This window comes from Hibiscus syriacus, unplaced genomic scaffold, assembly GCF_006381635.1.
Source record: "Hibiscus syriacus cultivar Baekdansim isolate YM2019G1 unplaced genomic scaffold, ASM638163v2 tig00110339_pilon, whole genome shotgun sequence".
Lineage (NCBI taxonomy): Eukaryota > Viridiplantae > Streptophyta > Magnoliopsida > Malvales > Malvaceae > Hibiscus > Hibiscus syriacus.
Genome location: NW_024062692.1, coordinates 757,758 through 829,846, shown reverse-complemented (window position 1 = coordinate 829,846; position 72,089 = coordinate 757,758). Strand labels below are relative to the sequence as shown.

The following is a 72,089-nucleotide window of genomic DNA, read 5'->3' as shown; positions in this document are numbered from 1 at the left end:
CAAACAAGCCATATTATAAGTAATCAATTTGTGAGCGACTAACCATAGTTAACTGATTCCTTATATCCAGCTCAAAACTAACCTAATTCATACCTCACGGCTTCTCTATATAACCATGGTTTAGCAGCCTCGTTGTTTCTCTCATTCTCGTCCTTGCCCTTTAGACTACTTTCTTCAGAAATGGCTTCAGCAGATGTTGAGTACCGGTGCTTCGTCGGAGGTCTTGCTTGGGCCACCGATGACCGGGCTCTCGAAGAAGCCTTCAGTGTATGGCGAGATCGTCGAATCGAAGGTCCGTTTGTTGCAGAGATCGGACTCCAGATCTGACTTGATCCGACCCGATCTGGGCCTCCCTGTCTATGATCTGTGATCCTTGATCTGTTGTTTTCTGTTACTGCTAGTTACTTGATACTCTTGTTACTGTTCTCTCTTTTATATCTCTCACCGGTACGTTCATCTTCATCCCATCTGGGCCTGAAGATCGATCGATTCTGACAAATCTATTGTTTTGCTCTCTTGATTTCTTTTGGTTCTTTTCTTTTGTTTATTATTTTAATCTTTTCTCGTTATGTGTTTTAGATTATTAATGACCGTGAGACTGGAAGATCTAGAGGCTTTGGATTTGTTACTTTCCGTGATGAGAAATCTATGAGGGACGCTATCGAAGGAATGAACGGTCAGAATATTGACGGAAGGAACATCACCGTCAATGAAGCCCAATCACGCGGTGGTGGTGGTGGTGGAGGTGGTCGAGGCGGAGGTTACAACCGGAGTGGAGGCGGTGGTGGATATGGCCGTCGTGAAGGAGGCGGAGGATATGGCGGTGGCCGTCGTGAAGGTGGATATGGAAACGGTGGGGGATATGGCGGTGGATACGGAGGTGGACGCCGGGAAGGTGGATACGGCGATGGAGGCTCACGTTACTCAAGGGGAGGCGGCGAATCTGACGGCAACTGGAGATCTTAGGCTTTAAAATTAGCATTTTATGTTTGGTTTGGGCTTGCTTTTCGGTGTTTAGGTGCTTTGCTTTAGATTACTAGTGCTTTTGTATTTTCTGTTGCTGTTTTTTTCTTTTTGACCGATGTTTCGTAAACCTAAAATGGAATCAGATGTATTTGTCTCCTCTACAAAATTTGCTAAATCTTCAAAACCAATTTCTTGCAAACTTCCTAAAATCATCATCATGCTTAAACTAGAAGCCGGACAATTCTTAAAAGTTGTCGTCTACCACAATCTTGAAATCATCGTGTCGCCTTGATTCTCTCGTTTCCAAACTACATCGTTGTTTACATGCTTCACCTTTGCTGTCATTGTGCTTTTGTATCAATTATTCTCTTTGATCAAATCATCTATGGAAAGTCGTCAAGATTTTTTGTCAAATTCAACATTCCTTCGGTTTGTGATGTTATACCCTCTCGCCTCTGCTCATGAGATATCTCAACAGCCCTAGCAACGCCGCTCGCACATCGACTACATCAGATTTCTCCCCCATTTTCCAACTGTTGTCGCAGCCTTTTCTATTTTTTACTTCCACTGAATGTCGTCATCATTTTTTTCTGTCATAAAGATTGCATGTTTTCCCACCTCCGTCGTCCTCGTTGGTCGGAGAGGCTTGCTATTTATGTTACATCATAATTATAACAAATTTATTCAAATATATTTTAATAAAAATATTTTTAAATATATACTTGATATAAAAAATAATTAAATTATATAATTTTTTTTATATTTAGGTACTTATGATTAATTTTGATTAATTTAGATGTATAATGTTATAATTTTAAGTGTCTCATCTTTTAAGGAAGTTAAAAAAATTCTATCCCATATTTTCAGTCAGTATGAATTTTCAGTACATGGCATTTTTTTTATGTCTAATACAACGAATTACAATCCCATGTTTTCATTAGAAATGGGAGAGCAAAATGGTGACTATTGTTTTACAACACGGCCTCATATGTCTACAGTGATTGAGAAGGTGAACGGTGTGTCACAGTTGAGGGAGATTGTCGTGAAAACGAAGAGGAAATTGGGAAAAGAAGTCGAGAGTTAGGGATTTCAAATGAGGAATTAGGGATTAAGGCACGAGGGGCAGATGTACTTACCATCTAAAGTGGAGCAGCCCGTGTACCCGATTCAGGAAGAATTGGAGCAGCTCGTGTACCTGGTCCAGAAAGAATTGGAGCAACCCAAGTCCCAAGGCCCAATAACCTGCAAAAAGAAAAAATATAAACTTAGATTGTTATAAGCTGTTAAAAAGGACAACCAGCTGACACCCTTTATAATTTCCGTTTTAGTCTTGTAACTAAATAATATTGGCTGTAGAGGCATTTGATTCCTCAAGTTATGAATGAAAGCATTTTTCTTCTACGAATTCTATCTTTTCTCTATTACCTTATTCTCGAATTCTTTTCTAATTCTCTCAATCCATAACAATTGGTATCAGAACCAAATTTTTTCTGGCAATCGACGTTGGAATGCCAAAGAAAAATCAGACAATATCTGAAACTCCTGATTTTGTTGCACTACAAAAACAACTTGAGGATTTGACGACTTTGGTTAAACAAACCTAGGACGAAACTAAGACCCTTAAATGGTGGGAGAATCAGGAGGAGCGTATCACTTCTTTGGAGTCTAGAATAACTACAAATCAGGGGTATGTGGAGGAACTTTTAAGGATCTTGACTGGCCGAAAGGAAGATCAGAACCAGCCTGTTAATGAATAGGTACAGACCACTAATTCATCTAGCATGAGTGGGAACAACCTGTAAAGGTTACAATGATTAATGACAAGACTAGGTTTACTTATAAACCTGATGAACCTGGGATTCTAAAGTCTAAATCAGATGAACTGCCTGCTCATTAACTAGCTTTAAAAATGATAATCAAGTGGGTGAGAACAGTGTTGTTAAAAACAAAACAGTGGGCTTAGAGATGGATAAAAGAGGCACAGAGGGATCTTTTAATACTTGAGGAACTATGTGGAATATACCTAAAATTGAGCTACCTTTTTTGAAGGAATTAATCCATGAGGTTGAATACATAAATGCCTTAAGTATTTTTCTCTTTGTGGTATTACCGATGAGCAAAGAGTGGAGGTGGCTACAATATATTTAACGGGTAAAGTGGAAATTTGGTTTGATGGTTATATTATGCAAAAACATCATGTGAACTGGCATGAGTTTGAGGCATACCTTTGTCATAGGTTTTGTGACAAAGCCTTTGCTGATATAGTGAAGGAGTTTACAAAATTAGTATAAAAAGGGTTTATGGATGAGTATCAAGACAGATTTGAAGAATTACAACCCCGTATGCTCTTACAGAATCCCACTTTAGGTGAAGAATTCTTTGTCTCTTTGTTTATTAGTGGGTTAAGAGATGATATTAAACACATAGTCAAGGCTCTAGACCCTAAGACACTGTCTGAGGCATATAGACAAGCTAAATTATATGAGTTGTCAGTTGAATTTGAGAGTAAAAGTCTGAGACCATCTTTTAGAAACCCACCCTACCCAAACCCTCTACCTATTTCTAAGCCAAATCAGCTACCATTACAACAAAAGAATTCATATATTTTGCCACCAAAGAAGAACTTAATAGAGTACAGAAGGCAGAATAGCCTATGCTTTAAGTGTGGTGATAAATTTATTCCAGGTCACCAGTACAAAATAAAACAATTAAACATGATGATTGAGGAGGAGACTATTATTCCTTCAGAAGCTTTACATATTGATTCAGAGCAGCAAACTCTACAAGAGGAGGAGAGCCTAGAAATATATATGAATGTTATCATTGGGTGTATTGGCCATAATACATTAAGATTTCATGGCACTATTCAAGGCAGACCATTGAATATTTTAATTGACAGTGGTAGTACCCACAGTTTTTTAACACATAGTGGGTTGATGCTGGTATTCAAGTGAATACACCTTATTCTTTAGCTATTACAGTGACTAATGGACAACAACTCTACAGTTCAACAAGATGCAATAAAGTGGAATGACAGATGCAAGGACATTCTTTTGTTCACGACTTTATACTTCTAAAATTGGGTGGAAGTGATATGGTGTTAGGTGTTGATTGGAAATAATTATTCAGTCCAATCTTGATGGACTTCAACAAAATGACACTCAATTTTGTACACCAAGATGAACAAATTTTTATACATGGACAACAGCCTTTAAATTTTTTGCAATAAATTTCAGGGGCTACACTATTAAAGATGACAGTCTTAGATTCAGCTATTTTGGGACATGTGGTGTTGTTGACTATGTCTGAGGATTCAAAGCCTACTCTTGAGCTCTCAAACCTCTCTTAGAAAGAAATCATTCTATTTTTTCTGAGCGTACAGGTCTACCACCTACAAGGAACCATGACCATGCTATTCCTCTAAAACCTGAATCTGCTCCTATTAATTTAAGACCTTACAGGTTTCCCCATAATCAGAAAGAGGAAGTGGAAAAGCATATTGCTAATATGCTTTCTGTTGAACTATGTTTTGATATAACAATTTAAGGCAAAATGGTTTTTAGGCTTGAATTGAATTTACAAAATGTTTTTGGACTTAATTGAATTTATTCAAAGTTTTAAAAGGTTTCAAAAATAATTCAAAGTCCATTAAATTCGGATTTTAGCCAAAATGCTAAAAGGTGCAAAGTGCATCCATGCACCCCTGTAGTGCATCCATGCATCCCTACAGTACATCCATGCACCTACACTAGTGCATCGATGCACCATGCATTGCATCCATGCACTCAAACACCGAATGCAATTAGTGCATCGATGCATCCTTCTGTGCATCGATGCATCAAGACTGTGCATCGATGCATCCTGATGTGCATCCATGTACGAAGGCTGCAACGGCTAGTTTATTTGAATTTAATGAAGGGGTATCGATGCACCATGATTGTGCACCGATGCACCATGTTATGGGCAGCCTTTTTTAGTAGAAAAATCATCCCCAAATGGCTTCAAAACATCCCCAACGTCTATATACAACATCAAACACATTCCAAGCTATAAATACAAGCTAAGGACACTTGAAGAAAAAAAGAGAACAACTATTCAAGTAATCAAACACAAGAGAAGAGTTTTTCATTCTTATTTCATCTTTCTCTTATAAATATTTTGTTCTTGTGAGCTCAATCTTGTAAACACCTACCTTAGAGAGGTTTTCTTGTTTACTTCTTTTATCATTTTGTAAAAGGGAAAGGTTCTAGCTAATCCCGTGTAAAAGCTAAGGAAAGGTTCTAGTTTAGCCCGGAAAAACTAGGGAGTTTGTAAGGTTACTCTTTGTCCTCAAAAGAAAGAACAAATTAGTGAATTTGTTGGAAAATCCTTGGTGAGGAGCTAAGGTAGTGGATATAGACTTGGTTGAGAAGTCGAACCACTCTAAATCGTTGTGCAATTCTCTATCTTTTAATCTCCTTACTCCCTAAACACAAAAATAGATCTCGACCCCCTTTGCAAGCAATTCCAATTATCGATTCAAGCTTTCGAAAATCCTATCAATTGGCATCAGAGCCTAACTCGTTAGAAGGTTTAACCACCTTGAGACGATCCTAGAAGAAGCTCTACCAATTCTCGACACAACCGAGAAGATGGATTCCACCTCCGGCTCGTTCCACATAGAAGACTCCCTACCAAACGACAAGCCTCCATACTTCAATGGAGCTAACTATCATCATTGGAAGAAATTAATGAAGGTATTCATCAAATCCAATAATCTTGATGCATGGGAGATAATCGAGAATGGTTACTCTTCTCCAAAGAAGAAGGAGAAGTGGAGTGACAAAGAACGAAAGAAAGCTCAACTTAATGCCAAGGCAATGCACATGATATTGTGTGCATTTGGTCCTGAAATCTATGAAGAAGTTTCTTTGTGTTCAAGTGCCAAGAAGCTTTGGAATAATCTTGAGGAAATCCATGGAAACAAGAAAGAAGAACCAACAAAGGTGGTGTCTCTAATGGCTCTTGAAGAGCCCGAGGTATCTTCTAACTCAAATGAATTTAATTCATATACGTTTGATGAGTTACAAGATGCTTTTAATAGGTTATATTCGGAGTTTGAGACCATGAACTCCAAATATAAAAAAATGATTTCAAAATTTAAAATCGAAAATGATTTTCTTTTGAAAACAAAAATAGATTTTGAAATCCAAAATGAAATTTTGAAAAAGGATTTAGAGCTTTCAAAAATAAAAATAGAAAGTTTTGAAAAAGAAAATTTTGATTTAAAAGTTAAGCTTGAATGCTTAACAAAAGAAAAAGAAATCATTTTAAATAATTCATTTAGTTCAATAATGACAATATGCTCACATTGTCATTATCATGGTCGTAAGGAACATACTTTTCATTTTAATAAATGAAATCATTTTAAAATTAAACAAGTATGGATTCCAAAAGGAACAAGGGGCATTGAACCTAACGTCCAAGGATCCAAAGCAATTTGGATACCAAAATCAAAATAAATATATCTTGTAGGTGTGTGGGAGCAATGGTGATGAAAGTGATGATATTCAAGATGCTCTAGCCACACATGAAAAAGGAATGGGTAACCTCTAAGCTTAATGTTTTTAATTTTGGTTATTTGGTTGCTCATTTGATTTTAAGCATGCATGAGTTTTGGTTTTAAATGATTATGCATCATCGTTATAATCTCATGTATGTTGAAAAGATGATTATGATGAACATTTTAAAGTTATATTAATTTTTAAGAATTTTTAGTTCATCATAATAAAATTTTGGTCAAAATTGGTTTTAATGCAAATGATATCTCTCTAACAATTGATATCAAATTTTCAAATACTTTGATTTTACAAATTTTAAATTTTTGACCTAAATTTGAATGTTTATGCATGTGGTTTAAATGAAAATGATATCTCTCTAACAATTGATATCAAAATTTTCAAAATGCATAACATTTTTGGAAAACTTTATGCATATGCACTTAATTTTAACAAATGGTATTGATATCAAATTTCAACAATTGTTATTGCATAAAGTATTTTAGTCTTTGAAATATTGAATTTCATGTGTTACTAACACATTTGTTATTCTTTGTAGAAATTCAATTTCTTTTTAAGTGTCAAGTTCTTAAAGCTAAATTTTGATTGGAATGCATTTATTGAGGGGTGACTTTGATTTTTCAAATGATTTTTAAATGTCAAATTTACCACTTACTCTCTAAAGTTATTTTGAACTTCAAAGTTCGAATTATTTTTGATATAACAAAAAGGGGGAGGAGTTTGGTTTGAAAAAAATTCATTTTCTAAATGAAAAAGGGGAGCTTAACATTTTCATATATTTTCCAACAATTGTTAACAATTGATATCTTTTTCATTAAACAATTTATTAAGGGGAAGTTTTTCCAAAAACAAATTTTCAAATGTTTTGTTATATCAAAAAGGGAGAGATTGTTGAACTATGTTTTGATATAACAATTTAAGGCAAAATGATTTTTGGACTTGAATTGAATTTACAAAATGTTTTTGAACTTAATTGAATTTATTCAAAGTTTTAAAAGGTTTCAAAAATAATTCAAAGTCCATTAAATTCGGATTTGAGCCAAAATTCTAAAGGGTGTCAAAGTGCATCCATGCACCCCTGCAGTGCATCCATGTATCCCTGCAGTGCATCCATGCACCTGCACTAGTGCATCCATGCACCTGCACTAGTGCATCGATACACCATGCAGTGCATCCATGCACTCAAACACCGAATGCAATTAGTGCATCGACGCATCAAGGCTGTGCATCGATGCATCCTGCTGTGCATTCATGCACGAAGGCTGCAACGGCTAGTTTATTTGAATTTAATGAAAGGGTATCGATGCACCATGATAGTGCACCGATGCACCATGTTATGGGCAGCCTTTTTGAGTAGAAAAATCATCCCCAAACAGCTCCAAAACATCCCCAACGGCTATATACAACATCAAACACATTCCAAGCTATAAATACAAGCTAAGGACACTTGAAGAAAAAAAGAGAACAACTATCCAAGTAATCAAACACAAGAGAAGAGTTTTTCATTCTTATTTCATCTTTCTCTTGTAAATATTTTGTTCTTATGAGCTCAATCTTGTAAACACCTACCTTAGAGATGTTTTCTTGTTTACTTCTTTTATCATTTTGTAAAAGGGAAAGGTTCTAGCTAATCCCGTGTAAAAGCTAAGGAAAGGTTCTAGTTTAGCCCAGAAAAACTAGGGAGTTTGTAAGGTTACTCTTTGTCCTCAAAAGAAAGAACAAATTAGTAATCCCAACACTTTCCTCCTCAATTATTTAACCCAGTAAAAGTCCCTTTGCTTCTCTATGTTTCTTATAAAAAAGAAGGATGGTACTTGGAGATTATGTGTGGATTACATGAAGCTAAACAATATGACTGTGAAAGATAAATTCCTTATTCCTGTTGTGGATGACCTACTAGATGAACTACATGGAGTAGTTTATTTTTCAAAGATTGATTTAAGATCTGGTTATTGGAAAATTAGGATTAAGACTAAGGACATATACAAGACATCATTTATGAATTCAAGGTAGTGCCTTTTGGGCTTACTAATGCCCCTGCTACATTTCAAGCCCTAATAAATGACTTTTTTTAGTTCATTTCTAAGAAAATTTGTCTTGGTATTTTTTGATGATATCCTAGTCTATAGTACCTCTATGAAAGATCATATTACTCATTTACAGCTGGTTTTGGAAGTCTTGCAAAATAATTAGTTATTTTCTAAACTGTCCAAATGCTTCTTTGGACAGACTCAAGTAGAATATTTGGGCCATATTATTTCAGCTGCTAGAGTATCTACTGATCCTAATAAGGTTGAAGCTATGAGGAACTAGCTTGTACCTAAATCTTTAAAGTCTTTGTGTGGGTTTTTGGGATTAACAGGATATTATAGAAGATTTATAAAGGATTATGGAACAATCAGTAAACATTTGACATATATGCTTAAGAATGATAATTTCAAGTAGAACATTGAAGCTTTAAAGGCTTTTGAAGACTTGAAACAAGCTATGTGTGTTGCCCCTGTTTTAGCTTTACCAGATTTTGGTAAGAGTTTTTACTTGGAAACAGATGCCAGTTCAGGAGGCATTGGTGCAATCTTATCTCAAGATGGCATACCTATTGCCTACCTTAGTAAGGCTCTTAGTCCCAGACATGCTACACTCTCTATTTATAAAAGAGAGTATCTTGTTATTCTTTTAGTAGTTTTTAAGTGGAGGCATTACTTAGAGAGTAAACCTTTTGTTATAAAAACATACCATGAACCTTTAAAGTACCTATTGGAACATAAATTAACTACTGCAATTCAAAAGAAGGGATTGACTAAACTATTGGGGCTAGATTACACTATTCAATACATGAAAGGCAAGTCAAATGTTGTTGCTGATGCCTTATCTATATAGTGAGAAGATCAAGGTCAGTGTCTTGCTATGGGAACTACCTTAATCATTCCTAGTTGGGTTCAGGAAGTTGAAGGAAGTTATAAGGATGATTTATTGGCTATGGAATGGATCTCTATATTAAATGTTAATCCTAATGATGATCCTAAGTAGAAATATTCAAAGGGTATCCTTAGATTTAATGATAGAGTCTATATTGTGACTGTTGGGTCTCTTAGACTTTAAATTCTTCAGACACTACATGATTCACCTCATGGAGGTCATTATGGAAGCCAAGCTACCTATAAAAGAATTAGGTCTTATTTTTATTGGCCTATGCTTAAAGCTATTGTGGCAACTTATGTAAGAGCTTGTGCAGTATGTCAACAAACTAAAGTGGAGCATGTTACTAAACCAGGACTTTTACAGCCCCTACCTATTCCTCAGCAAGCTTGGGAGGTAATTATTATATAGAGGGTTTTCCTACATCATTGAGGAAAAATTATATTTTAGTGGTGGTTGACAAGTTTATTAAAGATAGCCATATTTTTGCATTGTCACACCGTTACTTTGTAGCTGATGTAGCTAAATTATACCTAGATCATGTCTATAAGCTTCATGGCCAGCCTAAAATGGTCATTTCAGACAGAGAAAAGACTTTCACTAGCCTCCTTTAGAGAGAACTAATGAAACAATTGGGGACTAAGACCCTATTTAGCACTGCTTACCATCCTAAAACTGATGGACAGTCAGAAAGAGTAAATCAATGTTTAGAATAATATCTAAGGGGTCTCTGTTTTTTTCAATCAAAGAAGTGGGCTAAATGGTTGTCTCATGCTGAGTAGTGGTATAATACCACCTACAATATTGCCATAAAGTTAACACATTTTCAAGCTCTATATGGCTACAAGCCTCCTACAATGGTATGTCATACATAGACTCAAGTACATGCTATAGGAGAATTAATGCGAAGCAGAGAAGAAATCAGACAATTGGTTAAGTTACAATTACAACATGCCAGCAATCGTATGAAGCAAAAAGCAGATAAGAAAAGGTCATAAAGAGTTTTTCAAGTGGGGGATGCAGTTTACCTGAAATTGCAGCCATACATGCAAACTTCTCTTGCCTTGAGAAAAAATTTAAAATTAGCAGTGAGGTTTTATGGTTCGTACAAGAATACACAACAAATTGGAGAAGTGACATACAAATTGGACTTACCAGAAAACTCGCGTCTGCACCCAGTTTTTCATGTCAGTCTATTGAAGAAACATGTTGGGGAAGCATCATCATCTTCAACGGATCCTCCTGTGGTTGATGACGAGGGTCAGTTCAAGGTCGAACCAAGTAAGATATTGGGCAGAAGAATAGTTAATCGACAAAATAAACCGATAACTCAGTTGCTGGTTCGATGGACTAACCTGGATGAGACGAACGATACATGGGAAGACTATTATGTGATTTGAGGACAGTTTCCAAACTTTGATCCTTGGGGACAAGGATCATCTCCAGCGGCGGGTATTGTCATAGTCGGGGGAGATGGTCGTGAAAACGAAGAGGAAATTGGGGAAAGAAAGAGTCAAGGGTTAGGGATTTTAAATGAGGAATTAGGGATTGAGGCACGAGAGGGGCAAATGATGTACTTACCATCTGAAGTGGAGCAACCCGTGTACCCGGTTCAGGAACAATTGGAGCAGCCCGTGCACCTGGTCCAGAAAGAATTGGAGCAGTCCAAGTCCCAAGGCCCAATAACCTGCAAGGAGAATGAAGATAAGCTTAGTTTGTTATAAGCTGTTAGAAAAGACAACCAGCTGGCATCCTTCACAATTTCCGTTTTAGCCTTGTAACTAAATAATACTGGTTGTAGAGGCATTTGATTCCTCAAGTTATGAATGAAAGCATTTTTCTTCTCTAAATTCTCTCTTTTCTCCATTACCTTATTCTCGAATTCTTTTCTAATTCTCTCAATCCATAACATGGTGATGAATAAGATTCTTTCGACTACAAAAGGCATAACGAGATCGACATTCACCAATGTATTATTATTTTGCAGCCCGTGTACCCGGTTCAGGAAGAATTAGAGCAGCCCGTGCACCTGGTCAAGAAAGAATTGGAGCAACCCAAGGCCCAATAACCTGCAAAGAGAAAGAAGATAAGCTTAGTTTGTTATAAGCTGTTAGAAAGGACAGCCAGCTGGCATCCTTTACAATTTCCGTTTTAGCCTTGTAACTAAATAATACTGGCTGTAGAGGCATTTGATTCCTCAAGTTATGAATGAAAACACTTTTCTTCTCTGAATTCTCTCTTTTCTCCATTATCTTATTCTCGAATTCTTTTCTAATTTTCTCAATCCATAACATGGTGATGAATAAGATTCTTTCGACTACAAAAGGCATAACGAGATCGACATTCATCAATGTATTATTATTTTACGACACCTTAATACATGCATAAACTGGAATAATGATTTTATGTGATTTTAGTTTTTGTTGAATATGTTAAACATTTTACGTTATTTTTTTATTATTTTGGATTTATTTAAATATTAATCATTATCGAGTCAAATATTAAAATATAAAATAGACAATACAAAGCGTTCAAATACAAACAACTTAAATACCAAAATACTAAAATATTCATTGAAATATAAATAAAAATCACTTTTAGTACAAAGAGTTCAATGAAATCCTTGAGACATGTATCTTGGTTGATTTGTATTTTTTTTATGTCCATCCCTCCAGTACTACAACTCTTGGTTGTACTATCTCTCTATAATTAAGATTCATACCGGTATGGATGTGAATGGTTTGAGGTCAACCATTTAGCTCTTTACGGATTTCTTGATTCAATAGTCATTCTTCATGCTCCACTAGCAGCTAATATTGTTAATTTTTTATCATGCGAACTTATAATTATAAATATTTACTGCAGCTTAAAGTGTTCATCCGCAAACGCCCAAGCCATCCCATGAACCAAGGCCATCATATTTGTCGACAAGCTCACCGTCTGCAACCATGCTTTCCTGAAATTAGAGACATCCAGTACTTCAAGCTCCTCTAGTTGGTATTCATCCTCAGCCTCACCAGTATTGGATCAACCTAGAAGAATATCAGTACAAGCTACTTCAGCAAATTCCAATAATTGCTCCGGAATAGTTGTACTGAAGCAGAATATGTCCAGCCCTGCCATCAAACTTGACTCCCCAAAGCTTGGGATTAAGAATGCAACATGACAAATGCAACACCGATTTTCATTCTGATTATATGCGTTCGAATTTCAAACCTTTAAACTGATGATGTAAAAAAAAAAGAACTAAATTAAGTGATACGTGACATAAGCAAAGTAAATTCTTGGTGAAAGGTGTCACACGACATCCTAAATTTTTTTGAGAAACTTATTTTCTATAAATCTAATATGGAAACTTAAAAATAAAATTAACACTTTTTTAAAAGTAAATTAACACATGTTATTTGTTCATATCTACTTACAAAAATTTCTTTGTACATTTAAAAAAAAAAAATTTGATATCTCAAATGGAATTCTCTAACTCACTCTTGACATGCTGGTAAACTAGAAAAAAATCATTATTTCATTATCAAATAAGTGAAATAAATTGTATTTTATTTAATAAAATATATATATTAAAATAATAGATTCAAAAATATTTGTCAATATGAACATATATGTATTAATAATAAGATTTTTTTTTATAAAAAAACCCAAATAAAATTTTAAGATACACACTAATAATAAAATAAATAACTAACGTAAATAAATTCAGTTTGAAGTGTATAGCACATGTACACCTCCTAAAATAGACGTACTTCCGCCACTTACTATAAAGAGTCAAACTGGGCAATTCAAGTTAGGATGACATATCACATAACCTACCTAAGCGCACTGCTCTTCCGATGCTTCGCTGTGGATTCTCTTCATCGGCAACAATACTCCCAAGCCGCTCCAATCTCAAGCTTTTCGCTCTACAATTCAATTCCATATCGACCCTTACCTACCAGAATGCACAACTCCAAATCCCTTTCCCTGCACTTCAATCCTTCAAACTCTCTTAGCACCTATTTCAGATTCATATCAAAATCTACCTCGTTATTTATCCTATGCACCGCTTTTCCAGTTCTTAACTGGCCAGAACTTCTTAAAATTAGGGCAACAAATCCATGCCCACATGATCCTTCATGGGCTTCAACCCAATGCTTTTCTTGGCGCCAAAATGATTGCCATGTATGCAAGTTCAGGTGGTCTTCAAGCAGCCGTAACGGTTTTCGGTAAAATAAAAGACCCGACTACTTTGTTGTATAATTCGATTATTAGAGCTAATACAAACAATGGGTATCATTTAAAAACTATAGATATTTATTGTGTGATGCATTCTTTGGGACTCAAGGGTGACCATTTTACGTTTCCTTTTGTGCTTAAATCATGCGCGAATGCATTGGATGTTTGGATGGGAGCATGTGTTCATGGACAAACTTTGAGATTTGGGTTGGAGTTGGATGCTTACGTCGGCACGTCTTTGCTTGATTTTTACGTAAAAATAGGTGGATTAAGGGATGCGAATAAAGTGTTCGATCTAATGACTGTTAGAGCTGTGTCCTCTTGGAATGCTTTGATTGCAGGGTATATGAAAGAAGGGGATATACGGGTAGCTGAGGACTTATTTAGGAGAATGCCGTGTAGGAATATAGTTTCTTGGACATCTATGATTTCAGGTAACACTCAAAACGGGTTGGCTGAGGAGGCATTGAATTTGTTTAATGAGATGTTGAAAGAAGGCTCTGAGGTTAAGCCCAATTGGGTAACAATAATGAGTGTTTTACCTGCTTGTGCACACTCCGCTTCTCTATACCGCGGGAGACAGATTAATGAATACGTTAGTAGGATTGGCTTGGATTCGAATCCTTCGGTGCAGACAGCGCTCGTGGCAATGTATGCTAAATGTGGTAGCCTTGCTGATGCTCGTAGTTGTTTCGATAGAATACGGGACGATGAAAAGAATTTGTGTGCTTGGAATACAATGATCACTGCTTATGCTTCTCATGGTCAGGGTTTAGAATCGGTGTCAATTTTTGAGAACATGGTTAGAGCCGGGGTATACCCTGATGCAATCACATTCACAGGGCTGTTGTCCGGTTGCAGTCATTCTGGTCTTGTCAAGTTTGGATTAAGATTCTTCAATTCTATGCAGACAGTGTACTCCATCGAACCAAGACACGAGCATTATGCTTGTGTTGTAGATCTTTTGGCTCGTGCTGGACTATTGGTGGAAGCCAAGGCGTTTATCGAGAAAATTCCAATGCAACCGGGACCAAGCATTTGGGGTGCATTGTTAGCTGCTTGTAGGAAAAGTAAAAATTTAGAGATTGCTGAGATGGCAGCAGAAAAGCTGTTTGTTTTAGAACCGGAAAACAGTTGTAACTATATTCTGCTTTCCAATTTGTATGCTGAAGCTGGCATGTGGAAGGAGGTGGATAAATTGAGAGCTCGTTTAAAATGTCAAGGGGTCAAGAAGAACCCTGGATGCAGTTGGATTGAGATCAACGGAAAAGCGCACTTGTTCCTTGGCGGAGATATATCTCATCCTCAGTCGAAGGAAATATATAACCTCTTGGAAGCATTGCCGGAAAAAATCAAGGCGGCCGGTTATATACCAAACACCAGTTTTGTGCTGCATGACATAAGTGAGGAAGAGAAAGAACACAACCTCATTACGCACAGCGAAAAGCTTGCCATTGCATTCGGGCTACTTAACACAACGCCTGAAGTAGTTCTTCGTGTAACTAAAAACCTCCGAATCTGTGGGGATTGTCACACAGTTATGAAGTTCATATCGAAAATCTATGATCGAGAAATAGTTGTGAGAGATGTAAATCGTTTCCATCACTTTAGAGATGGTGCTTGTTCTTGTGGGGACTATTGGTAATTCGGAACAGCTTCATTTGCAAGACATAAGAGAGACTCACTAGGCTCATTCTGTGGCTGCGTGGCCTGCACTTTGAAAGCAAGTTCAAGGTAAAATTTCAAAGCAACCCGAAATTAATTTATCAAATTTGATCCGATCCGAACCGAATATCGATTCAATTTTAATTCAATAATCAAGTTAAAGTAAACGAATAATTAATTTTGTACGCACTAAAAGTCGTGAAATTTCAAAGGAATGACTGCATTCCTATGGATGCTTTTATGTCAAAGTGTTTTTGCTCTGGACGAATCTCTGGAGGAAGTTTTCACGTACATTGGATTTTTTTACTGTGTTTTATTTGTAAGAAATTGTGGAAAAAAATATCTCTAACATTTGACGAAATAATGATTTTGATTTGTATTTTTGAGGCATTTTGATGACAATATGTTGCATTTTAAGTAAAAAGACCATATCGATGAAAACTGTTAGTTAACAAATTCTCAATACTCCAAAATAAGAGTTTTGTTGCCCTAAAAAAGTTGGTGGTAAAAAAAGAGAGAATTAAAATGAAGATTTAATCAAATATTAAAGACCTAATGAAATATTGCACCAATTATATTAAATGATTTTATATATTTGAACTTTTTATTAATAATAATATATACAAACGTGGTTTTACAATGTTGTTTTAACTTTTAAAAGATATAAACTGGGGTTTATTCTCTTTTTCTCTATTTTTTACGATGTTGTCGATAGTTGATATTCATTATTTTCCCTTTACTTTATTATAGTGTATTTTTGGTTTTTTTTTTATTCTTAATAATTTTGTCTTTTTGACACGTTTTTCTCTGCCTCTATGACATGTTTATCTGCCTCTATGGTGCGTTTTTGTTTGTTTGATTATTGTTTTCGTTTATTTCTTTTAGGGTTAGATTTGGCGTCGCCACAACTGATCAAGTTGACGCTTATTTGTTATCATGATAATCTTCCATGCTTTGGACCTTTAGATTGAATTTGTATATGCGATTTGTGTTCGTGGATAGTATTTTCATATCACTCGATTCTGATTTGTGCTATGTCGGTGATATTTCAATAGTTTTTTCCCTTTTTGATTCGTTTGCCAATGCAATCAAATCTATTTTTATTTATCTCTTGTTCGAATTTATTTGGTTAGATTTTTTAACCCTTTAATTGTATGATTCTTATGTGATCTTGTGTTTAGGAAAATATTCTTTTAATATGTTTAGTTTACAATTGTGGTTGTAAACATTTATTGTAAATTGAATATTTTTTATTTTTAATAAAATTAGTTGATTCTATAAAAAAAAATTAAAATATATGGTTCAATTTAATTAATTTTCATTTTGCATAATATAACGTTAAGTAATTTCAAATTATTACGTTAATTGGTAACTGATTAAAATTATAATTTTATTATCATATTTATACTATTAGTAATTTTTTAATTAAAATAATATCATAAATCAATTCCACGTCAACTAAATTAATAAATAATCAAGATGTTCTTTCTTTTTAAGTTATATTTAGTATTATTATAATGTTTGTTTTTAAATTAATAAACATCTCTCTGTGGGCTATTTGCCCACTTCTGTTTCGTGTCTACAGGATTATCATTCTTAAGCTCAACTCTCTCTCTTCCTAGAAATATTGTTTCTCTTTGTGTTGAGCCTGAACAGTTCGTGGCTACACCTGACTTTTGTGCTGGCATACAAACAATCGAAGGTTGGATCGAAAAGCTCGGAGAATCCACTGCACTTGACCAGGGTTGCAGATTCGATCTCAGTGCTTTCGATACTTGTCTTCGTGCTGGTATCGAAGTCCAATCTACGTTGGTCTCCATTGATGGTAATAAAACTCACACTACTGATTGTTTTCATTATACTGTTCTTTATGCGGCTGGAATTGCTAATGAACTTGGACCTGAAAGTCATGGAGCTTTGGCATGTGCTTTTTCATTACCTTTGAATGAACAATCTAATTACTCCAGCAAAAGACATTCGGTCCTTGTTTTTGGCTTCACTGGTGCTGGTGAAGCCTGCAATATACCATTGAGATATTAAAGCTACAAAGATATTACTCGACGCTCATATGCGAGCAAGAGTGGCTGATTTTGGGTTGGCGAAACAGAGCCGGGAAGGCCAGTCTCACCTTACAACTAGAGTGGCTGGAACACACGGATACTTGGCCCCGGGATAGAGGGGTGCTAGGTGCGGTCGCATCCCTTAAAAATTTTAAATTCTCTTATATATTAGGTATTTGTTTTGTATTTTATATAAATTATTTGACTTCGCACCTCTAAGATTTTATAATATCGCACCCCTAAATTTTTAATATAATTTTTTATATTTGCACTCCCGACACAAATTCCTCCGCCTGAATATGCCCTTTATGGTCAGCTTGCTGAAAAGAGTGATGTTTACAGTTTTGGAAATAAGGTTTGTATGTATAAGCAATGTAGCCTAGGCATGGTGAATTCAGATTATTGAAGTCCCAATATTCCTTTGAATTCAGTTTATGGAAGTTCGAGTCATTGAATCATGTGAATTATGTAAAAATTGCTTTTTTATTATCAAATCTTTACGTATTATAAAAAATTATTAATCTTATCGAACTATTATAAAACGATCATGTGAAATAATCCTATAAAATTTTAAATAATAATAATTTTTGATAATTTAAATGATTATTTTGTTCTAACTTAATAATTTTAATAATTATTTTATAACTATTTGAAAATTTAATAAATTATTTTATAATATTTTGACACTTCATGTTACAGTATATGTGTGTTTGCAACACACATATATATATGTGTTGTTTTTCCCGAAATATCACCTTTTACCATTAATTTTTCCCGTCAGACACCCTTCAGACTATTTTTTCGGATCTAACACCCTTTGCAGTAAAATGTGTCCCATACAACGCGTTTTACGCTGATTTGGCACCACGGGATAAGGCGCACCCCCTATAGTGCGCTTTACGCTGTTCTGACGTCACGTAGGGTATAACGCAGGGCAGGGGCCGCGCTTTACCTTTAAATATGACACGCGTTAGAAATGCGTGCCCCATGCGGCGTGCCTTAGGTTTAATTACCCACTTATCCCGACCATTCACACCCCACCCCCTCCCTATAAATACTCACATTCTCAATCACTTTCATCACACCAAATCCTCTCAACTTCTCTCAAATACTCTTATATTCTATTTTAATTGTTTAAGATATATTTTATTATATTTAATATTTTGTTTTTAATTTATTTAAGTATTTAAGTATTTAAATATTTTATTTAATTTTTTTTTTGCAGATATAAAAAGGAATGAGGTCTACTTCGTTTGGATGGAAATCATATATCACGACATTTTGCTAATACGGTAACATTTTAACGTTTTAATATAATTTAAATTATTAGTAATAATTTATTTATTTATTTAATGCATGATTATTAGTTTAAAAATTAATTTTTGTAATTATTTAATTTTAGGAGAGGGATCGTGTATTAGATCCTTTTATTAGGAATCTTAAGTTAGTGATACCTAGCTGTGTCTTGTCGTATTTAGTATAGGCTGGATTCGGTCACATAGGTAGACATGAGAGCATGGATACTTCAGAGCTTGAAAAAACCCGCAGTCGTACGTTCTGTCCCGTAGATTTACTCTTAACGACATAGCTTCAATCCCTTGAAGAGGTCGCGACAACATTGTGACACGAAACATTTCATGTCTTCTAGAGAAGCTTGTTACAGACATTCTATTTGATGCATTAATTTTTTTGTAGATCTGCAACTAATCTAGGGTGATAGACATGACCGCCTTGCATCCAGGTTTGAGCTTGTCCCCCGAGCTTTGCAAAAGAGCCTCCAAACGAAAATATGTAGTTTTTAGCAAAGCCGCTACAGGTAAGTGACATGCACCCTTTAAGGTTGACTTGATTGCCTCAGCCAAATTGGTCGTCATGTGTCCATATTAATATCCACCATCATATGCGTTCGTCCACATTTCTTTATCGATGAGGCTGATGTAATCGTATCCTTCCTCATTTTTCGCCCGCAAATCTTGAAGTATTGCTTCAAACGTTTGAGGAAGTAGTTCGTAACCTGATCAAAAAATGTATAACTTACTAACTTGCTATCTTTGCAAAATTAAAATGATCGAAAGAAAACAAACTACATCAGTTTCAGTTACCCATGCGCACAATTAATTGACGCTCATCATTCTTCTTGTACCTTCCATGGTAGTTCGCAACAATGTGTCTGAGACAATACCTATATTGGACAAAGGGTGGTTGCCACATTTGACCCAAAGACTTCATTGCTGCTTTGATCCCAACTCCGCGATCTGAAATGACACAGATTTTTTCCCTTTGTGATAACATGTGCACGTAAGTTTCGGAGGAAAAAAGCCCAAGAAATCTGTATCTTCTCCTTCAACAAAAGCAAAAGCAACTGGAAGAATGTTGCGATTGCCATCTTGGACAACTGCCAATAATAAAACTTGCTTGTATTTTCCATACAAGAAAGTCTCGTCGATCTGGACCATAGGCTTACAATATTTGAAATAATTAACGCATTGTGGGTAAGTCCATAAAACCCGGTAGAATTGGCATCGATCGCGAAGAACTCGATCATTATGGTATGCATATGAGGTTTCGAAGTCCACAATTATCCCATGATTCAACCTCCGCACCAGGCTAAACCATTCTGGAAGTTCGTTGTAAAATGCATCTTATTCGCCATGAAGTTTGACAATGGCATTTTGTTTTGCCAACCAAGCTTTTTTATATGAGACAGTGTACCCATATTGTGATTGTATAGCAGAAATCAACACTGCAATAGCTATATGGGAGCTTTGTTTTTACCATGGGCATGATGGCTTGCAGATAACTTCAGAGTCCAAGTTGGGATGATCTTGGTTGATCTCTCCAGCACAACATGTGTGAGGACCGTTGTATACCGTTAGTTCTCATATATTGTTTTCCTCTTCCTCTTTGATATGTGAACCATCCAATTGCATTCGTTTTCATGTTGGACACAGTGGCATACATATTTTCTGTCGTAGAGCGATCGACTCTGGATTGAACAAAATTATGGATATTGTAATTTTTTATAGTCATCATCCTTCTTCTTTGCTTGAAAACTCCATGCCTAAAGATAACTCGTCATTATTTACTGATGAGTAAAATCCATAGTCACCGAGATGAGGCATATCCGAAAATTCTGACACGTACATTGCATCATAGTCAGATTCATACATGTGTGCTGGAAGTTCAGTTTGTGCCACATTTGAGGGAACTTCATCTACATCATCATCACCATCGGAGTTGAATTGCGGTGATTCTAGGTGAATGAATAGTCCAGTTTCAGCACCATCCCCACCTGGCTCACGAAGCCGTTCTTCTGGTGGAGAAGATAATTCCTCCATGCTCTCCACATTTAGGTTGAAGAACCTACTACTTGCACGCCTTCCCCTTGAACTAGAAGGCATATCGACATTGAGATCGAAAAAGCTTGCAGTCGAATGCCTCTCCCTGGAGCTTGAAGCCATCGTGTCAAATGGAAACTGCACAGATTGTTGCGTCAAGGGCATCTCCATATTAAGTTCAATCAAATTGGCAGATGAATGTCTTCCCATTGAACTGGTCTTGATGTTGCCATGCAGATTGTTCGTGGACCCACCTCGATACATATCGTAAGGAGTTGCTGATGAATGTCTCCCCATTGAAGTTGATGGGATGGCACCATGATGCGAATTTCCCATTATGAAATTAAAATTATTACACATTACTGTAGTCGGGCTGTCAACTTGATCAACTTTTTCAACCAGTCCATAGTGGGAGCTTAATGACAGACCCCGAATAGCACACACTTGAACAAACTTCGCATGCATCTCAATATCGACGTCTGAATAATTACTTTGAGAATCAACCATCATTCAACATCATCATTGTTTATAGTTCGAATACTGTAAGTTAATGACAACAATGATGTTCTTGAATGATATTTTAACACGCTCATTTAATACGAAAACAAAACCGGTTTCATCTTCTTGAATTTCTCCATATAAACAATAGCTGAAAGTCGTGTCTTCTTAGAGTTTAAAAGTGCGACAATATTATATCTGTAAAAAAACAACTGAAACAAATCTGATTAAATAAATAACATATGAACGAAAATAAACACAATAAAATTTTTACACATAAACATAAAAATTAAATAATATAATTTTGTAGTATTACCTGCACCACAAAAAATTTCGACGTATGCTCCCGTTCTCCCTTTGAACTGACAGAAATTAATTGAAAACAATTATAATATTTTTTCAAATAATCATAATAAAAATAAGTATAATAAAAATATTATAACAAAATTACCTTATAATGAAAGATCGAACGAACTTCTAAATCAAATATAAGAGGATTGTCGGTGTTATTTACTGGTTGAAAGGATTGTTGCATTAATTTCTCGGTTGAGAGGGAATTGTGAGAGAGTTTACGGGGGAGAGGGCTATTTAAAGCCGAGAGAGGATGCTTTAAAGCCGAGAGGTCCGAGTAAATTATGCAAGGCGCGGTCCCTGCACCGCGCCTTGCATTATGTTGTTGATAATTGAGCATGTGATAATTGAAAAGTGCGGCCACTGCCCCGCGCTATAGCCCTATGTGGCGTAAGGCGCGCCCCAAGGGCCGCGCTTTAGACACGTGTGTCAATGTCAGCATAAAGCGCGCTGCAGGGTGCATGCCTTAACCCACGTGGCGCCAGATCAGTGTAAAGCGCGTTGCAGGGGGCGCCTTATTGCAAAGGGTGTTAGATCGGGGAAAAATAATCTGAAGGGTGTCTGACAGGAAAAATTCATGGTAAAAAGTAATATTTCGGGAAAAACGCCCATGTATGTAGTGCAATAATCATAACTAGCAATTCTTCCTATATACGTCATATATATATATATATATATATATATATATATATATATATATATATATATATATATATATATATATATATATATATATTGCAATAATCAAAAGTATTAATTCTATAATAATTAAATCAATGGATTATTTTGAGTTTAGTTAAAGATATATATTTGATTTTAAAATTTTAGTGCTCTAAATTAATTAATGAAAAACAATATTTTTTTACTATGAAAATTTATATTGTATATGTTATACTTAAAAGACGATTTCAAAAAATTATTGTCAAACCATACAAAAACTGATTTTTACGAAGGCGAATTTCCCGAAAAATCACCCTTAAAATCTTTATTCTATCTCAGACACTGTTTAAACTTTATTTTCTATAACACTCTTTACAGGAAGGAGTGCCGCTGAAGCGCGTCTTACGCTGATCTGGCGCCATGTGGGGTAAGGCGTCCCCCTGAAGTGCGCCTTACGCTGAGATGGATACACGCTGGCAAAGGTACGGCCCTGGGGCACGCCTTATGCCATGTAAGGCTATAACACGGTGCAAGGGCCGCGCCTTTGCTTTAATTCTGACACGCGTCAGAAAGGTGCGATGCAGGGGTCGTGCCTTTGTTTTAATTTCAGACCGTTCACACCCCTTTCCCACCCCTATAAATACCTTCATTCTCAATCATTTTCATCACACCAAATCCTCTTAAATCCTCTTAACTTCTCTCAAATCCTCTCAAATTAAGGTATATTTTATTTAATATTTTATTAGATTTTATTTAATTATTTAATTATTTTAATATTTATTTAATTATTTTTTTTTGCAGTTATAAAATGGAAGGTGGTCTGCTTCGTTTGGATGTAAATCATATATCGAGTCATTATGTTGATACGGTAACATTTTTACATTTTAATTTGATTTAAATTAGTAATAATTATTTATTTAATGCATGATTATTAGTTATAAATTAAATTTTGTAATTATTAATATTTTAGGAGAACGATCGTATATTAGATCCTTTTATTAGGAATCTTAAGTTAGCGATACCTACCCGTGTCTGGCCATATATTAGTCGAGGCTGGATTCGGTCACATAGGCAGATATGAAGGCCATTGTAAGATAGAACCAGACCTTATTTCTGCATTAGTGGAGCAGTGGAGGCTGGAGACCCACACATTTATCTTCCGTGTAGAGAGTGCACGATTACGCTTGAGGATGTTTCTATTCACTTGGGGCTTCTGGGGATGGAGATGTGATTTCAGGGATGGCACACGATAACTTGACTACTTTGTGCAGGGATTATCTAGGAGGTGTCCCTCGAAATTTTAACGGAGGTCGGATACCGTTAATTGGTTAGATGCAAATTTTCGGGAGTTGAGCGAGGACGCCTCTGATGATGAAGTTAAAATGTATGCACGAGCATGCATACTGCAGCTGATAGGAGGGTTGCTGATGCCGGAAAAATCGCGCAACCAAGTTCACTGTATGTGGTTACGACATCTTGGCGACTTTTATCTGGCCGAATCACTGAGTTGGGGCTCGACAGTTTTGGCTTTCTTGTATAAAGAGATGTGTCGAGTGACTAAGTACAGGAAAAATGCTATCGGTGGATGTCTCCTTCTGCTGCAGTCTTGGCCATGGTATCGATTACCCTTTTTATGTCCTGTTGTGAAGAATCCGTTCGTATTTCTACTACTGTTGAGGTAATTATAAAACTAATTTCGTATATTAATCATTTTATACAGTGTATAATAAAAAAAATTCCTTGAATAGGTGGTCTATTGACAGGAAAAATCATCAGGAGCTACTTGATGATTTAGAAAAAATAAGGGTGCTAATCGATCATAAGGCTGACATAGAGGTATGCATTTTAATGTTTAAAATCAATTTTGTATTATAGTTATATAATTATATTATTATTTTGATAAAAATTATATATTTTTGTTTTATTTTGAATGAGTTCTATATTGTAATGATGATGTGAGGATGTGCATCCCACCTGAGTTGAGGGGTCCATCAGATGTTTGGATGGAGGTGGTCCCTTTAATCTGTTATACGATCATCGAGTGGCACTCCACTGATCGCGTGCTCCGGCAATTTGGTTTTGTACAACCAATTCCAGAAGCACCTCGCAATATGGACGAGTTGCATAGCACAAATCAACGTGGCAAGTCAGATACAGATTGGCTGGTGAAGCATCATGAGTGGGTCGTGATTTGGGAGGATCGACATCGGCGCCTTCCCCATAAAGAGACAATTTATGATGACCTCTTGACGGTTGCAGATGGTTATTATGAGTGATTCAACAGTAACAGGAAGTCATTTCTTTCTGAGGATACACAAGGGCGGAGCTTTTATCGACATCGACAGAGACGTCCACCGTCAAAACCCCATCGTCTCCCGACTCGTGGACGGAGAGAAGATGCTTCTGGTTCATCCTCAGCTGCACCAGCAGGACCTTTATAGCAATCACCGTATGCAGTGACCTACACCCTACAGCCATATCTAATGTCGTCACGCTTTTTCGTTACCAGATGCCGTTGCTGCCACCATCACCTGGTTTTATAACCCGCCACCGTCGCAGAGTTATATGACCCTCACAGAGGATATTATGGTCTATGTTTGTAGATCCGACTTGGGGTTCATATACTAGTTATTTGGCAGGTGCAGCCTCATCACCGATGGCCTTCACACAGACACCTCCTATATAGTTTTCTCATTCATCGATGTCTGGGTTTTATGAGTTTTCCCAGTTATCTATAAGCGGTGGGTTAGTTAGTAATACACCTCCAGGGTCCTTATTCTATGGAGGTGCTACATCGTCATCAGTTCCTCATCAACAAAATATATCTGCTCCTGACAACGACAACGACGATGATGATGGCGATGACAGTCAGGAGTCACAACCAGTTATACGAAAAATCCTCCTCGAGATCGATAGCCACCGCCCTGCGGAACACATTCGCACCGCAGACATCAATAGTTTTTATATTTTATTATATTTGTATTTACTTGTTTATTGGACTTTCTTCATTGTAATTATTATTATTTATCATTTAAGACTTAATATATTTGTTAATTTTGTTGGACTTTTTGTTAATTAATTTTGTTGGACTTTTTGTTAATTAATTTTGTTAATTTGATTATTACCATTTAATAGCAGTTATTGTTTTTATTTAGCATTGAATACTTATTGTAAGTTTGTTGTATTTAAAATTATATTTAAATATCAAATTGCTATTAGTTGAATAATATTTAATAATTGTGTTCGATAACTTTATTAAGTTTGTCCGTATTATCTTTTATTATAATCACATATAACGCCAACGTCGAATCTCGTTTTCATTGAATTGTTTTTTAATCATAATTAATGGTTATCAAATAACATTAACTTTAAGTAAATATTATTTGATAAACAACAACTACATCAGTTCCTCATCAATGAATACTTGATTACAAAAGAAGTGGACATTCTTCTAGTGTATCCTGAGTTTCTACAATGCCCACATTTTTTGTTGTGTCTATATGTTTCTCGAATATCCATATCACAATGAATTCGAGTGGATTTTGGACAATCACACTCCCTCAATAAACTCGGATCTGGTACAACTGGAACCTAATTCTGAACCTCATCAAGGTCTTTGTCATTACCTATGGGGGAACTCAAATTTGTATACCTTAAAAACTTCTGATAGTGGTTATAGTCTTGACGGGTATGCGAGCAAGATGCTATCACATGAGAGCATGGATATTTCAGAGCTTGAAAAAACCCGCAATCGCACCATCTGTCCCGTAGATTTACTCTTAATGACACAGCTTGAATCCCTTAAAGAGGTTGCGACAACTTTGTGACATGAACAATTCATGCATTCTAGAGAAGCTTGTTACAGACATTCCATTTGATGCAACAATTTTTTTGTAGATCTGTAACTAATCTAGGGTGATAGACATGGCATCCATGTTTGATCTTGTCCCCCTAGCTTCGCAAAAAGCACCCCCAAACAAAAATATGTAGTTTTTACCAAAGTCACTACAGGTAAGTGACGCACACCCTTTAAGGTCGAATTGATTGTCTTAGCCAAGTTGGTCGTCATGTTTCCATATCAATATCCACCATCATATGCGTTTGTCCACATTTCTTTATCGATGAGGCTGATGTAATCGTATCCTTCCTCGTTCTTCGCCCATAAATCTTGAAGCATGAATTCAAATGTTTGGGGTAGTAGTTCGTAACCTGAGCATAAAATGTATAAATTACTAACTTTGTTTCTTTAAAAAATGAAAATGATCAAAAGAAAACAAACTACATCAGTTTCACTTACCCATGCGCACAAGTAATTGACGCTATCATTCTTGTACTTTTCATGGTAGTTCGTAGCAATGTGTCGGATATAATGCCTATGTTGGACAAATGGTGGTTGCCACAGTGGACCCAAAAACTCTATTGTTGCTTTGATCCCAGCTCCACGATCTGAAATGACACAGATTTTTTCTCTCGTGATAACATGTGAACATAAGTTTCAGAGGAAAAAACCCAAGAATCTGTATATTCTCCTTCAGCAAGAGCAAAAACAAATGGAAGAATGTTGCGATTACCATCTTGGATAACTGCCAATAGTAAAACTTGCTTGTATTTTCCATATAAGAAAGTCTCGTCGACCTGGACCACAGGCTTGCAGTATTTGACAATATTAACGCACTGTGGGTAAGTCCAAAAAACCCGGTAGAATTGGCATCAATTGCGAAGAACTCGATCATTATGGTATTCATGGGAGGTTTCGAAGTCAACAATTATCCCATGATTCAACATCCGTACCACCCTAAACCAACTTGGAAGTTCATTGTAAGATGCATCTCATTCACTATGAAGTTTGACAATGACATTTTGTTTTGCCAACCAAGTTTTTTTATATGAGACAGTGTACCCATATTGTGATTGTATAGCAGAAATCAACACTGTAATAGCTATATGGGAGCTTGCTTTTACCATGGGCATGATGGCTTGCAGATAACTTCAGAGTCCAAGTTGGGATGATCTTGGTTGATCCCTCCAGCACAACATGTGTGAGGATCGTTGTATACCGTTAGTTCCCATATATTGTTTTTCCTCTTCATTTTCGATACGTTAACAATCCAATTGCATCCATTTTCACGTTGGGCACAGTGTAATTTTTTATAGTCATCATCGCTTCTTCTTTGCTTGAAAACTCCATGCCTAAATATAACTCACCATTATTTACTGATGAGTAAAATCCATAGTCACCAAGATGAGGCATATCCGAAAATTCTGACACGTACATTGCATCACAGTCAGCTTCATACATGTGTGTTGGAAGTTCAGTTTGTGCCACATTTGAGGGAACTTCATCTACATCATCATCATCATCGGAGTTGAATTGCGGTGATTATGGGTGAATGAATAGTCCAGTCTCAACACCATCCGCACCTGGCTCACGAAGCCGTTCTTCTGGTGGAGAAGATGGTTCCTCCATGCTCTCCACATTTAGGTCGAAGAACCTACTACTTGCACGCCTTCCCCTTGAACTAGAAGGAATATCGACATTGAGATCGAAAAAGCTTGCAGTCGAATGCCTCCCCCTGGAGCTTGAAGCCATCGTGTCAAATGAAAACTGCACATATTGTTGTGTCAAGGGTATCTCCATATTAAGGTCAAACAAATTGACAGATGAATGTCTTCCCATTGAATTGGTCTCGATGTTGCCATACAGATTGTTTGTGGACCCACCTTGGTACATATCGTAAGGAGTTGCTGATGAATGTCTCCCCATTGAAGTTGATGGGACGACACCATGATGCGAATTTCCCATTATGACATTAAAATCATTACACATTACTGTAGTCGGGCTGTCAACTTGATCAACTTGTTCAACCAGTCCATAGTGGGAGCTTAATGACAGATCCCGAATAGCACGCACTTGAACAAACTTTGCATACATCTCAATATCGATGTCTGAATAATTACTTTGAGAATCAACCATCATTTCAACATCATCATTGTTCGATAGTTCGAACGCTGTATAAGTTAATGACAACAATGATGTTGGAAATATGTACTGCAACGACGACATTCTTCTAGTACTTCCAACATGAATCTTCCTTGAAATCTTCGTTATCAGCTCCTCAAGAGTTATGTTTCTCTTGAATGATATTTTAACATAATGATTTGATACGAAAATAACGCCGGTTTCATCTTCTCGAATTTCTCCATCATAATAAACAATAGCTGAAATTCGCGTCATTCTTAGAGTTTGAAAGTGCGACAATATTATATCTGCAAAAAAAAAAACAACTAAAACAAACCTAATTAAATAAATAATATATGAACGAAAATATAACACAATAAAAATTTACACATAAACGTAAATAATTTACATATAAACGTAAATAATTTAAAAAAATAACTTTATATTATTACCGTATCAACAAAAATATTTCGACGTATGCTCCCGCTTTCCAATTTTACAACCACAAAAATTAATTGAAAACAATTAATACAATATTTTTTTTCAAATAATCATATATAATTATAAAAAAATTATAAAAAAATACCTTATAACGAAGATCAAACGAACTTCTGAATAAAATATAAAAGATTTGTCGGATATTTTTTTATGGTTGAGAGGATTATTGTAGTAGTTTCTCGATTGAGAGGGAGTTGTGAGAGAGTTTACGAGGGAGAGGGGTATTTATAGCGAAAGAGAGACGATGCTTTAAAGCCGAAAAGTTCGGATAAAATTATGCAAGCGCGGCCCTTGTACCGCACCTTGCATTATGCATGTGATAATTGGAAGGCGCGGCCCCTACACTGCGATATAGCCCTACGTGGCATAAGGTGTACCCCAGGGGTCGCGTCTTTGCCAGCGTGTATCCATCTCAGCGTAAGGGCGTGCGCCTTACCCCACGTGGCGCCAGATCAGCGTAAGGTGCGCTTCATGGGGCGCGCCTTCCTGCAAAGGGTGTTAGATCGGGAAATAAAGTCTAAACGGTGTCTGACATGGAATTAAAGATTTTAAGGGTGATTTTTCGGGAAATTCACCTTTTACGAAATCATCTTAACATAAAAAATAGGATAAACTACGTGTTTAGTACTTAAACTATCAGTTTTGATATGTTTTAATAACTAAACTTTCATCTTTTTGAAATCATACATAACATTTAATTTTTATTTCATTTTAGTAACCGTTGTTAAAAACTTAATGGACGGGCTCGTCGATCACTGCACCTACAGTAGTCGTCCGTCGCATTTGTCGACTGATGAAGCCCAAACTTTCTAGCCCATCCATTTTCAACCCTCTAAATGTTATTTTGACCTCCGTTTCATCGGAAAATGCCTCAATCTCCCCAAATCAACAATGTATTGTTCGATTTCTTCATTTTTTTGTCTCAACGATTCATTGTCTGATGGACCTGAAACTAGACTATGTTGGCAGATTCGTCATTTCTAGGGGTTCACCATTCAAATTGATCGTTCTTCCACCAGAGCTATGTCACGTCAGCCAATCCGTTTTTTAACAATGGGATACTAAAATGAAATAAAAACTAAATGTTAGTAAGATTTAAAAAAATGAAAGTTTATGTATTAAAATGGATCAAAACTGATAATTTAGATACTAAACATGTAATTTTCCATACAAAATATCATAATTAAAAAATCAATTTATTAAAAAAACTATATAAAAAAATCTGGCATGCAAATATTAAGACAACGTAGAGACAAAACAAATTAAAAAATAAAGGAAATAGAAGAAGGCTTCATGACGCAGAAAACACCCAAAAAGCCGAAAAAAAATGAAAAATAAAACCGTAAGAAACAATTTGCTTCCGATTTAGAAACATTGAAGAATTACAGTTCGAGATCTTAGTTCTTCAATCCCTGAAAGGTAAGCTTTTCAAAACGAATTTTCTATTTTATTTGTGTTGTATTCTACAATTTTTTCAACATCCGTTTGTTTTTATTTCTTAGATTTCCAAGTTTAATCAAGTCAGTTTTAATTGATCTTAATCTCTCACATTGTATAATTTCCTTTTAATAGATACCTAATCTTCAATTCTTAAGCTTTGTTTTTATTTTATTTATTTAATTTAATGGGATGCATTTTCATTTTTTTTGTTAATCTAAAAGAGAGCACTATTATGGTTGCTAAGGAAATGTGTATTTGAGAAGAAATCAAAGTTTTTCTGCATTTGAATTTTCACTGTTCTATACCTTTGCTGAGCTTGGTTATGTTTTGTTTGTGTATGTAGTTAATTATTCAGAACGCAAATAGTGGCATAATGAGTGGCCACAATCGTTGTTCCAAGTTAATCTGCATCTGCTAATTTTGAGAGATTTAGCTTTGAGTTTTCCAGTTTTGGAAAATAAATTGAAGTGTGTTATTTAAGGTAATGAGTTAGATTATTTGAAATATATTGAGGGTCGTCTTGATCTATTTCCTCTAAACTGTTATCCGCCCTAATTATGGGGAACGATGTGTATTTGGGGATTTTCTTCTTTTACATTGTTTTCTTATTATTTTATAATGTTCAAAGACTGAGCCGTGGATACGTGGGGTTTACTTCCTTGCTTCTTTGTTTTTATTATTTGGGCTTTGCTACAGTGCTCTTAGACTTCACTACATATGCAACTGTCGACATATTTCAAGAATTTATGAATATGATTACATGGGAAAAGTTTTTTTTGACAAGAGTTTGTGGTGCAGATATGGTGTTCTTTTTATGATTCAGCTCTATCTTATAATATTTGTGCTGTTCTTTAATGAGTTTGTTTCATCTAAAACAAGATAAATACATTATGAAAAATGTTCGGTAATGTTTCAGTGGTCTACCTAGAGAATAAAAGCAGAGAACTCTTCTCACTTGGGATTTTCTTTTCACCTGTATCATAAGATTTGGCAATGGGAACTACCTTATAAAATTGATGTTGCAGAAAATTGTGTAATATATGATTCACAACCTTTTTTTTTATTAGTATTGTTGTCTGTGATCTATCCAATTGGATTGGGAATATTTTCCGGAATGGCTTCCTTTTTATGCATAGTTGCATTTTTTACTGTGTGAGAAATATGTTTTCATATTTAGATCACTATTTGGTATATAACTAAAGGTTTGATGCATGATACAATCTATTGTTCTTTTGGTTTTCTTTGTTGAATGGGGGCTTATTGGCTCCTAGTTTGTGAACTGAAAGCTTAACTGCTGCTCTTTTCCGGAATTTTGTTGTCTTAAGGAATCATAATTGATTTATTGCATTACCTTCATCTCGTATTCTCTATGCAGGAACCAGTTTTCTTGGTCATGGAAAATTCCAAGGGGTCAACAGACATAAGAGATTTGATCTTTCTGGAAAGCATGCTTTACTTCCACCAAAAAGTCCATCTCCTATAGTTTCCCAAACATATACTGATTATGACCTCAACAATGTTATTGGATCAGTTCAAAATCCTAGAGAGGGAAATACACACCACCTGCGCACTTCCTCTGAAATTTTCTGATAGAGGAACAACCCTCTTGGCTGGATGATCTCCTTAATGAGCCAGAGACACCTGTGCGCAGAGGAGGTCATCGACGTTCATCCAGTGACTTTTGCATATATGATGTATCTAATGCTCGTAACCTAGATTCTGCAGCACAGGAGGATTACAGATATAAAAATATGATTTCTGCACCTTTGTGGGCATCTCTGGAATATGATTATCATATTCAAAAAGATGGTGGGCTTGCTGCATTCTACACTGATGTGAACTTGGTAAAGCAAAAGAATAGGGCACGGGATTCATCTTTGAATGCTATGACTCATCCAAGTGGGCTTTCTTATCGTAGAGAAAACACCAATCTCCAGGGCACAGGATCATCATGTTCTCAAAAAGAAGTAGAGAGTTCTCCACCAACAGTGAGTGAAAAACAAAATTCTGCTGAATCTGCCCTTCTTGATGCAAAAGCTTCTTCTGAGATAAAAGATAATTCTTATGCTAAGTCTTCATCTGACAGTGATTCAAAACGTGCAAAGCAGTGAGTAGCCTATTTCATTGTTCCAGTTGTGGGTTTATATTACTATCATGGTGGAGGAGTGCACGATTATTTCCTTGCATGGCTGTGTCTGCTTTTTTTCCTTGTATCTTATTTTCTGCAGGTCTTACTATCTTTTAAAAGTTACATTTTATGACCTCAAGGAATGTGGTTGCTGGTAATGCAATTAATTACATTTTTCTAATGATCAAATTGACAAGGAGCTTGTCAATTAGTTTCCAATGGGATTTGGAAATGATGCTAGGATATAGATCTGAATGTTCCCTGGGGTGCATCAATTAGATGTTCTTGTGGTTGCATTCCTTTTTTGGCTTATGCATTTCTTGGCTTTGTACCTGCTGGAATTTTTAGTTGAATATTTTCCACAAACCAGATAGATTTGCTTTGGTTTCCTCAAATTCTTGTTGAAAAAATAAAAAATAACACCCAACGAGAACTAAGAAATATCTGAAAAAATGAAAACAATTAAATGTTAGTATAAAAAATAAAGAGATAAAATAATACATAAAAATCAATAAGTAGATCATAGTTTTACTAAAGATTCGAACTTATAATTTCCACCTAACGCCATATAAGCGACCGACAGCCTGACTCTCTAGACGCCCCAGCAGAGTCGCCAAGCTGTCATAACCATTTTTTATAAAACTATTTTTTATTATTTTTAAAAAAAATTATGACTTTTATTTTTGAAAAAATTGAGTATTTTGGATTAATTTGGATTAAATTGAATAGAGTCGCCATCGACCTTTGGATTAGTAGGTCAAATACCTAAAAACGTCTTTTAAAAACAATTTTAAGAAAATAATTTTATAAGACAAAATTTTGGTCTACGTTACCAAAGATTCATTTAAACAGGTTCGGGAGTCGGTTACGTAGGGGAAGGGTAAACACCCCACAACGCCCAAAATTGGTACTGTGTAGCTTACACATCGTCGTAAATGGTGGAAATTACAATTTGAATATGAAGTAAAAAATATGATCTATTTATTGAATATTGTTAAAATAATAGAAATACTTCATTGGTAAGAAATCTCAAGATTTGCAATCCTCCAACGGGAAAGCTATCTCATCTATTCTTATCTATAAGTATATCCTATCTTTGAATTACCACTAAATAATATCGTCATGAGTAAAAATAAAAAATGCTTAATTTATGTATCGTTAATATTAACATAACAACCATTAATACAATAAAAATTATGAAAAATAGAATAATAAATAAATTATGATCTATTTATTGAATGTTAGTTAAAATAAATAAAAAAAAAATCCTTTTCTCGATAAGAAATCCCGAGATTTGCAATCCTCCGCCGGGAAAGCTACCTCGTCTATTTCTTACTTGTAAAGAATATTTTCTCTTTAAATTAAAAAAATGACGAAAATTGACATAAAATGCATCATACTATACTTTTCCAAAACATACATCACTCATATTAAGATTCAATGAAGAAATAATAATAAAGATTAAAATTTAAATATTAAACAATATGAACATCAATAAATTAACAAAAAAAAATAAAAAAAAAATACAATAAAATAATTTCTATAAGCTGTAAAAGGAAGAATTTGCATTTTTTATTCTGTTGAACGTCGTATCGGATTGTACCACTTCGATCAAGTGATACTTTCCACGCCCGTTCTATAATATGTGTTCTTGAAATTATTCGAATAAATAACAATAGAGAAATACAATGGGAATAAATAAAATAAATGCGACATAGAATCTTACATTAAATGAAACAAACAACATTATTTACATAATACAAATAACCAAATAACAAATTCATATAAATGACTACAATAAAAATAAGTAATATTACAAACCAAGATAAATGATCAAAAAGCAGTAAAAAGGACTAGAATATCAACACATAAACTCAAAGAGCCAAAATGTAAAATCAGGAATTTAAAGGACTACAATGAAAGAAACAGAAAATAAAAATTAAAATAGCAATTTCAGATAAATCAGAGTCCATACTAAATACTAAATAGCATATGTACTAAGCTAAAAATAAACCATAAATCATGTACAGGACTAAATGAAATAAAACAGGAACATAAGGACAACAGCAGTTAACCAATTTCCACGCGATGATTAAATTACAACACTTATAAATGCCGTGACCAAAATCAAATGTTAATAGAAATGTCATAACAAACAATAACAGTACTAGGTTATAAGTTCTGAAAACTTATTGCTCGAAATCAAAGAAATTATCATTTCATTTTGGTTTAACAATATGATTACAAACCCTAGGGACAAAAGTGTAGTTAACCCACACGAGGAAAATACAGAACCCTTTTTTCCAAAACACGGCCGTTTCACAGGGGACATTAAAGCCCCTAAACGGGATTTGCCCTCATTCCTCATCTCTACTTCTTCCCTTCTTAAAACAGAGAGCAAAAGAATGCTCTCAAAGTTCTCTCCCTCTCCGCCTCTGTCTCCGCCGTGGAGAAAAAAATAAAAAGGCCACGGCCGCCGCAGCCAGCGGCGATGGCTTGAGAGATCAAACCATGACCAACCCTCCTCTCTTCCTTTGAACAATAACCCTTCTCCTACCCAAGCAAAACGAAAACCCCTATTCGAAAACCCTAGATCCAAAATAAGGAAAGTTTACCTTCAACGGCCTTCTCTGTTCTGGCTAGGCTACAACGACGAGGTTTCTACAAGGGTAAGATCTCCCTCACTTTGTTTTTTTCTTTTTTTTTAGCCCTCTCTCTCTTTTCTGGTTATCACCGCCCCCTATTTTCTCTTCTTTTTGTCTTTTATCCTTTCTTGCATGTGGATTTCTGGTGAGATGATGATGATATCTAGGTAGATAGGATTTGATTTCTCTGATTGGGTGAATAAAATCCGATTTTTCGGGATTTTCGGGGTGTATTCTAATGGGTTTTTTTAGATTTGGGTAAGTTTAGGCCACTGTTATTTGATTGGGTTACTGTTTTTACAGGAACCGGTCACTGTTCATGCAGGAGAGCAGTCGGCGGCGACGGGACACCTCGGCTTGGTGGCTCGGTGATTGGCTCAGGTTGCTCACGCGCTCAGGCATGACTGGTGAAGATCAAACGTGCGGCTGGGGATTGGAATCTGGCTTGAGCGGCGGCTGTGTAGTTAGGGGATTAGGGTTGAAACCCTAAATTGTTTTAGGGTTTGAAACCCTAATCTGATTTAGGGTTTGAAACCCTAATCTGATTTAGGGTTTGAAACCCTAATCTGATGGGTTGGTTCAGTCTGGGTTGTTGGGCTCCGGGATTGGGCTTGTCACTTGCCATCTGGGCTTTGGGTTGGCTGCTGATTTGGCCTTGGGTGTGTAATTGGGCCTGTACAAAATTTGTAATATATAATTTAATAATAATAATATAATAATAATTAATAAAATTAAATAATATAAAAAAGACCTGGACAAAAACGGGTGTCTACAATCACACTATATAATTATTATATAATCATCCTATTATATTGTGTCTGGTTACGTTACATACATGTATCTCGTATAAATTTACTCAAACTGTATTTATTATGATTGTGAACATAATAAATATCATTAAAGTAAACTATATTAAATATATTGAGTTTTAACTTTTAATTTTATCAACCATCCACATAGATACCACATCAAAATGAACAAAATAATATCGTTTTATTAGACAAAAATTAAAGTTAAACTATTATACATAAGAATAGAGCCAGTATCTTTAAAATTCCAAGCTCACGCTTGACAGCTAAGATAACTTGAATTTTTTAAATAATTCTAATACAAATAGTTTATATTTTAAATTGTAGTTGAGATTAATTCTAAAATTATAATTTAGGAGGTTAAACTCAAATTTTTACCATTGTAATTTTTTCTCTATTTCCATTACGTCTCCCATCTCCAATTCCTAAAATCTTATCAGCGGCGAATAATGGCTTGATGAGGCCGCCACCAAACTGATCATGAAGGGTTTACCACGTTGATTAATCTTTTATGGAATGTTTGGAACAGATGTAATAAATAGATTCATAATAAAGAGCTTCAAGTGACGCGTGAGGTAATGAATGTAACCGAGTTTTGGAGGTCAATTAAAGAGGCTTGTGAGTTACCCCTGAGGCAGCACTCAGGACCAACTCAAGGAATAACAAAATTTGTACTAAACTGGTTGAAGGGCAGATTAAAATCAATGTGGATGAGGCTTTCCTTGCTTGCTCCGGAGTTGCAGCAGTTGGTGTGGTTGTTAGGGACCACTATGATATGGTCGTACTGCACAAACGACTGGACCGGTCGAGGCTATGACAATCACGGTAGGACTTCATTTGGCAGTTGAAAACGGATAGAAACACACAATCATGGAAGAAGATGTTATTTCTATTGTCAATCGATTGACGAATCATCACAAAGACTTTTCGATTATAAATTTACTACTCAATGAAGCTCTCGATCTTATTGATAAACACCTGACCCTCAAGGTACACTATGTTAATCGAGAGGCCGACTGAGTTGCACACACAAGTGTACATTGAGCTTTATTGAGAACTAATTTTTTTTATGAACGAAATATATCAAACATAATGTAATTCTTGATGCCATTAGCATCTAACTTATCAGTCGAAAGGTTTACTTTAGAATATTTCGAGGACTTTTTGTGTTAATAAACCTAAAATTAAAAACCACAGTGGGTTGAGGATGCAAACAGAATAGGTTTGGCCCGGGCCCATGGTCCCAACCAAACCCCAAAACGGAAGCTTTTAAGTTGCTTACCATTTGAAAGTCGATTGCCTTCAAACGCAAGTTGAATCATGGTCTCGTGATCAATTTTCTACTGAAAACAGCCGCACTCTCAACAACTTGAAGCTCCAAGTCTCATTCATTTCCAGTAAATCAAAGCCAGATATAACCTTTTTTTGTAAGTTCTTTGTTTCCATAGACGAACTTCTAATTTGTTACGAAAAAGAAAAGAAATGGAAGATGCCAAGAAATCACCACCGCAACAAATGGTATCTTCAGAAAAGGATGAACAAGGAAACGAAAAAGAACCCGAGATGGAGGAGCAACGGCCGGCTTCAACTACAGCGCCAAATAGTGGAGGAGAATGGGGCGGTTGGGGTTTCTCTGCTTTCTCTGTTCTCTCAGATCTTCAAAAGGCTGCCACGGTTGCGGCTGAGGAGATATCTCGCAATGTAAGCTTCATTTTTATACCCCTTAATATTTGTTTATGTGTACCACTGTATGTGTTTCCGTATTCCAAATCAAATATTGTTTATTTGATTTTGTTTAGATATTTGGGTTTGAGTCAATTCAGACCTTGCTTAATTTAATAGGTTTTTGATACTGTGGAAGCTTTATTAACTATGAGTTTAGTTGTTAGAGATTTCTGGTTTTGGTGTATTAAGCCTTACTTTCTGCTTGATATGTGAAGCATTGGAAGTGTAGGAAGGGAAAAATGAAGCACTGTTCAAAGACCTTAACTTGTATGGAAATTCACAGCCTAGGTCCTGGGTTTGATAATGCTGAATGTGGTCATTACTCATTACATAACAAAAAATTAACTGCAGTAGAGTTACTTGCTGTACCTTTTTCATGAACTCTTGTACTGATAAAATGGTTATTATGTTCATAACCCAAATTGATTATGCGAAAGGAAATATGTGTTATTTATCTATAATGGACTTTTTCTTTTCATTCTGGGTGGAGCGTTTTGTGATTTGCTTTTCGTGCATTTTGTGAAAGATGTAGCTCACTGTTTGAGGACCTTACAAGTTGCTGTTATAGCCGTTCATCCATTATGTTAGAGCTGCTGGTTGTAGAAATATCACCAGTTTTCACGTAGATACTAGATGCTGTCATTATTACTGAAATTAGGTTCCATAGGAAGAACTCTATTCACTATTATTGGTAAAATTTTGGCCTCCCATCATTTGAAAACGAATCTTGTCAAAGTTGCAATGAAGTCATTTTGATTAAGAAATCTGATTTCAATATTTTCTTTCCTATTTGGTTTTGATGGAACACTTGCATTTAGTTTTTCGTATGCTAACTATTACCACTTTATCCTTATTGAAGCTGGAAGTGCTGAAAAGGAAAAATGGTAAAATAATATTAAGATCAAAAGGTGCCCACTTCAGGTCAATAATTCTCATATTGTCAATGTCCTCTTGACTCCTTCAGCTTATGTATAATGTGTTTTTGTTTTGCATGTAGGATTTAGGGAGTGATATGGCACCTTTAAACGTTTCATATGGTTACTTGAAGCTTTCTAATTTGCAGTAGTGACAATCCTTTTTATGGTATCCATTTATGAGAATTATTTTAATGATCAAGATATATCCAGAATAACATGAACTGATAATAGTAGCTTCTCTTGTAATGATTATAACAGGCTGTTTTCAATCTTGTTAAGCATTACTTTCTGGATGTAGGCTTCTATGGTTGCAGAAAAGGCTGCAAAAAGCCTTGCAGATATGCAAATTGCTGAAGACTCATAATCTTCAAAGGCAGAAGAAGAAGAATCACCAAGTGAAAAGGAAAGTGAAGATGAGAATGAAAAGCTTTGAACGTCTGCTCTGGATAAGTTAGAGAAAGCAAGTGACAATTCTTTCCTTGGCCACGCAAGTCTTTTTATCCATTTTGATATCATGTGTACTAGTTCTTGCAGCAATAATCTGGATTGATGGTAATGTTTTTGGGGCTTAGTTTCTGCAGAAGCACCAATGTATACTGTCAGTTTCACCATATCATTGTGATGGACAGGAATCAATAGTTTGATTTTTTATTTGTTATATCCTACTTTCATTGGTGGCAGGGTTTGAAGGTTCTTGATAACTCTGTGGAGAATTTTGCTTCTGGGCGTGGCAGGCACTAGGGAGTGCATTGAAAGGGGGTAGCAACTTAGTTCAGAAGTATGTTTCATTTTTTTCAATACAGAGTCCGTTTTTTAATAATTAGTTGATTCCCTGGAGCTTACAAAGAAAAAATAGAGAAAAAAAGGATTGATCCTGGGTAATTGCAAGGCATCTTCTTAAAAAAATTTGGAAGTCACTCAGTGCTAGTATTTAAATTTCTAAACCAATGGGTCCACAGTTCTATCATCATGGAATTTCTTCCTGTATATTGGATCTTCCCTCTCATCTGCAGAAGATGTGACATGACTATGTTTAAGACATAACCACTTCTATTCCGCATGAACCTTGGTAGAATTTTCCTGGCATTTCAAGTGTGGACTCTGGTTAGATGCTTACTTCTATAAATGTGACCTTTCATGCCAAGATAAACAACTGAGCACCATATGCTGTTGCTTGATTTTCTTCTTCTTTTTATAATTTCCCTCTATTTTGTCCTGATGTTGTAGTATCCACAATTGTTGTCATAGAACTCGATAAATAGATATACTCATGAAACAGTTTTCCACTAGTAAAACTTTTCTCTTTTATTTTCTAGGCTTGAGCATTCTGCTGTAAACATTGCTGATTCTATTCAGCATGGCGGTTTACCCGCTGGTTCAGTTCCACCATTATTAATTGAGGTTTGTCATAGTACAGTCATTACACTGTTTGGTAATGTTACAATGATCTCTTATTTCTCATATCAATTTTGCAGACTGGAAAAGCCTTTACAACAAAGGGAATGCAAGTGCTTGAATATGTGGGAAAGGAAACTATGGATCTACTGATCAATGAAACTGGTATAGAAGTTGACACAACGTGACCGCCATAGACCTGGCAGGGTCAGGGGTTGATCCACAGCAAGTGGACACTCTCAGATACATCTCTGATTACATCAAGCCCTTAACGGATTTCATGGCATCGCTACCTGATGAAGAAAAAGTGGTCCTTGTTTGTCACAGCTTAGGCGGTCTGGCTATCTCCCAAAACATGGAAATGTTCCCTCACAAGTCTCTGTATAGGTTTTTTCACTGCCACCATGCCTGGACCAACAATCGACGTTTCCGTTCTCATCCAAAAGGTAAACATGCAATGATTAAGTTATCCCTTTCATGGTTAAAACAAATTATGTTAGTAGTTATCAAATTTTAAATCCTTGATTTGGTTTTCTGTTACAAGGCATTGAATGATCAAGATTCCCAAATGGACAACCGTTATACATATGATGATGGGGCTGGCAGCCATCCAATTGCCTTCACTTTTGGTCCAATGTTCCTTTGTTCCAAAACCTACCAACTCAGCCCACCGGAGGTAAGATATCATTTGAACCATATATGACTCGTACTATTACTTGTACCATATTCGAAAAATATGGATTATTTAAAAATATCGAATTTGAATAAGTATTCGTAATTGAGACCCATTCAGTTCAAATTACTATCTATTGTTATAGTATAAATTTACTAATAAATTGTCTAAAAAAAGTACAGGATTGTGCATTGGCGAGTATGTTGATGAGACCGATACGTTTGTATATGGAAGAAGACAAGTCAAGAGAATTGGTACTCTACCAGGAAAAATACGGGTCGGTTAATCGGGTTTTTATAATTTCAGAAAGAGACATGGTCTCAAAGGAGGATTTTGTACACTGGATGATCCATGAAAACCCACCCCATCAAGTGGAAGTTATCAAAGGATCCGATCATATGGTCATGATGTCCAAGACTACACATCTTTGTAATCTTCTATTATGCATTGCTAAAAGATACAATTACTGAATTTGAGAATAATTTAGTCGTTACACAACTTCTCTAAAAATGAAAAAAATTATAATTATATATTTAGCCCTTAACATTATTCACTTTGAGCATTTTAGCCTTTACCATGATCCGACTATGGTTCTTCTCCTCTAACTCTAACTCAATCCATAGAGAATTTGATTTGCTTGATATAACCCATTTTCTCTGTGGAAGCAGGTCCACTGGTCGTCTTGACAATGAGATCAATATCAGTATCAGGCTCATATGAAGTGTTAACATTAAGAATGCAAAAAAAATATGACTAAGGTACATATCATATATGAGATATGACTTTAATTATGCTCACATTATCTTTGAAGATTGCATTAGTCAAATGAAGTTTGTGACCTGCCTTGATACAATGCATCCACCAATAGTTAAGATCTCGAACTGTGGAACAGACGAAGAACATGAGAGATGATAAAGTGGAGAAACATATTATAAAGGTTCAAACGAGTAGTTTGATTTTTATCACACACATTTCTATCAGAAAGGGTTCATTGTCATTTGTATCACCAGTAAAAGGTAATTTGAAGGTTTACGTAATAAGATTTTCGATGAAAATTATGGATTTACCCATTAAAAAAGATTTGATGGTTTCATAAATTATGTCATTCGAGAATTTAGAGAAGACATGTGGGCATTAGAGTAAAATATTTAAACTATGGTTGGAAAAAAGCTGAATTACTTTTACTTCTCTGTTTCATCTTCTTTCCTCATCTTATTATGCTTCTTTTCTTCTCCAATCTACATAGCTCTAAGGTGGGTGGTAAGAGCTTCTTTCACTACTCTAATAGATCCTTGAGTTTTCCTATACCATTAATAATGATTAGAAACCCTTGTCTTTTATGTTTGGCTGCAATAAGTGGTTAAGAGCAACCAAGTGCAAGAGAAAATGAGAAAGTAAGAATAGCTTAGTAAAAAAGATTTGTTTCGAGATTCTAACAACAAGGTAGTGTATCTTTAATCCTTTATGATATCATGACATTCATAAATGTGATAAATTGTGTGTAGTTATAGCATTAAAGTATGTTTTAAGTGATATGTGTGATTTATGGCTTGAATGACAAAATGATTGTTAAATATATGTTAAATGATCTCATATAACCCACATAAGCTTTAGGAATCGATTTAGGCTTAAACTAGAGTGTTTGAGAGGATTTTGTAGTTATTCTCAAACTTAGAAATAGATAATATGGGCTTAGGTATCGATACTTGAAGAACAATATCAATATTAGATGAATTTGTGAAGAAATCTAAAAATTTTAGCATGAATATCAATATTATTCTATGGGTATTGATATCAAGGATTAGATATCGATAACAAAAAATTTTGAGGCATTTTTGGTATCAAAACTAGTCAGGAATATCAATACCCTAGGGTTTAGTATCAATACCCTAAGTCTGATATCGATGGTCATTGCGTTTTAAAGTCAAATTTGACTTTGAAAGGTTAATAGGACTTAGAGGCGACTCATATGAGATGTTTTAGCCTAAGGAAGATTTAGATGGTCAATTGTGATTAAAGTACTCTTGAGAGTGATAAATGATAAAAATACTCTTTGAGGCATATGTATGACCGAGTTCCCCCTCTACGATCTATATCTCATGGGTATGATGAGAGTGAAAGATCATTGTTAGGTTGATTGATCGGTGAGAAGTTTACCGAATTTCCCGCCTGACTACTATTGTAACACCGAGTGCTATCATTTTGTTTGTGCGTATGGTTGATATATGCTTGTATGTTATTGAGCAAGAGATCAAAATAAGTTCATGGTTAGGTCTTTAGTTATGGACTAGGGAAAGAATAAGACTAATATTATTGTGAAAGAAAGTTGTTGAACCTTAAGCATATGATGCATTGACTTTTGAATCATGCATTTACTCTTTGCTTATGGCTATTTCCGTTAACATACTTTGGGTTAGCAATATATTATTGAGTCCCAAACTAAAGTATCATGGTGTTTTGGTTTGTATAAAAAATTTATAATTGTTATGAATGTCGTATTTTGATAAATTATACCGTGATTTGAAATAGAAATGATTTTTCTTTTAAATTTGATGGTTGTCTCAACAACCCATTGTAATATCTTAGGATCATCAGACGATGATCGAGTTTGGGATGCTATAAGAACATTTGAATTTCAAAAATTAAAAGTTTCGAATAAATCAAATTTTTTTACTGAACGTGAAGCAAGTACAATTTTAAAATGTTCAACAATATTAACATTTCTAAAACAAGTATCCAATCGAGTAGAAGAAGATAGCGTATCAAAGGACACCCCTTTTTTCTTAGTGACTATGAATTTTCATTTAGGTATTTTAAGAAAAATTCGACGTTTTTGATGGATGAAAAATAGTTAAGATGAAGAATGGTGTTTAGAGATATTAAAAGTGACTCTTAAAAGATTTTAAAATAAATTTTTGACTCAAAAATAAGATATTATCGAAATGATATTTTGATTAATAGATTTTTATCGAACACCTTGTTAGTGTATGATAAAATAGTAGACTTTGATTAAATTGAAGAGTGAATAACACTCCTTGTAAAAAATCAACAATTTTAACAAAATAAGAGTTCTCTAGTTCAACCTAATTCAATCAATTCAAAAAAAAAAAAAAAACTTGAATTGAAAAGTTAAAGTTTTGAAAAACTTACCTCAAAGTGGAGATGATTATCAAAAATAAGAACTCAAACGATTTGAGAATGAAAGGGAGAAGAATTTTACTTTAAAGGCCTCAAAGATCGACATGGAATCAAGGATTCTAAATGATTTTTGAAGATGAAAGGGTATTTGGGTTTTACACGAGTGAAGAAAATAAATTTATGCGTGTGAATATTAAGTAATATTTATTTAAAGATTATTAATTATTTAACAATAAATATTTATATTCTTCCATATGCTGTGTTTAAATTTAAAATCTCAAAATATAATAATAGATTATAAATCTCTAAAGCAGTGAGATTGAAGAAATCATCCCATATAAATTAATCCCTCAACCCATGGCTCAATGGTAATACCAGAAAAATATGTATCTTTAACCCATCCAAAGGTAGATTCACCAATTCATATAACACTATCGGCAGCAGCATAGTCACCCTCCACCCCATAAACCCTCCATCAACACGATCGTTTCTTTCTCCTATATAAGCTTCATGTAAAGAGAAGAGTCCCAAAGTCCCAACTATCAGTATATTCAATCTTATCCCTACTAGACCCTTTCTCCCCTTATAATTGTAACAATGGCGATTTGGATCACTTCATAAAAAGAAAAAACCTATCTTCAAAACCTTTATTCATAAATCTCTTAAAAGGGTCTTTGAGATTAACGAAAATGGCGACAATCTCTCCTTGTTCCTCTCTTTTGTTATCTGGTTCTACCCATTTCTATGGCTTCCATAAAATGTATCTTAAAACTCATTCCCCCTTTCTTCATAAGCTCAAGGTAAACCTTATTTCTTTCTCCTTTTGTTCTGTCTGTGTTGGTTTGGCGATTAATTTCAGTCTGAATCTTGCGTTTTAGACTTTGCTATTATCTAGGTTGGTTCTTTTTTTTTTTGTGTGAGCTCTGTACTTAATCTCTCTTGGGTTAAGGTAAAATTAGATATTAGAAATGGTTCTTGTATAATCTTGCTCCGTGCAGCACCATTTACTTTTGGAATAACTCATCTTTTTGTATCCGACATTCTACTGTTGCTTCTCGTTTATTACTAAACTGGCTTGCTTTATTCCCTTGTTACTTTGTATTTCGATTAGTCTCGATCCTTACGGAAATGGGTATGTGCTCTAGCAATGTGGTGTCTTATCTAACCATGTTCATTGTAAAGATTGAAGGTACGGGTACTGATAACAGTTTTTAATTCGACGGGTAGTTTGCGGTTCTTTGTTAGTCAGCCGGTTTATCTTGACAAGTATTTCAATTCTTAAATCATTTTCCGATCACTTTAAGGGCTTCTTTGTGGTAGTGCTATGTTTTTGTTTTTGCTCTGAGGTAAGACTGCATGTTGGTATGTTTGCTTCTTTTAACTTGATTTGTATGGTGAATTTGCTTATAAAGATTTGGCTCTACCATCTCTATAATAAGAAGCAGGTGTTGTGCTTTTAAATATAATTTGTCTTTTCAATGTCTGCTCTAATTAGGGATGACAGTTCGGATTGCTTATTCGGATATATGCGGTTATCCGATTTGTTTATTGCAGATTCAGGTATCGCGAATTTGGATAATTCGTGGATTCGAATGTTAAAATTATCATCCGCATCAGCAGATTTATGTATTTTAATCTGACTTTGGGTTACAAAATGGATAATATGTTAACTTTTAAGTGGATTAGAACCTTGGTCATCCAACTTTTAACGAATTCGGGTTTTTGCAGATTCGGATATTTGATATATTATGTAAAATTTAAATTTGGATTTTTTGGATTTGGATATGGTGGATGACAATATTTACTTCGAATTCAAATAATAGTAATTGCATAATTTGAGGATAAAAAATGGATTGTGATTTTTAGACAGATATGTTGATGCAGATAATTAAAAAGTTACAGGTATCCAACTCGCTGCCATTCCTGGTTCTTATTCATGTATCCTCTCTCTCCTGAACTAAGATTACATTGGACCAATATTTTCCATTTCACTGGATTTGATTATTTATTTTTGGCACATGGAGATCATATAATGATATTTATTCCTAAAGTTCAATGATTGCATATTACTTTTTTTTTACACTTCTCTATTTACTGTCACAACATTATTTATCATTTATTTTTGTGTGCTTTGTTGTAGCAGCATTCAACTCGATATCTCGAAGCACATGGTTGCGGTTTGGCCATGAAACAAAACCAAATCATTCAGAACACCAAGCCAAATATCTGTTCTGCTATGAATATGGCCACAGACCAGTCTGGGGATCCTGAAAAAATAAATTTTGAGTATATAGTAGACAAGGCAAGAAGATTATGGGATAATTCTCCTCAGCCAGTGAAGAGATTTCCTTGGAACAGAGCTTTCGAGAACTTTGTTCAACTCATACTTGATCTTGTACTGGCAGTGGTCAAATATCTAAGTGCACCTGTACTAGCAGTTTCGACCCTTAGTGAGATGTCCTACTGTGCACATCAAAGGAAGTTGACAATCATCCCTGTTCCCCTACTCATTGGCTTTGTACTTGCAGGGGTTCTAAAAGAAACTGCCTTGGAACTATCTCCTCTTCTCAAGGTATGTACCTTTGTAACTCATGAATAACGGATGGTGGAAACTTAAAGACACTAATTGAGTTGACTATGGGAATGCCTTATCTACATTGTATGGAATTTTTTACCGTCATTGTGAGGATGGGCTTATTTACATCAGAGAATCCATCATATTGCAAATGCCTGAAGATGTCTTTTATTGTTTCCCCTTAATAGAACTTATTCAAATTTACAAATATGGATGTTACCAGCATGGTAAATATTGTATAAAAATGTCAGCGTGTGACATTTTGTTAACCTTTTGGCTTGATTTTCAGGATGCAGAAGTTCCATGGCACCTGATTATGATTGCAATATTCTTCACATTGATCAAGTTGCCAGGCCCATATTACCCTTATTGGGGGCGTATTTTCATTCCACACATTACGAATGGAGCATTATTGAGGATTCTAGGGTTAATGTTTTTGTGGTATAGAAGACCCAAAATATCAGGAGCTGAGTTGCCAAATAGTGTGGCAAATGGCACCGATTCTGAAATTGAATAAGCAGTAATCTCAACAGGTAAAGGATTTTGCCCAGTCTGTAACTCAGAAAATGATTGGTAGTTTGTGCAGTTGTTTTTATATGTCAAGTGTATGATAATCTAATTGTCAAGTTGGTTATTTGCATTTACATCAACTTTTCTTTCTGATTTTCAATTACTATGAGTTATTTTGTAATTACCAAGTTCATATATGTACTTCATGGCATAGCAGGTTGCATTTTGTGTCCGAGAAACTGACCGGGATATGCTGCTTAGGAAATTTGTCAGAACTTGAGAAGACTTTGGCTTGGAAACCTAACAGGCTGGTGCTTGGGATTTTCAGCCTGAAACTTTGAACACCAAAAATGCCCTTATCCTGTTTTCCTTTTGTGTGTGTTTTGTTTCATTCAACCTTGAACTAACAGCTCTGTAGTCTTGTTTTCTGGACAGAATATCATGAGGATTTGATCCTAACTGGGGTTAAAAGCTTATACACATTGGCATTACTGAATTTTTGAATACATAAAATACGCTTTCATTATTTGTAGTAAATACAAAGTTGGTAATTTTTCTTTCAAAAGCAGACAACTTTTTTTTTTTTGATTATATGGGGTAAGTATAAAATAATATCTGTTCAAAGATAATTCTCAACCATTTGACATTTAATAATCTCTCTTCTACATTTCTTGTGCTCAAACTTGAGACTTCAAAGAACAACAATAATTCTTTTACCATCGAGGATATAACATACTTTGAAGGCTGAGTACGTATCATATTTATAGCTGATTGCAGCTTTGCTTGCTTGTTCTTTCAGGTTTAACATAGCATTGTATACTTGAAGGCTGAGTACGTATCATCAAGGGCTTATATGTTTTAATTTTGGATAGGTCTGTGTAACAACTTAAACTCGACTGGTAATATTCGAAGAGCTTCAGTGCCATATTGAACCATCGAAGTGACTACTAAATTTAAAATCCTTAAAGGTTTAAAACAACATCCACATCAAATGAAAATTGATAGATAAATAGAGTAGAAATATTTATACAGAACTTAAGTTTTAAAATTCGACATAGATCAAAATAATAATAGAGTTCACATATTGATATAGTAGTAAGGCCCTATGAATGCATATGTTCCCTAAAGAAATCAACTATTATGCACTAAATAGATGATGTTGGAGATCCCACATTGACAATGCTACCTGAACACAACAAAAATCTACTAACTTGCAAACAAAAATAATTTGAACATAAGCATAAGCATGAGAAGCAAGCAATTCTCAGTAAAACTAATTCAGTCTACTATACTTCAAGCAATTTATAAACATAAGCATTCAAATTGAAAACATAGAAACATGATATTGACATCTTATCTAACTTAATCATCAAAGCTTTATCAAACTAATTAATCATATAAGAATATTTAAAACAAAAGCTTGCTTTCGCATAACAATTCTCATATAAACATAGCATATGGATGATACCATGTCCACGATACTCAAATTATTCACTTGGAGACTATATCGAATATACAGATAACGAACAAATGAATAACTAGCAAACAAAATTGCACACGTGTTAAAATCATATGAGATATCTAGATAATTCTGTGTTAAAAACGGTTGTTAGTTAAATAATCTCGGGTGTCTGAAGTGTTTTCTTAAGCGTTCAAGATGATCGAAATCGAATGATAATAGTATGTGTTTGTGTTGTTTTTCAAACGAAACCAATTTCTAAGCTTACTAATCTCAATCCAATAGCTTAAATGCGTGGTGTGCGATCACACAAAGGGGCACTAACTGACATCGAAATTACTTCAAAATCTCATACTTGATCCAAACTTGTTCTACTTAGGGTATATATTATGTACAAGGTAAATTTAGTCATTTCAAGCCTCGTAACTCTTTTCAAGTCTTTCGTAGCAATTACAAATTATTTGAGTATATTATGAAATATTTTTAAGTTTAAATATTCTAAGGTACTGATACAGACGATATCATTACCCTCATCAATATTTATGGAGAGTATTGATATCAATTTAGTTCATTAGAATATTATCAAATGTCATAGTATTGATACCAACAAGCATCAATACTTGATGAGTAACATTGATACCTCAAGAATGAGTATTGACACTCTCTTTAAAAATTACCCAGAATTTTAAGGGGTATTCTTACAATATCAATATCGTATGAACAATATTAGTACCAAAACCAATAAAATATAATTTTAACCTTGAAAACTCATATAAAATAATTTTTATAACTTTTTAATGTAAAATATCACCCAAATTCACATATCATGCTTATCAACCAAAATACTCAAAATGCATATATTTGACCTACAAAACATCATATTTATGAAGTTCAAGAAGCATTTTGGAGTTAGAGGTTATTACAATACCAAGAAAATTGGAAGCTTTATATCAAGAATCATGTTTTATTGAACTACTTTACATGACATACAATACAATGTATTAAAATCATGCACAAGCACATGCAGTAACGGTTAACAATCCTACTAACAACTCATAACAACTTAACTGCTCTAAGCCTTTAGGCACTAACACGTGTAGACCTAGTAATCACTAGCTCTAACATTCTCCCTCCCTACTCCTTTTTCTTCATGTCCTTGATATCCTCAGCATTCTCAAACATAAACCTTGTCACGAGACAACTCAAACGCTCCCTTTGTCAGGGGTTTGGTCAGCCTATCTTCAATGTGATAATCAACAGGTATGTAGTTCACGCACAACTCCCCCGTATCCACTTTCTCTCTCACAAAGTGGATATCCAAGTCCACATGCTTCGAGTGTGCATGATAGACTGGGTTTGCGCTCATCGCCACTGCACCTGAGTTGTCACACCATACAACCGGTTCCTTACACCGTTGAATACCCAAATCCTCCTTACACCGTTGAATACCCAAATCCTTCAGCAAAGCATTGACCTAGGTAATTTCAGCTGTGGCATCAACAATACTCTTTTACCTACTTCTGTCGTTAAACGCGAGACAGACTTTTGTTTTTTGGACACCCACGCAACAAGACAGTTACCAAAAAAGACATCATACCCTGAGATCGATCGACTGTCATCTAGACTTCCTCCCCAGTATACTTTACCGTGCCTGCCAAGTACCTTAAAATGCGCTTAACTACAGCCATGTGAACTTCTCGTGGTGCATGAATGAACTGTGCAACCTTCCCTACACTAAATGCAATATCTAGCCTCGTATGATATAAGTACAACAGCGAGCCAACAACACTACGATAACCACTTGCATCTTGCAACAACTCCCCCTCATTTTGAACCAGCTTCAATGTAGTGACCATTGGTGTGGGAGTTGGCGCAGCCTTAGCCATACATGTTTTGTTAAGAAGCTCCACGAAAAATTTCCTTTGACTAAGGACAAGGGTATCATTGCACCATTTGACTCTATACCCAAGAAAAAACTCAACTCTCCTAAATCTTTGAGAGAGAATTTTGCATTTAGCAACTCCACCACCTTCTCAATATCTTCACTAGACTCTTTAGTAATCAAAATTGTTGAAAAGTCAACATAGAAGTGGCTAAATTGATGGCAAATTTCGGTGGAAAGTGTGCATAATAAATGCACCACAATTAGCTGGAAATTTGGCACCGAAAGTAGCTGAAAAATGTTGAATTTTGGACAATGGTAGAATCATATTTTTAGCCATTGTAATTTAGGGTATTTACAAATTAGTCCTTAAGTTTCAACTATAAATACCCTAGCTCATTTAGCTTCAAAACATCCCAAAGCATTCTAGCTTTCTTTCAATACTAGAGAGAATTTAGAGAGATTTTGAGAGTTGTTTTCTTCTTTTTATCAAGAGAGAATTATCATTGTTTTCTCCTTGGTAGATCGAGAGAGGTTGTAATTCCTATTTTTCTCATAGTGAAATTCTTCTACCGTTGCCCGTGGTTTTTACCCTATATTATTTAGGGGTTTTTCACGTAAATTTTGTGTCTCTTTTATCTTCATTTTTATTTTCTCAAATTATCAGTTGCGATTTTGCTCTATCCGATAACCGTCTTCCGCAATAATTGGTATCCGAGCCAGATTAGAGTGTGTAATATCTACTTATTATCTTTGTGGTTGCCACCAAAAGGTGGATCCTCCAACATAAGAAAGTAAAAAGGTATTACCAATTCTTTGAAGGTTCCAGAGAACTATTCACGATAGTGAAATAGTGGGAGCTATCCGTAATAGAAGCTATGACAACGAAATTTGATATTGAAAAATTCAATGGGAGAAATTTCTCATTGTGGAAATTGAAGATGAAGGCCATCCTGAGGAAAGACAGTTGTCTAGCAGCTATCAGTGAAAGGCCGATATATATTTTACAAATGACAACAAATGGATCGAAATGGACGAGAATGCTATGGCAAACTTTCATCTAGCATTAGCAGATGAAGTATTGTCAAGCATCGAGGAGAAGAAGACATCTAATCATCTCACCAAATTGTACAAGGCCACATCGTTGCACAATAAAATTTTCCTTAAGAGTAAATTGTACACTCTCCGGATGCCGGAATCTACTTCAGTGAAGGAGCACTTAAACACGCTGAACACTTTATTTTTTCAACTTACATCTTTAAGATGTACAATAGGAGAACAAGAACGTGCTGAACTTCTACTTCAAAGTCTATCGGATTCGTATGATCAACTCATCATCAACTTGACAAACAGTAATATCACAAGTCTAGTCTTCGATGACGTTGTAGCTGCTGTTCTACAAGAAGAAAATCGGCGCAAGAACAAGGAAGACAGACAAGTAAATCTGCAATAAGCAGAAGCGTTGACAACGATGAGAGGGAGATCAACAGAACATGGCCAAAGTAGTAGTCACAAATATGGTAGATCGAAGTCGAGAAGCAAGAAGAATTTAAAGTTCTACAAATGTGGAAAAAAGGGTCACTTGAAGAAGGATTGTTGGAGTCTAAATAAAAACTCCAATCCACAAGGCAATACTGTAAACACTTCAGATGATGGAGATGCTCTATGCTGTGAAGCGTCAACCACCGTGGAAGGTAAAAAGAGATATGCAGACATATGGCTCATTGATTCGGGAATAACATATCACATGACCTCAAGAAGAGAATGGTTCCATCATTATGAACCTGTCTCAGGAGGATCTCTGTATAGTTGTAATGATCATACCTTAGAGATCATTAGCGTGGGAACCATCAAATTGAAGATGTATGATGGAACAATTAAAGTTGTTCGAGATGCGCGACACGTGAAAGGTCTGAAGAAAAATTTATTATCCTACGGATTGTTGGATAATAATGCAAGCAAGATTGAAACACGGAAAGGAATCATGAAGGTGTTCCGTGGAGCGCTTTTGGTGCTAAAAGGCGAACATATAGCAGCAAACTTGTACATGCTGAACGGAGAGACTTTGCTAGAATAAGAAGCCTCTGTTGCCTCATGTAGTTCAGATTCGGCAATGCTATGGCATCAGAAACTTGGATACATATCAGAACAAGGAATGAAAGTCCTTGTGGAGCAAAAGATACTTTCAGGCTTAACAAATGTATCACTTACTTTGTGTGAGCATTGCATAACAAGTAAGCAACACCAGTTGAAATTCAACACATCAAATTCTAGAGGCAAAAGTGTTCTAGAATTGGTTCACTCTGACGTATGGCAAGCACCGGTTACATCCCTAGGCAGAGCAAAATATTTTGTCTCATTTATTGATGACTACTCCAGGAGATGTTGGGTGTACTCTATTAAAAAGAAGTCAGATGTGTTTTCAATTTTCAAAAACTTCAAAGCGCGGGTGGAACTTGATTCTAGAAATAAGATCAAGTGTTTCAGAATAGATAATGGAGGAGAATACACAAGCGAAGAATTTGATGACTTTTGCAGGAAAGAAGGCATAAAAAGACAGTTCACAGTGGCGAACACTCCTCAACAAAATAGAGTGACAGAGCAGATGAACATAACCTTGTTAGAAAGAACAAGAGAAATGTTGAGGGATGCAGGCCTAGAAAAATCATTCTGGGCAGAAGCAGTCAATACCGCCTGTTATTTGGTGAATCGAGCTCCATCAACTACAATAGAGCTGAAGACACCAATGGAGACGTGGACTAGAAAACCAGCTGATTATTCAAACCTCCATGTATTTGGAAGTATAGTGTACATGATGTACAACTCCCAAGAAATTTCAAAGCTAGATCCAAAATTCAGGAAATGCAAATTCTTGGGGTATACTGATGGAGTAAAGGGATATCGCTTGTGGGATCCCACTGCCCACAAAATGATCATCAGCAGGGATGTTATCTTTGTAGAAGATAAGCTACAAATAAAAGAAGATGACGATAGCGCTGAAAAGTCAAAGACTACACAGATACATGTGGAAAAGGAGGTTGAACAAGGAGATTATTCTGAAGCAGAACCAACACATGATGAACAAGAACCAGAGAGTTCTGAAGCTCCAACAACTCGTCAATCAGATCATGTGAGAAGACATCCCAATTGGCACTCAGATTATGTTATAGAAGGTAATATTGCATACCGTCTTTTAATAGAGGACGGTGAGCCATCAACATATGAGGAGGCAATAAACAGCTCAGATGCTTCACTGTGGATGATGGCGATGCAAGAAGAAATCGAAGCCCTTCATAAAAATAATACATGGGACCTTGTGCCACTACCACAAGGAAGGAAGCCAATTGGTAACAAATGGGTCTTCAAAATCAAGTGAAATGGTGACGATCAAGTTGAGAGGTATCGTGCAAGACTGGTGGTCAAAGGATATGCTAAAAAAGAAGGTATTGATTTCAATGAAATATTTTCTCCTGTGGTTCGACTAACAACAGTTCGATTGGCAATGTGTGCTACATTGAACTTACATCTAGAGCAGCTAGATGTTAAAATAACTTTTCTTCATGGAAATCTTGAAGAAGAGATTTATATGCTCCAGCCTGAAGGTTTTGAAGAAAAAGAAAAGAAGAACTTGGTTTGCAGGTTGAACAAATCTCTGTACGGTCTAAAGCAGGCGCCGAGGTGTTGGTATAAGAGATTTGATTCCTTCATTATGTGCCTTGGATACAACAGACTTAATGCAGACCCATGTGCTTATTTCAAGAGGTTTGGTGATAACGATTTTGTTATATTACTGTTGTATGTGGATGACATGTTGGTTGCAGGACCCAACAAAGATCATATTGAAGAATTGAAGGCACAACTGGATAGGGAATTTGAAATGAAGGACTTGGGATCAGTAAACAAGATTCTAGGGATGCAAATTCACCGAGACAGAAGTAATAGGAATATTTGGCTTTCACAAAAGAATTACTTGAAGAAGATCTTGTCACGATTCAGCATGCAAAATTGTAAGCCAATTTCTACCCCTCTTCCTATTAACTTCAAATTATCCTAAAGTATGAGTTCTAGTAGTAAAGAAGAGAGGATGAGATGTCTCGAGTACCGCATGCATCGGCAGTGGGAAGTTTAATGTTCGCTATGATATGCACAAGACCAGATATTGCACAAGCAGTGGGAGTGGTTAGTCGGTACATGGCGAATCCAGGCAAAGAGCATTGGAATACAGTAAAGAGGATCCTGAGATACATCAAAGGGACCTCAAATGTTGCATTATGTTATGGAGGATCAAACTTACTAATAAATGGGTATGTAGATTCTGACTATGCAGGGGATTTGGATAAAAGTAAATCTACTACAGGATATGTGTTCAAAATTACTGGTGGAGCTGTAAGCTGGGTTTCAAAATTGCAGTCAGTTAAGGCTACGTCCACAAATAGAAGCAAAATATGTAGCAGCTACACAAGCCAGTAAAGAAGCAATTTGGTTGAAGATACTATTTGAGGAGCTTGGGCACAATCAAGAGTATGTCTCTCTGTTTTGTGACAGTTGCATCTAGCAAGGAATCCAACATTTCATTCAAGGACAAAGCACATACGAGTTCGATATCATTTCATTCGTGAAAAGGTGGAAGAAGGGATGATAGATATGCAGAAGATCCATACAAAAGACAATATAGCAGATTTCATGACGAAGGCGATCAATTCCGATAAATTTACCTGGTGTCGATCCTCCTATGGCCTGTCAGAGACGTAAGCAACATAAAGGTATAAGGTAGAAAGAATGGTGTGAAGATATGATTGTTACAATCAAATCTTCATGTGGGAGATTGTTGAAAAGTCAACATAGAAGTGGCCAAATTGATGGCAAATTTCGGTGGAAAATGTGCACAATAAATGCACCAAAATTAGCTGGAATTTTGGCACTGAAAGTAGTTGGAAAATGTTGAATTTTGGACAATGGTAGAATCATATTTTTAGCCATTGTAATTTAGGGTATTTACAAATCAGTCCTTAAGTTTCAACTATAAATACCCTAGCTCATTTAGCTTTAAAACCATCCCAAAGCATTCTAGCTTTCTTCCAATACTAGAGAGAATTTATAGAGTTTTTTTAGAGTTGTTTTCTCCTTTTTATCAAGAGAGAATTATCATTGTTTTCTCCTTGGTAGATCGAGAGAGGTTGTAATTCCTATTTTTCTCATAGTGAAATTCTTCTACCATTGCCCATGGTTTTTACCCTATATTATTTAGGGGTTTTTCACGTAAATTTTGTGTCTCTTTTATCTTTATTTTTATTTTCTCAAATTATCAGTTGCGATTTTGCTCTATCCGATGGTCGTCTTCCGCAATAAAAATATCATCCACATACACTAAAACATACGTGGAATCTCTTTATGGCTAACAAACAATGACGTATCTGCATGCGATGCAACAAACCCTAGCTGCAGCAAGCCTTCCTTCAGTTTATTATGCCAGCTCCTAGGAGTTTGTCAAAGTCCATACAACGCTTTTTGAAGCTTTCACACTAGCAGAGAGACATCATCCGCATACTTCTCGAAGCCCAGAGGCTGCTGCATAAATACATCCTTATTCAAATAACTATTGGGAAATGCATTATTATCATGCACATGCCTCAACATCCATCTCCTTGTAACTGTAACAACCAAGACAATGTTCAGAGTTGCAAACATGACAACATGACTAAACGTGTCTTTTTAAGGCAATGAAACTTCAAACACCATTGCAGTGCTCGAACTTGAGACCTCTAAAGATAACAACTATCCCTTAACCACTAAAATAGTTTAGTTCGTGAAACTTTAAAAAAGTTAATTGAGGATGCATAAGACAACATTTTAATAAAATAATAATAGTGGAGGAGTGAAAGAATATTGAGATTCTTAATTCTATGGAAGAGAAATTGGAATCTAATTTCTGGAAAAAGGTTGTTCTTTTAAGGCAACACCTTTCTCTATCTTCCTTATTGCAAAACAAGCTGCAACAAACAACTTAAATCTATCAAAGTTGGGTCTATTCAACAAATCTTACAAAGATTCTTTAGTTCTATGTTTCAAACATTTACCATTTTTTTAGTTTCTAAGAAATTTAATTTGGTTTTTATTTAATGTTCTTTTTCTTTGGTTTTTGTTAGATAGAGATAAAGTTTTATAATGATGGAGGGAAGCATCTAAGTGACCTAGTTTTTATGTTTGTTGTATCTGTTCTTTTATGAGGGGTTATTTCGAAAAGATTATTCTCTTATAAAACAACGAGTATGATACAAGGATTAGACTAGCATGATCTACATGATATGTGTTAGAGGTAAGTTGCCACTCTTTTATGTCGCTATGCCATATGCCACATCAAGAGATTAGATCCGTTCATTTATAAGTGCAGTATGTGATACGTCATAGGGCCTCAAAATTTAGAGACTTCACTTTGAAAAAGATGTCACGATTTTGTTTTTAAGAGTGTTCAGAGGATGATAGTTTTTTAAATAAAATGTAATGATTATAGAGTTGTTTTAACATTTTCTTAATTTTATATGTTTAGATTTTTTTTTATTTTGTAAGAAACAATTATAATATGATAAATTTTGATATTTTATAATTTCGTCTTTTGGGATGGGTTTGCAAGAGATTATAAAGATTAGACTATGCCACATTTTAGACTAATTTTATCCTTTATTTCTATTACTTTAATAAATTAAATTATTTTTTAAATAACTTTTTGAAAGTAGTAAGTTACAAATAAACTAAAATAAATAAATCAATTTATTTTTTTCCCAAATAAGGTTTTAAAGAGAGTGGCTTTATTCATTACCAAAACTCCAATTAACATCAATACACCATATAGTTGAGGTTTATACTTTATACGTGCGCATACCATCAGCGCTACAATATTGAACCAAAAATACCTGGAGAATCTTTGGTACACTACAAAATTAGTGTTTCCAGAAAATAATCAAAATTATATTATTAGAAAACGTTTAGCATATCATTAGTAATAAGTTTAATGCAAAAATAAGTTTCTAAACTATATTTATTTTAACTTTAGGTGTTTCAAGAATTTTTCGGTTACCAACATTATTTTTTTAGATGCCCGGTCTATCAAGACCGTTAAAAAAAATTCTATTATCTAACATATGTCATGTTTATAAAATTTTAACATCAAAAACTTAAAATTGTAATTTATACATAAAAAAACTCAATTATTTTTTCTAAAAAAACTCAAAACTTTAAAACCCTAACTCCAAACTTCTACATCTACATTGCTCGCCATTGATGTTCCTCTGATCGTTGACCTTTGTCGTCAACCACTTCATTTAATCGGATTTCAACGTATGGTGGGAGAAATTGTCGCCCTTTGCTTGAATAATTTAACCGGAGTTATCACCCTGTAATCGTCCATTTTTCACTGCAATTGTGTTTTATATTTAATTTCATCTTTTTGAATACATCTTACCTGGTATCTTCAAAACAAATTAACAAAATTTAAAGGATAAACTATATAAATAGTTATTTATATTTAAGTTTTTTATTGATATTTTAAAATTAACGATTTGATCACTAGAATTATTGATTTATATAAATTAGTTATTCATTGTTAACAATCGTTACTAAACATGACATATTATTAATGTGGCACGTTAACCCGTTAACCTTGGAGAAAAAGAAAAGATTCAAAAGCTTCGACGTGCAAAAAGATGTTTTGAAAGTACATATATTCGCATTGTATGAGAGGGATATCCCCAGTTATTTTATATTAATGATTTTCAAATCGAACCATAGGTTAAAGAGGCAACATTGATTGCCTGTTTGCCTTGGCTGAGAGTCTGACATCGTCTTCGCCCTCGATTTTGCTCTTTTAAAATGTTTTTTTCTACATCACTGACACTTTATAGAAAATGGAAATGAAACCCCCAAGGCCGACGAAAAAGTCACATACGATGCGAAACTATGCCAACTCTGAGATAAATACACCTAGATCTTAATCGCCTACGCCGAAAACGTTGATTCCAACCCGCTCTAGAACGTTCACAAGGGTCTCTCACGTGACTCAGTTATTCTCATAGGGAAGAACAATATGCTGAAAAGGTCTATTAGGATGTATGCTAAGAAGATTGAGAACCAATCTTTCCTTAACCTTATCCCTTCGCTCTAGGAAAATGTGGGTTAGATCTTTACCAAGGGTGACTTGAAGGAAGTCAGTGAAGAGGTTTCCAAGCACAAGGTTGGAGCATCGGCTCGTGTTGATTCGGTTACATCCATTGACGTGCATGGTTGTTCCACCAGGGAACTCTAGGCTTGACCCATCACAAACATCTTTCTTACAAGTGCTTAACATCCTAACCAAGATTAACAATGGTATTGTCGAAATCATCACTCATATGGAGCTTATCAAGAATGGTGACAAGGTCAGCTCTTTTGAGGCTACATTTCTTGCCAAACTCGTGGTCTCATTGTCCTATCTATTTATGATAATGGCTCAATCTTTAGCCATGAGGTCTTGGACCTCACCGAGGAAGATCTTATTGAGAAATTTTCTATTGGTTTTCCATGGTTACTGCACTGTCTCTTGCCATCTTGTACCTAACCTTTGTTGCTGCATCTTATACATTTATCAATGCGTGCAAAGAATGTCTTGTCTGTTGCAGTTGCAACAAAGTATTCTTTCCCGCATGCTGATAAAATGAGGGAGTACTTGGCGGATCCTAGTAATTTTGTAGCTAATGTTGATGTTGGCTCTGCTCCTATTGTTGTCGTTGCATTGGAGGAGAAGAAACTAAAGCCTGAAGAAGTAGAGATGGACTGAAACTTTCAAATCAATATATATTTATATTATTCTTTTTATTTTCTATTGAAAATCTATTTTCACTCATAGAAGAAGTTTATAAATTTGTCACTTTTTAAAATTTTTAAAACTTGTCGTCATAACATAAAATCTTGAGTCCACCAATGTGAAGAAGAGTTTGATGATGATATGGGATTCTCTTTGACTAAGGTTGGATTAATTCGCATAATATTATTTAACTTTTTTAAGACTTAATTAAGGAGGGGACTTCTCTACCGGTTATTGTAGGAGGTTGTCTTGCGTGGCTAAATGGTTTCAAGTAAGCCGATTAAAGCGCCACATCAGTATTTCGTCACACTCAATAACGACGGTTATCGACAAGTGATCGATTTATTATAATTCAATAATATTAATGACCATTCATGTAGTTTATTCAAATTTCAAAAATATTAAATTATAAATTTTGTAACTGAATTTTAGTCTCTATTATTTCACTCATTATACTTTAATTTTTTTTAATTTTCTCACTGAACTTAATACATTAGATTTTTTGTCACTCGGTCATTTTTCCATTAACAACGTTATAAATGAGATGTTGTATAGATACAAAACGATGTCGATTTGGTAAAATTTTATTTTTTTTAAAACGGTGTAGTTTTAATGCCATTAACTATTTAATGGAGTAACAAAAAAAACTCAATATATTAAATTTTGTGAGAAAATTAAAAACTTTTAAAGTCAGTAAAAATAATAAAAAATAGTAAAATTCAGTGATAAAATTTATAATTTACCCATTTAAAAATAAGAAGAATAAAAAGTTAGAAAAACAAGAGAGTTAACTCGGAGAAATGAGTAAGTGATAGATAAGATACGCGACGACACGAAAGTGAATTTATAACCCAAAAACCGCAAACAGAATCTTCTCCTTCTTAATTTCCATTCACATTTTCTCACCCAAAGAAACCCAAATTTATTTTCTCTCTCCCCAAACAACAAACACATCTCTTCCACACCTCATATACATAATATTATTTATAAATTAAGAAATCGCTCACTTTACCCTCTCTCTCTATATGATATATTAATTCATAGATCTTACCACTTTCGTTCTCATTTCGCCTCCTTTCCCCTCTGCTTCAACAGATAACCAAAGGGCACGAAAAGAAAAGAAACCATAGGAAGGAAAGACAACAAATTTTGAGAGGAAACAACCAAGAATCGAAAATGGGTTCGGTTCCACCAGAACTGAGCTGGAATTTTAGACCCACTTTTGTACCCAAAACGATCAGTAGTTTCCTCAACGAGCTTTCACTAATCGGAAACGTTTCTGACAAGGTTTCAAAACTCGTCGCTTTTGTTAAACGGTTGGAAGAAGAAATGAAAAAGATCGATGCTTTTAAACGTGAACTTCCTCTCTGCATGCTCCTTCTCCGCGATGGTTCGTTTTCTTCAATCAATTTAAATCACACCTTTTTTTATTCTTATTAATGGGTTCTCTTTTGATTGAGAGTTTTGATCGAAACACGTTGGCCTTTAGTTTTGGTTTTGGGTTATTTTTTTATTGTTTTGGTTAAAATCGATAGATTCTGTAACTTGGGTTTTGGTTGTTTTGAGTTTGCAATCGATGTATTGAATGCGATTTTTTTTTTGTTTGATTGCAGCCATTGTAGCTTTGAAGGAGGAGTTAGTGCAATACATGCCTAGAACCGTTGAGCCAGTTTTAGAAGAATTTATTCCTTTGAAGAACAAGAAGGAAAATAATCAAACTGAAGAAGATGGTGCCTTAATCACCGAAAAAAAGGAAAAAGATTCTAACAATAACGACAACTGCTATAATAATAAGGACAAGAAAAATTGGATGAGTTCTGTTCAGCTTTGGAATACTGATGAAGATGATTTTTGTTCCATCGATAGAAAACTAGATTCTAAGGTACTTCAAAGTGAAAAGAAAAGGAGAGATTAGACCACATTTAAGCTGAACAAGTGTAATTTATAATGAAATAAAATTGCTAAAGATTGAATATTTTTTCTTGGTTTACAGAAGAGAAACGTTGGAGATTCATCTCAAGGATGTAAAAACAAGGGAGGAGCGACAGTGTTTATGCCATTCAAGGTGGATTTGGGTTTTGCAGTGAGGAAGGAAGAGAAAGAGGAGATACCGCTAACGTTTTTGACCCCTGGAATCAAGAATGTGAGAGATGAATCATGTTCAACGCGGTCAAGGACAAGTTGTAGCGGGGCAGTTTCTTCTTCTGCCCCCAATGCTCAGTTAAATTTTCGGTCCTTACCACAGCCGTTGTCTCAACGCCAGCAGCAACAACAGCAGACTGCTAGGAAGCAAAGGAGATGCTGGTCACCTGAGTTGCATCGCCAGTTCATCAATGCCTTGCAGCAATTAGGAGGCTCTCAAGGTGCGCAAATGATGTTAAATTGGTAATGTACTTAGATAGTGACAATTTGTACTCTGTTGTTCTTAGATCTCCTTTTTCTTGCTCTGAGTCGGATTGTTTGTTGTTCTAGTCATCTTAGATAAGGTTTAAGAAGTTCGGTCGGTGGGAGGATAGGATTTGCAAGAAACAGCACCTCTTTGCAGCAATTTTCTGTTCCTTTATCATTCATTTTGAATCTGCTTTAGAGATGGAAAGTATAGATTAAATCCGGCTTAGTGATGTGTGTATAAATTATGTACAATTTATTGAACATGGAGGATTAGATGATGGTTACAGAGCTAGTGACTCTGCATTGATAATCTTTCTGTTGGCATCATTGGCAATTCAATTTTTGGTTCTTTTGCTTTGAAGTTTCTGAATAAAACTTCTCGAGTTTTTTTTGCAGTGGCCACTCCTAAGCAGATTAGGGAACTTATGCAAGTAAATGGCTTGACCAATGATGAAGTTAAGAGTCATTTGCAGGTTGGTTCTTAGATTCATATTTTTTTTCCTTGGTAGTTTGATCTCATAAAAGGAGAAATGTTTAGTGTCTCAATATTTTCCAGAGATTAATGGTTATATGAAGGTTTTTCATGGACGAGAGTATTTGATGGGATAATTTTCCTGCGACTTTCCAGAAATACCGACTTCACACAAGAAGACTTCCGCTATCCACTACCAGCCCTGCAAATCAATCAGTCGTTTTGGGGAGTGGTCTGTGGATGTCCGAATATAAGTACGGAGAGTCCTCGAAGGGAAGCAGTTCCCTGTTCGGTTCTCCTCAAGGACCTCTTCAGCTAGACATAAACACCACAGGGAACTCCACTCCAGGAGGTGACAGCATGGAAGATGATGAAGATGCAAAATCAGAAAGTTATAGCTCGAAAGGCAATATTCACAAACCCGGTAAAGATGATGTAGAGAGAGTTATTCCACCATGAATTCCGCCATCATAAAAATTACAAAATACTATTACTATATTATACATAAAAGCATAAGGATATTGAGAAATAAGGGAAGACTGAAAATTTTGCAGGATTAGTTTTCCTTAGATCTTGATTCGATTTAATTTAATTTTTTTATCTTCTTCCCGAACCAGTACAAGAATTCCAATTATATATCATCCATGCTTTCTCCATTAAAAGAAACATGAACACTGCACCATTCCTATATCATAATTCTATAGCTTCTACATTGCTTGCCTTTAACGTTGAATCTCTGTTTGCTAGTGGCTTTTCTACTGTTTTGAGGGTTTAGGAGTGCCCCAAATCTCCAATAAATTGTTAATCTGACAATGCTTTCTTTTTAGCAGTACGAGTATGGGATTATAAGATAATATTTGTTTAAAAATTTTCTTAGTCTATTGACAACGTATATATACCCTGTAAATATAACTGTTTGAATTTTAATTCTCTAAAAACGATAATATTCTCTTTTATTATCGAGTCTACTAAATGAATTCACGTCCAGATAACTTAAACCATTGAAATTCATTAATCTGCCTTGTACTCTTGAAGTTTAATTCAAAATATCTATCATTTTTTCTATCAAGACCGTTTTCTAATGGAGAATGATGAAGCTTGGTAGATGCTTTATACCTAGAAGAAGCCAAGACTAAAGGAAAATTACATTGGTGGCAGCTCATATTTGATAGAGATATTGCTATCATAAATACATATAGGTTTGAGTTTGAATCATACCCGTCATATTCTTATTTAAAGTGTTAATAGATTTTATGCATTCATATATTTCTTTTATTATGTTAACTTTTAAATATCGAGGTCAAAATTATGATAGCGTAGATTAGGGTGAGCAAAATTCAACTTGAAAATTTGATATTTTCAACTCGACTCGATTCATAAAAAATTCGACTTGAATTGACTCAAAACTTGGCTTAACTCGGAAAAAATATTTAAATTCAAGTCGAGATCTAAAATAGAATTCGAATAACTTAAAATTCTTAATAATTAGTAGATTGATTTTTGAAGTTTAAATTGGGTCTCCCAACTCTATATATGTATATCACACATGAAAAATATAAAGGAATATATATGCATTGTATATGGTTATAGAAAATAATTTAAATTGGAATAAAATAATATTATTATATTATAAATATTTATAAATAAATTTAAATAGAAACTCGATTGACTAGACTAAAAAAATTCAAATAAAATTAAAGTTATAAAATAGAATTCGTCAACTCGAATATCTCAAAACTTTTCGACTCGACTCAATTCAATTATGTCCTCCAATTTGTGAAAATGACAATTAGGCCCCTCAAAAATTATTTATTTACTCAATTTATTCCCTAAAAGCCTCTAACCCTAAAATTGGAGCATGATAGACTGTGCATCCGAAGACATGATATTCGAAGCATGAGGTGTCGGAACATTGCATCTGGAAGCATGGATTGTCGAATGCATGGGGTGCCGAAAACAATACATTCGAAGGCACGTGACCGCGGGTATAAAAACGATATAATTTTCCATGTTTAGCTCTCCAAAAGTCTCAGTTCACTGTTCCCTACTTGCATAACTCACGATAAACAATTATCTACGACAATTCTTTCAAATTAGGGATGAATGTATGGTTTTATGTTAGGTGTAAATTTATAAATTTCAAGAAAAGATAAAATTATAAAATTTTAGGATGACGAAAATATATTTTCAATAAAAATACTAAGAAAATATTTAAAAATATATAAAAGTTTAGAATTTTTAAAGAGAGGACCGCTCTGATCATCCGCTATTCTCTCTGTCTATCCCTGCCATAAATCATATATGTAAAATATATATGATAAATGCAATGTACAAACATGACGAAAAGCATCAGATCTCTTAGTGAAAATAGTTATTTAAGTGGGTGCCCAATTCTCTCCAAAGCATTATATTTAAATTTCAGCATATTCACTCTTTTGCTAGTCGGATGATCATTTACAAAACAAGTAAGTTGCTTCATATATATGATAAACAAATTCATTCGTTTGGCAATTAATCAATAATTGGGGTTTGACCGTAACTACGTGGCTCTTTCTTTTTACCCGGTATGGTAATTTTGGTATATAAAGCTACCAATTCAGTAATTTTGAATCGTTGCTGTATTGAGAAATATGGAAGATGATAACGTAAATATCATCCGGATTTTTTTAATAGTCTAGGGTGATTATAAGATATTATTTGTTTAAAATTTTTCTTATTTATTGACAACGCGCACATACTATGTAGACGTATTTGTTCAAACTCACAATTTCTAAGAAGAACAATACTCTTCTTAACTACTGAGACTACTTGATGAGTCCAAAATTATGTACATCTTTTTTTAATAGTTTAGGGTGATTATAAGATAATATTTGTTAAAATATTTCTTAATTATTGATAACACGCACACACATCCTGCATACGTATTTATTTGAACTTAAAATTTATAGGAAAAATAATATTCTTTTTAACAATTAAGATTACTTATGAGTTTGAAAATCACATAGATTTACCAGAGAATCGGCCGATCAGCCTATCAACTTATGCATGCATAAGTTTGATGATAATGTAATTATGCGGTCTCCATACAAGCTCTTAATTAGTCAAATTGTTTGAAAACATCAATGGAATTTTGTTTTACCTGAGCCAGAGCGACAGTCATACTCCACTAAGAAAACACAATCACTTGCAATGTTCCATCTAAACGATGATGACAAAAGAGTCCCTCTCTCCATCAAATATAATAGAGAGAATCTTTGTATACAATATATAATTAAATGGACCCTACAATAAGGGCTCCACTTTCATACGTTACTTTGTAAAACTATATATATTTTTAAATAGTTATTTTTAATTCTTATTTTTAAAAAATATTTTAGTCTATAATATTTTATTTTGAAATAAAAATATTCATTTCTAGATAAAAATTGTTATTCAATAAAAAGATCAACGCTTCAAAATTGGGTTTTTACTCTAAAATAAAATGTTAGAAGCAAAATACAATAGAAAAAAGAATAAAGACTAAAGTGTCTATTTAATCAAACATTAGAGATCTTTTTATGTTAAAATGATACGTTGGGATCAAAATATTCTAGAAAAAGAATAAAAAAATATTATTTAATCAAACGTTACAAATATTTTTTTAGTGTTATACCTTTTCAATATTGATGGAAGTTGTCACTAAATTCCCTTTCTAAAAAAGGTTGATTTAAATCATATATTTTGCGAGGGTATAGGGCAGCTGTGCAGGGATGGATCAAGATGATTGATTGGGTAATTGTCTTTTAAAAATTTTAAATTTTCATATAATTTAAATATTTTTATACATTTTATTGATAATTTACTTTTGTCTCACTTAAAATTTAATAAATTCATCTTACTAAAATTTTTTAAGTAGTGCGTTAATCGATGAGATTTATAAATTCAAAATAAGAAATAGAGAGAGAAGATGAGACATTGGATTGAATGCATACAATAGGGCAATCACATTGTAAGGTCTCCTCGAGTATCACATGGCAAAGCTTTATATGGCATGCATTTTCATTTGGTCCTACTACTCATGGAAACTATTCATATCAAAGATTCCTTGAAAGACCAGCCATAGGTTATGATCCTTAAGACAACACCATGATGAAAGTTTTAACGGGAAAGAAAAGTATTTGGTGATAAAAAGGAATGTTATTAAAACCGGACCGGACCGGCCGGTTGAACCGTGAACCGGTGGCCTGTCCGGTCCGATTAACTCCCAAAACTGGATTAGCATAGAACCAGTAAAGAACCGGAAGAACCGACTGAAAACCAGGAAAACCGGGGTGAACCGGCTGAAAACCGGCAAAACCAGTTTGAACCACCGGTTCACTTTTTTTCTTTAAAAAAAAATTAAATCAAACGACGTCGTTTGTTCAACGAGCCGAGTCAAATTCGAGTATTGCTGAGCTTGGCTCGAACTCGAAAACTTTAAAAGTAAGCTCAACTCAACTCAAAAACTCACGAGCTAAAAATTATCAACTCGAAATATAATATTAAAACTTGAAATCGAAAAGGCTCGAACTCAAAAAAAAATTTAGAAGTTCGATTGAAGCCTAAAATTTGAGCTCAATTGAAGCGAAAGAATAGTTCGTTTTGTGCTCACCAAAAGGCTCCATGATTTTGAATGTCAAATTACCTCTATTATTTATAGAAGTAAGTTGGGATGCTCTTCTATGTTTCTTAGCCATGTGGGATTGTTTTGTTCTCATATTTTTACTCTTTAAACTTTTGGGATACTCTTCTATGTTTCTTAGCCATGTGAGATTGTTCTTTTTTAAAACAATTAAACCAAATGACATCATTTGTTATGATTTTTTAAACCCCAATTTTATTTTTTTGATTATAGTTATATAATTATATTTATTATTTAATATGTTTTACCTTAAATATTATGTTGTAGTTGATTTGAATCATTTTGTTTCACTTGATTTTATGGTTTTTTATTTATACATGTTATGACTTGTGATATTTTTATACCTTTTAATATTGTAAACTTAAAAAAAGTGTTACATATATATTAATATTACTTTGAATATTATGTAAAATTAAAAAAATATATTATTTTATATAAAATCCGGTTCAACCGCGGTTGAACCCGATTGAACCAGTGAACCAGTGAACCAGTACCTTCATCGGTTCAATGTCCGGTCCGGTTTTGAAAACATTGATAAAAAGCAAACCCCAACAACACCTACTCAACACATTATTCCTTTATATTCTAACCCCCAAGTAATGTCAATGTGTTTCTTCACTTTTACTTGCTTGTAATCGTCTAGATTATTTACCTTGTCCATGACCCACGAACAAGATTGAGCTCAATTATCAATCTAATCTAAAGTATAAAATAAATCATTATATGATAATAAAATAAAGATATTATTTTACAAAAAAATGTCATGTATTCCAATATATATATATATATATATATATATATATTCACGATTAAGTTGAATTTCGATCATTTTGATAACTATCAAGCTCAAGTGTCATTGTAAATGTTTTCTCGGATGCTCCCCTTTTAATAGTGGAATGGCAAGATAAGCTTTTATGTTGTAGTGGTTTTGATTTCTATCTCAAATTTGGTCCAACAGCAGCCCAATGCTACCAATGTGTATCTCCAGTTTCATATGGATTTTATTTACATGTGTTCATGGTTTTCAGAACCGGACCGGTCAGCGAATCGGTCGTGCTACTGGTTCATTGGTTCAACCGGTCGAACTGGTCAGACCGGTCGGAAGAACCGGACGACGTCATAATTATTTAAAAAATTAAATAAAAATACCAAAAACATTTAATATAAAACTAAAAACATCCCCACAACTATAATACTTAAATACAACATCAAAATTCCATCATTCATTACTTGATTTACTTCTAATAAAAATCTCCAAACATTACACATTAAAACCAAAACAAAAGTTGATTAACCTTCAAAATAAAAATTTTAACTCTTTTAACTTTTTATTAATGGTCGGTTCTTAGCGGTTCCGGTATGGTCCGGTTCGAACGGTTCACAGCCAGTTCAGCGGTTCCTTGCGGTTCACTAGTAGCGGTTTAACCAGGTTAGAATGAATCGGACCTGGCAGCGGTTCCCGGTTGAACCGGCCGGTCCGGTCTGGTTTTCAAAACATGGCATGTTTTTGAGTGTCTCATTTGGTGAAACCCTACTGTTTGTTTGAAGTTCTAGGCAAGCTGGTGGCAAGACTTTTATTGTTTGAGTTAGCAATAACGATAATGCTTGAGCTCTTCACGTGTTAGGAGGGTTCTCCTATGTTTCATGATTATGGGAAATCGTGAAAGATTAGTATGTTCATGGTGTTCGAAGTTGTTTTATCGAGGCCCTCGACGATAATGAATTTTGTGGATGTTGGTGCAATTTTTTTCTAACTCTTGTCCAAGTGTGGCTCATGTCTGTCAATCCTGGCTGCATATGTCATTGCATATTAATCTAAGATTCGTACCATTCGTCGAGCTTGTGGCCACATGATGTTTTGATTTTGGGTAACTGAGGAGTTTTATGGTTTTGTTATGACGTGATTTGAGATTGTCATGATTAAACTATTCTAGTGTTTTTTTTATGTTGGCATCTCCGTTATTATTATTTTTTTATTATAAAACTCTTTTGCTTAGAAACAAAAATGTTTGATACTTCAAATATTAGAGTTTTTTTTATGTTACTTCCTATAGATAATAATATAATTTGTTAGTATTGTTATTATTATAATATATAATAGAAAACGAGTCAAAACATATTATCTGTGATTTAGTGTAAGAATGAATACGAGTAATGTTTAGATATTTTATTAAAAAAGAAAATTTCAAATTATAAAATTTGAATCCAAACAGTGCCAGCTACTAACAAAGACTACATCAATCGTATTTATTTTATTTTATAAAACGTTTTGAGAATAATTCTATTTTAAGAATTTGTAAGTGAGAAACAAATAATGAAGATTAATGTAGAAATAAAATGTGTAAGAGATAAGATTAAATGTAGTTCGGTCTTGCATATTTTTATGGATGAGATAAACATAATAATTTACTATAAACGTAGAAATCACGAAGAGTACAAATATATGTATTTCATGTGTCCTAAAAGACTTTTTCAACATTCCTACAAAATCAACTCAAAAACTGAAATTCCAAAACTTCAAGTCTATTAAAGTTAAGAATCCATAAGCAAAGAATTTGTTGAAGCACTGTCGTCAAGTCTTTAACAACTTCAATTCTTATGCAATATTTGTTGAAGTATCGCTAGATTAAATGAAAATTAACCCCCTATAATTGAAAATTAGTTACAACAAAATTCCTCTTGCATGTCTTTGAAATTTTTAACGAAATTGCATCAATAAATTCCTTTGAAACTTCATAGCTTTGATATCACTAGTTTGGGAATTTTAAGAAAAAAACAAACCATGCGAGATCAACAGAGAAATAAGAGATCGTAAGAGATGAGAGTTAACGTGTTTTAGTCTTGTCTACCTTCACAGACGAGAAAAACAAATAATCCACTATAAATAAACTCTTCCAACATCCCTAAAAACTCATTTTTACAAGTAAAACATCAAAAGTTGCAGAGATCCTAAAAGTGATTATATCTCTCCAAAATAAGTATCTCATAATTCTAAAAATTAAGTCATACATCATATTTATAGAGTCAAATATTTGACCACAAAAAAACTTAATTCTATAATATTTATTGCCTAAAAATTAACACCCCAAACCCAATTCGTTACATGATGGACCTAAGATATTAAATTAAATTGTCTAAACGACTAATATTTTTAAAAATCTTTTTTCTTTTATAATATTTTGTCATATAATAAACCTGTTATAACAAAATAGTGGCATTCATACCAATTATAAAAAAATATTATACAAAACTAGAGCTATGTGACAATTTAAACTAAGACCAAGTTTGTTCTAAAAAATAAGATAAAGTAAAATCAAAATACTAATAGAGTTACAAACTGAATCACCGAAATATAAATTAGGGACAAAAGTAGTGAGACAGATGGAGTATTTTATATTAAATATCAAGTATTTTTAATCTTTAATTATTTCGTTAAAGTATACAAATTGTCAATAAATTATGTTGAAATAATTTTTTGATCACTGAAGTTTTAGAAGTTTGATTAAATTATTATAAAATGATCATTAACTTATTAAATTGTTATAAAAATAGTACTTGAAACATACAAAAAATTATCACTATTTTGTAACGTATAGCGAATTATTATACAATAATTCATTAAGTTTAAGGGTAACGTATAGTAATGGTCACTGAACTTTTCTAAAGCTTTCATTTAGGTCCCCAACTTTTTAAACTTGCAATATAGTCCCTCAACATTTAGTCCATTTGCAATATGGTCCCCAACATTTAGTCTGTTTGCAACATGGTCCCTGACCATTTGACGCCGTTACACTGCCGTTAGTACGTTTGCAATATGATCATTGAACTTTTCAGGCGCTTGTATTTAGGTCCCCAACTTTTAAAACTTGCACCACAGTCCTAAATTTCATTATCAACCCCAAATTTCTTTTCGATCTCGAATTTCGTTTTTCGGTTCTCTCTTCTAATTTCCAGCATAACTTTTCAGTCGGGGATGCATGGGAAATTCTAATCTAACTTTGAATTATGTGGAGGTGTTGACTTGAATAAGGGTCCATTGAGAGAAGACCCGACCAAGGGACTATCAGGACCATCAATGATTCAAGGTGTAATGTTAGATACTAGTCATCTCAGGTGAAGCATAGTTCGATGAAATGCTTGTGAGAAAAAAATGGGGTTAGAAACGCAGAGTTAACAAATACTACTAAGATGAACTAAGTATCATTGTTGAAAGTCACCAACAAAGTTGGAATTATTTTGTATAAATGTCATATAATAATTTCTTCGTTTAATCCTCGTGCTTAAATATTTTCCAACAGATGATCAAATATAATGAAATCTCAAACAACGAATTCACCTCTCAATCTCTTTCGCAACTCGAAAGGCATCATGACAGGGTCAAGTAGCTGCTCCAAATATACTACCCTGTCATGATGCTTTTCGAGTTGAGTGCATGCATAATTGTCTTCTAAAGCTGTAATTCAATACAATTCAATTGTAAAATTTCTAAAACATGTAAACAAATTAATTCGTTCATGATATATCAGTCCCATAATCAACATGAACTTATTAAAAAGAATACGAGCTCACAGTACGCCGAAAACCGCATGTCAGATCAATACAATTCCCAATAAACTAGTACCAACAGTCTCTTAGATTGAGCCTAGCGATTTCACTATGTCGATACCTACAACCAATTCCCTGATTTAAAGAAAAACCAACACAAGAAGATAAAAAATATTTAGCCTAGGACCCTATTTCACTTATATTCTGATGGTCTGAATATCTTTCACAAGGAGTACTAAAAGTTTTGATTAAGAAGAAAGAAAGAAAATTAGATGGTTTTGGTTCAAAACTAACACTGAATATCCAGATCATTGACATGCAGTTCGAGAAACACAAATATTTCAACAAAAAAACATACAATACGAGCTGAAAATGGGAAAGTGCGAAAGAGAAATAGCTTACTTCCGGATAGCCCAAAAGAAAAAATAAATACCTTCTTGCAAGTGAGGGGACAGATTAAGAAATAAACGCAATCGGTGTTGCGTTCCAGCAATTCTTCCTCCATTTTTTCTTTGTAAATAAAAAACTTAAAGACAAAGCACTGCTTGGGTTGACAATTTTACATTGGGGAAAATTGAAGAACAAAAATCAAACGAGAGGTGAATGCGCTGTTTGAGATTTCATTATATTTGATCATCTGTTGGAAAATCTTTAAGCACAATGATTAAACGAAGAAATTATTATATGCCATTTATACAAAATATTTCCAGCTTTGTTGGTGACTTTCAACAATGATACTTAGTTCATCTTAGCAGTATTTGTAAACTCTGCATTTCTAACCCAATTTTTTTCTCACAAGCATTTCATCGAACATCTATGCTTCACCTGAGATGACATGTATCTAACATTACACCTTGAATCATTGATGGTCCCGGTAGTCCCTTGGTCGAATCTTATATCAATAGACCCTTATTCAAGTCAGCACCTCCTCATAATTCAAAGTTAGATTAGAATTTCCCATGCATCCCCGACTGAAAAGTTACGCTGAAAATTAGGAGAGAGAAGCGAAAAAGGAAATTTGAGATCGAAAAGGAATTTGGGGTTTAGAATAAAATTTAGGACTGTGTTGCAAGTTTTAAAAGTTGGGAAACCTAAATGCAAGCGCCTGAAAAGTTCAGTGACCATATTGCAAACGGACTAAATATTGGGGGACTGTATTGCAAGTTTTAAAAGTTGGGGACCTAAATGAA

At 34.6% G+C, this 72,089-nt stretch overlaps 3 protein-coding genes and 4 pseudogenes across 6 annotated transcripts; all 7 read left to right on the top strand.

Annotated features, from left to right (window-relative positions):
* Positions 1-77: 77 nt before the first annotated feature.
* LOC120120468 lies at positions 78-1,050 on the top strand (annotated as a pseudogene).
* Positions 1,051-13,560: 12,510 nt separating this feature from the next.
* Positions 13,561-17,375, top strand: LOC120120539 (pentatricopeptide repeat-containing protein At3g62890-like). The gene is made up of 2 exons (XM_039140165.1): positions 13,561-15,286; positions 16,921-17,375. The coding sequence occupies exons 1-2, from the start codon at positions 13,561-13,563 to the stop codon at positions 17,373-17,375; spliced, it is 2,181 nt and encodes a 726-aa protein (XP_038996096.1).
* A 14,157-nt stretch (positions 17,376-31,532) lies between these two features.
* Positions 31,533-32,625, top strand: LOC120120452 (annotated as a pseudogene).
* Positions 32,626-38,952: 6,327 nt separating this feature from the next.
* Positions 38,953-40,901, top strand: LOC120120538 (annotated as a pseudogene).
* Positions 40,902-44,093: 3,192 nt separating this feature from the next.
* On the top strand, positions 44,094-47,219 carry LOC120120510. Of its 3 annotated transcripts, none has more exons than XM_039140146.1 (4): positions 44,094-44,369; positions 45,710-46,141; positions 46,434-46,677; positions 46,872-47,219. In XM_039140146.1, exons 1-3 carry the CDS (start codon positions 44,259-44,261, stop codon positions 46,659-46,661), a joined length of 771 nt encoding a protein of 256 aa, XP_038996077.1. In that variant the 5' UTR covers positions 44,094-44,258; the 3' UTR covers positions 46,662-46,677; positions 46,872-47,219. The 3 variants fall into 3 exon arrangements, with proteins under 3 accessions (XP_038996077.1, XP_038996079.1, XP_038996078.1); XM_039140148.1 differs by having other exon boundaries at positions 44,095-44,366; XM_039140147.1 differs by having other exon boundaries at positions 44,096-44,369; positions 45,713-46,141.
* Positions 47,220-56,295: 9,076 nt separating this feature from the next.
* Positions 56,296-59,092, top strand: LOC120120537 (annotated as a pseudogene).
* Positions 59,093-59,632: 540 nt separating this feature from the next.
* Positions 59,633-62,176, top strand: LOC120120525 (transcription factor HHO6-like). Of its 2 annotated transcripts, none has more exons than XM_039140157.1 (5): positions 59,633-60,221; positions 60,445-60,713; positions 60,825-61,194; positions 61,619-61,695; positions 61,851-62,176. In XM_039140157.1, the coding sequence occupies exons 1-5, from the start codon at positions 60,008-60,010 to the stop codon at positions 62,151-62,153; spliced, it is 1,233 nt and encodes a 410-aa protein (XP_038996088.1). In that variant the 5' UTR covers positions 59,633-60,007; the 3' UTR covers positions 62,154-62,176. The 2 variants fall into 2 exon arrangements, with proteins under 2 accessions (XP_038996088.1, XP_038996089.1); XM_039140158.1 differs by having other exon boundaries at positions 59,636-60,221; positions 60,828-61,194.
* The last annotated feature ends 9,913 nt before the right edge of the window (positions 62,177-72,089 follow it).

Coding starts and splice junctions, on each gene's coding strand:
- LOC120120539 (XM_039140165.1), top strand. CDS start 13,561: ATGATCCTTCATGGGCTTCAACCCAATGCTTTTCTTGGCGCCAAAATG. Junction 15,287..16,920: donor TTTCCATCACTTTAGAGATG/GTGCTTGTTCTT, acceptor TCGTGTCTACAG/GATTATCATTCTTAAGCTCA.
- LOC120120510 (XM_039140146.1), top strand. CDS start 44,259: ATGGCGACAATCTCTCCTTGTTCCTCTCTTTTGTTATCTGGTTCTACC. Junction 44,370..45,709: donor CCTTTCTTCATAAGCTCAAG/GTAAACCTTATT, acceptor GCTTTGTTGTAG/CAGCATTCAACTCGATATCT. Junction 46,142..46,433: donor AACTATCTCCTCTTCTCAAG/GTATGTACCTTT, acceptor CTTGATTTTCAG/GATGCAGAAGTTCCATGGCA.
- LOC120120525 (XM_039140157.1), top strand. CDS start 60,008: ATGGGTTCGGTTCCACCAGAACTGAGCTGGAATTTTAGACCCACTTTT. Junction 61,195..61,618: donor GCAATTAGGAGGCTCTCAAG/GTGCGCAAATGA, acceptor TTTTTTTTGCAG/TGGCCACTCCTAAGCAGATT. Junction 61,696..61,850: donor AAGTTAAGAGTCATTTGCAG/GTTGGTTCTTAG, acceptor GCGACTTTCCAG/AAATACCGACTTCACACAAG.